Source organism: Adiantum capillus-veneris, chromosome 19 (genome assembly GCF_014529385.1).
Source record: "Adiantum capillus-veneris isolate H3 chromosome 19, ASM1452938v2, whole genome shotgun sequence".
Taxonomy (NCBI): Eukaryota; Viridiplantae; Streptophyta; class Polypodiopsida; order Polypodiales; family Pteridaceae; genus Adiantum; species Adiantum capillus-veneris.
The window spans coordinates 71964575-72036663 of record NC_140949.1 but is presented as its reverse complement, the minus strand read 5'-3'; the positions used below and the strand labels follow the sequence as shown (position 1 = coordinate 72036663).

The 72089-nt window shown below is 44.3% G+C and overlaps 1 protein-coding gene across 5 annotated transcripts; it reads left to right on the top strand.

The window, feature by feature from the left end:
* The first annotated feature begins 13699 nt into the window (after positions 1-13699).
* Positions 13700-70178, top strand: EMB2247 (protein EMBRYO DEFECTIVE 2247). 5 transcript variants are annotated; one of them, XM_086490789.1, is made up of 29 exons: positions 13700-13936; positions 14035-14095; positions 14168-14294; positions 27275-27358; positions 27714-27808; positions 28715-28806; positions 30238-30291; positions 30892-30944; positions 40138-40205; positions 40647-40722; positions 40866-40949; positions 64756-64904; positions 65602-65719; positions 65790-65906; positions 66507-66724; positions 66827-66916; positions 66993-67104; positions 67204-67317; positions 67426-67563; positions 67806-67856; positions 67941-68053; positions 68226-68373; positions 68449-68553; positions 68630-68731; positions 68956-69028; positions 69159-69325; positions 69419-69546; positions 69761-69814; positions 69900-70178. In XM_086490789.1, the coding sequence occupies exons 1-29, from the start codon at positions 13774-13776 to the stop codon at positions 70000-70002; spliced, it is 3057 nt and encodes a 1018-aa protein (XP_086346915.1). In that variant the 5' UTR covers positions 13700-13773; the 3' UTR covers positions 70003-70178. The 5 variants fall into 5 exon arrangements, with proteins under 5 accessions (XP_086346915.1, XP_086346911.1, XP_086346912.1 ...); XM_086490785.1 differs by having other exon boundaries at positions 13703-13936; positions 14032-14095; positions 65790-65962; positions 66554-66724; positions 69419-69902; XM_086490786.1 differs by having other exon boundaries at positions 13704-13936; positions 65790-65962; positions 66554-66724; positions 69419-69902.
* The last annotated feature ends 1911 nt before the right edge of the window (positions 70179-72089 follow it).

Sequence of the window (72089 nt, the reverse complement as noted above, 5' to 3'; positions counted from 1 at the left end):
TGGCTGCCTCTCATAAGAGAGGGCAACCCTTTTGGCCTATAAAAGGAGGCCATTTCTACACACATTTCATAGTGTGAAGTTGATGCAACAAGGTGAGTGTGAGGTGGTGAGAGTGAAGCAAGGCAGGAGCTCTATCAAGGGTTTAATCCCTTTGTAAACTACTTCTTCTTTTGAAGTGCTAAAGCCATTGAGTGGCTGCTTTCCCGTGGACGTAGCCCACATTGGGTGAACCACGTATATCGTGTGTACTCTCTCTCTCTCTCTACTCTATAATCTCTTGTGTGTGAAATCTATCTCCCTCCATTAAGTAATCTACTCAAAAACCTATTTAGCTACGTCTTATTTCCTAACAGGTTTTTAACATGAATTTAAGATTATATGAAAACCTAAAACCATAAAGCCATATAACGGCTAAATGATCTAATACACATAATTTGGTTGATATTAACAATCTAACATATATAAGTTACGAGGACTACAAGGTATAATGTAGAGAAACTGTATTGGCTTTTCTAATTGATTAATACATTGATAAGCGGTTAGCATAGCACATTGTCTGGCCTCTTGAAAAATCTATGGTTGTAGGTAATTTTGAACATAAAGGTTAAAACTGTTGAGAGTAAGTGCCCCTAAAAGCTATAGGGTAAATGTATGACACCTGGGCCTTATTCTGTTTTCTTTTTTTGTTGCCTTCTGATCACATATTGTAGATCCACCTTGTGTCATATTAAAAGGCGGTCTATTGCTGATGTTCTCTCAAAAAATATTTGGTCTCGAGAAAGGTTTTTTGCAGAAAGTAGGTCAGGATTATACAACGAAATGTTGTACAAAATACGCTAACTCTAGAATTGGACCTTTTCTACCTAGGAAAACAAAAAATGTAATTATGCCAATTGTGAAGGAGTCTGTGAAAGGTCCTCTTATGAGTTAGGGACATTGATAACATGCGATTGAGGCATCCTTATACTTGTCTTCCCAATTGGGGCATAACAAGTTCTAACTTGATGCCGTTTTTGGATGGTGGCAGGTATAGGTCTCAGTCTTCTTCCTCTGGTGTACCAATATGCCTTCTTCGTCTTTTGCATCTGGTTATTGATTATAATCAAAACTTCATATGAAATCTAGGATTTGTTGTATCGGTTTTCAAAAATATGAGAGTTTTTGTGTCATGACTTTCATTACCTGTTATTTTAAGTTAACTATGCAATTGAAAATGATGAGGATGATCATTCGTAAACACACACATCTAGTTTCCCCGACTACCCGTGGAACGGTAGTTTGGTATAGTTAACTTAATTTGTATCTTCTTTTGTAATTCCTAAGATACTGATCTAATTTTGGAGTAATTGGTACAGGGGGAATGGATCACATCATTGGTGAAACTTGGGTAATCTCTTGATGAAGAGATCCCAATCCCACCCCTTGGCACTCAGTTTATTCTATCATGCTTCAAGGGATTGGACTTTCACAAATGGTTATTGGACTTTGAGAGAGAAGCCATCAACAACAAAACACTTTCAGCTATCGAACCAACATCGGTGAAAGACTGGATTAGCATCCTTGCTAATTCAAGGAAAGAATCTCTTAACTTAGTTCATGCATGTGAAAACTTTCTTTTGTCTCTTTACTTTATTGATGCCCAAGATAATACTGATTTAGACTTCTATTTTAGTTATCTTCTATCCACTGTCAACCATGTTTACCTTATAAACAATATCCCCTCTCTTCCTATTGAGATCAAGCAAACTCCGAATGTCATCAATCCCTTACTTGACTTAGAACTATTAGATCCCCAAGAAAAGGAAGCCTTTTCCTTTATGAGTGGTACTTCTAATGAGGTCAAGGTAAATATCTATATCCAGTGTTTAGTGGTGTCGTACCTTTACTCCCTCCTAGACAGGTTGAATTAGATGCCATTAGGCTAGCGAATAAACTATGGGACTTTGAAATCATCAATCATTGTGCTCCCTTCACTATTTCCTCCTTGGCCCTGCTTTGCGCTATCCCTAAGGAGCGATAGATCAATGCAAAACCAGTGCCCTCCAAGCTAAACACCTTCTTTTGTCTCATTTTTCCTTTTCTATTTCTCAAGTGTCCTTGGGAGAGGTAGATCCATCAAAGTGCAATAATCATTCTCTTATGCTTGAACCAAAGGATTGTCACTCGTTGATAGAACCAAAGATACCATGATATTTCTACGCAATTGTTGGAATACCTACAGATCCTTTGTTAAATGTGCATGCAAAAAATAAGATATCAATTCTGAATGTACAACATCTATCTTATGGGTTGATCATCTTTTGTGGTATGTTTTTCAAAATTTACCAAAATGGCACAGATTTACACATTTATTGGATGGGTGGCATCTATTCCCATTGAAATTTGCCATGCTCTTATCATATACTACTTCTCCCATGAGCACCTTCTTGAAGCGGCAAGGAGTTTAGTGGTGTACACACCTAGAATAGCACTTCTTCCAAGGATTGTAAACACTCCAATTGCTAATACAATTGACTCACTGCTTTGACCAACCAAGGGAAAAGAGCTGGTGAAGATTACCATGAATACCCCTAGTAGTTCTTCATCAGCGGCGGCCACTAAGAAATCTCATATTTTTTGGGTATTGAATGATATTGGAGATACCCCTACGGCTTTGGAGTTTGTCTTTAACAATGATTAGGTACGATCTAGCTCATATAAAAATAATGGTATGAAAAGATTCAATTGTGTTAAGAAAGCTCATGGTAGATTCATACATTTAACATTTTGGAATAAATTTATGGATTTTTATACACCCTTATGGGTTCTTTCAAGATATGCTTATGAACTTCTCTATCCCACATTCACTGGATCTCTTTAGAATACAATTTGGATGGAAATACAATCTTAATCTCCACACTATTCTTTATAAACCTTGGCACACATTTGTTGCTCCCTTTGACTTTGTTGAAAGCTATTGTTGTGGAACTAACAACATTTTTGCACCATTCCTTGTTGAGTATGACTCTTTTGGGAAACATGTCATCACTACTAACACTTGCATTGCACATCACTGAAAACTCATGGAATTTCTAACACAAGGCCTTAGTCATATACCTTCGGTGCAAATAGATTGGGTTAAAGTGGCTAAATAATTTCAACACGCATGGGAGAAAATATGCAGCATTATTGGAATTCCAATATGCCTTGAACATGTGAAATTCTTCAGCAATACTATTAAGGAGAAGTTTTCTCTTCTCTTCCCTAATCATGTAGTCAATCAAAAATCTTGGTTTTTGAATAATCTTATTATGGATGAGAGATTTGTTTTGTCTAAATGGTTGTTTATTTGTGGTATTGACAAATCCTCTGATACACCAATGTTTATATGCAAAAAACTTGCATGATTAGCGGCTCATAAATGAATTAAATCGTTGAAATTCACACCTTCAATTGATACTAAAGAGTTCATTGTGTCTACTATACTAGCCTTTTCTTCTAACGTGGGGTTTTCGGTTCCTCAAAAAACAACACTACCATATCTTATGGGCAACTTTAAACTGCATAAGAATGAATTTAGATGTATCACTAATGCCCATAATTGTGTGCTCTCTCCTGCTACTTTGCTATCAGCCTCATTTTTGAAAGGATCAGACCTTGGACTTGTTGAACATACTGAAATCTACCACAAAAAAATGAGCACAATGTCGAAGATTAAAACTAATTGTTATTGGATCCTCAATAAATGGTATGATTTTTTTATCAATCTTCCTGAATCCATTTTTTGTGCATGCACGTTTGACATTAAGGCGGGTTATGAAGCCATTCCACATTATGGATAGAATGGACTTATGGATACTTTAAACAATCTAATCAAACTGGTTACACACCTTGGGTATAATGGCTTCAAGAAAGCCAGGAAGAAAACACTTCTTATTATGAAGAAACAAAAAGAAGTGAGCTTTTCATTTGAGACTTTTTGCAGTTTAAACCAGTTTTTACTGGATTATTGTGTTTCTAGACTTGGATCTGGCATCTTTAATCAAATTAAAGGTATTCCCAAGGGATATTCTTGCTCACCATTACGGTGTAAATTATATTTGGCATGGTTTGAACTACAGTATATCAGAAAACTTTTGCGTGTAGGAAAGACTCAAATGTTGATGGCATTCCTCTATTCATGGAGGTTTATGGATGATTTATTGTTTGTTAATAATCGGTTTGCTTTAGACTATCCCAATCATAATAAACCTCTTTCAAAACATCACCCTTTTACAATCTATCCACTTGATATTCTCGATATCAAGCCCAGTTATAACACATATTCCACGACATATTTGTCGACATTTTTTCAAATTCTACGACCATTCATTGGACAGTATACGACTAGTACTACTGGAAGAAGGATAAGTTACCTTGTCAGAATATTTCTTTCATACAAGCGAAGAGCAATAGACCCATTAAAATGGCAACTAAAGTATGTGTATCATAGATTCAGCCCATTATTTACAATGCATCACATACGTCTCAGCATAAATTGATATCTTGAAACTTGTCCACTTATTTGAAGCAAATGGTTTCAAGAGACACACTTTGATCCGTGGAGTTTTTGTAGGGTAATCAATTTCCTTCAATACGCATTGACATGGTACTACTTGCCAATACATTGGTGGAGGATAGGTCCACTTGGCGGCCTATCTTCCACCAGGTTGACTTCTCCTTAAGGATGGGGGAGGGCCACAGACACACACACACACACATCATTGGAATAGCATGTCTTATTATGGATTATCTTTAGACATGAACGGCATCATCTTTTGATCCTACTGGCTCTTAAAGCATGGGCTGGATATTGGATACATGCTACGTATTGCATGATAGTATTACTATTGGCAAACCAAAGATCTCTATCACGGCTTTCTCTGGAAATTCCTCACCATAGTCAAGGAAATTTATGTAAGTGTAGGTCAATTCTGAATAGTTTTTGTAACCTTTTCCTCCGACAATGATATTGGGTTGGTTCCCTGCAATTATACTCTCTATTTTTTAATGTAATTGATATATTTCCTTAGCTAAAAATGACTCCTTAGTCATGATTTCCACATACCCCCTTCTGGCTTTTTTGTGAACGGTTTGGTAGTTGATAAGGTACGTATATATTTTGAGCAAAGTATGGATTCATCAAATATGGTACTACTGGTGAAAATCCTAGTTTAAAAAAATATAAGGACTTCAGTATTTTGTAAACCTTACATAGTGGGAAAAGCCTTTATTCTGGTATGTAATCCCAGTTGGGCGAGAGTGAATGTACATTCAAAAATCTGCTCATGGCCAGCATGTGGTAAGGAGCCTAAATAGGGGATGTTGATTATGATCCAACACATGATGAACATTTAAAGGCCACTACTATAAATTCAAAAGTTCCTAGAGAGGTTCATTATTTATAAGCAAGACAGGCTCGTTGAATATTGGCATTTGTACGTGGCTAGCGTTTGAGGTTATGGATAAAAGCTAAAGGGGTTACTCAATTTTTTTATTTATTGTGCTCAATGGACTTTCATGAATGCATCAATTTTCCTAACCCAATGTCTTTACTCTTGATTAATGTAGTCATTGTAATATTCTTTGCTTACACACACACATGTATGTGTGTGTGTGTGTGTGTATATATATATATATATATATATATATATAGAGAGAGAGAGAGAGAGAGAGAGAGAGAGAGAGAGAGAGAGAGAGGTTTCTTTATCCCCCATCTCCCCACTAATGATATTGCTAATGGGGAAATTCAGTGAAGAGAGAGCAGGGGAAGCGGAGGATATGGAGTGGGAGGGGGCCAAAAAGAGAGAGAGAGAGAGAGAGAGAGAGAGAGAGAGAGAGAGAGAGAGAGAGAGAGAGAGAGAGAGAGAGAGAGAGAGAGATGCTCCTACCTAGATAGGTACACACACACACACACACACACACACACACACACACACACACACATATATATATATATATATATATATATATAGAGAGAGAGAGAGAGAGAGAGGTTGAATTATCGTTCCACGGAGGTCAGATATGACCCATGGGACCATACAAAACATAAAAGTGTTTCCTTCTAAGTGAAGTAACTCCATAGGAAGAATAATAGAAGATGACTAGAGAGTGGAATAGGGATATACTAATATAGTGAGCCAACTCAGGATTGGGAAAAACCTCTAAAAATACCCAATATAGAAAATCCACATAAAAATTAAATACCATTATTTAATTCACATAGCAACACATGCATATGATACCATCTTTTTTCTTCACCAACAAATTGTGAGAAGCCCATGGTGAAGGATTAGGTTGAATGAAAACCTTTCTAATGCAACTTGCAAGTGGTTGTTCTATCTTAACTTCTTTTTTATGACTAAGCTAATAAGGTGACTTGCTTATAGGTTTACTACCTACAAGTAAACCTATAAGGCAACTTGCTTATAGGTTTACTACCTAGCACGACATCTATGTTGTGTTACATATCTTCAACATATTGTAAACTAGTGAGCAAATCATTAGGGAAGTCATCATCGTAGTTTTGAAGCAACTCCTCGAGTCATTGACCTTGTCCCCAAGCTGATCTCTTCTTTTCATGACAATGATATGTTCTTCCAAGGTGTCCAAAAGTAAAAAGAGAAAGAAACCATATGTATGCCCAATATTTACATGGACGCATTTGCAAAATTGGACTTCACTTGTAACAACTTTGGACACACCTTGTTTCTATGCTTGCAAAAGCTAAATGTATTTGTGATGGTAATGATATGTTATGTAATAAAAACAAGGATGTTTTAAAATTCTCATTGATGGTGATATTATACATAATCGGTTAGAGCATACTCTTTCCTGCATAACAAGTCATTCCATTCTAAGAGTCAACTTTTGTTTATACACTCTATGCATGTGTAGGACTAAGGTTACATGTGTAGGAGACAAGACATTTCTTGATATCTCCCTTATCGATACATATATGATAACCAAATTTGTCATACAAATTGTTTGATTCTAGAATACCCTTATACTAGGGTATGCTATGAATGTTCTTAGTTTGGTGGCTCTCAAATTAGTCTATATTTGCAACTTAAAAGCTTTTGTGGGAGCATGGGAGTGATCAATAAAGGCCGATCCAGTTAAGAAGTGACAAGTTAACAAGTTTAAGATGGTGCCAATGCTTAGGATTAATACCATGCAAGTAGGGGTTGAATTGGGGTAACCTCCATGAACTAGACAAAGTGGGTGAGTAAGGGTAATTGACCCTTTAAAGTGTCAAAGGGTTGAACATTTCATGGGATTCACACATGGACACATAACGATAGCTAAAGAGTGTTGGAATTAGGGTTGCAGGGAAACGCACACAGCTTGGAGAAGATGAAGGAAGCTTGAGGCACACAACAGAGAGTGTACTACTTAGTGAGCGATGGAAAGATAGATAGCCCTAGAGTGATGGGCGTATATACAATGCACATGGGAAAAAACCTCCTAAAGAGGGAAAAAATGCCTCGGCGGTCCTAGTGTGTTCACACACATCACTACCACATGTATATGGTAACAAATTTCCCTAGGAGTGATGCGGTGAATGAGGGCTGGCACGAAGAGGGAAGTGCCATGCCCTGAAGACAAGATCAATTTACAAAGGGAAGCAAGCCCAAAGCTTTGTGGAAAGCTTGGAACTTCTCACAAGACAATGCCTTTGTGAAAAGATCTGCAAGGTTGTCCTGTGTTGGCACATAAGCCAAGCTGATCTCTCCTGCTGAGAGCCTCTCCTTGACATAGTGGTAATGCACCTCAATGTGCTTTGTGGAAGCATGAAAAACTGGGCTCCTCACAACTGCCAATGCGCTTTGACTGTCAGTGTAGATGATGTCGGCAATCTCTTGTCCAACACCCAAATCAACCATAAGGCATCTAGAGTCATACACACTCAACCGTAGCTGTGAAGACTGCCATGTACTCAGCCTCACAACTGGAAGTGGCCACAGTTGGTTGCTTCTTGCTCAACCATGAAATACATGAACTGCCAAGCATGAAACAAAAACCACTTGTGGACACTCGCGTGTCATAACAACCTGCCTAATCCGAGTCCAAAAAAGCATGTAAATCTGGCGGCAATGATCCTCCCTTGGGATAAAACAAGCCAAGATGCAAAGTGCCACTCAAGTAGCGAAAAATACTCTTGACTGCCTGCCAATGCTTAGACCTTGGGCTATGCATAAATTTGATGACCTGTGAGACTACAAACTGAATATCCGACCTCGTGTTGCATACATAAATGAGGCAGTCAACAACAGTTTGGTAAAGAGTGACATCAGCACGATCACTAACATCATGTAGACTCAACTTCAAACTTGTTTCCATGGGAGTGGCAATTGGTTTGCAATCCTCAAGTCCAAACTTACATAGCAATGTCTCTATGTAACTTTTTTGACACAAGGAAATACCACCATCACACTACTTAAACTGTATGCCCAAGTAATGATGCAACAACCCCAAATCTTTCATCTTGAAAATAGCATTCAAATCAACCTTAAATTTAGCAATATGTGTCTCATTGGGACCAGTGATCAGCAAATCATCCACATAAAGAACAACAATGAGAAGTACATTGCCCTCACGCTTGACATACAATGTGCTTTCTGTTGGACTGTTATGAAAGCCTCGTTTGACCACATGAGTGCCAACTTCCTCATACCAAGCATGAGGAGATTGATTCAACCCATACAAAGCCTTCTTACACTTTGTCTTCTTGTCCTTTCCTGACAAAACTGCGAGGCTGTGTTACATAGACTTCCTAAAAAATGTCACCATTTAAGAAAGTAGTAACAATATCAAATTGATGTAGATCCCAACCAAAATGAGATGCCAATGCACATAGAAAACAAACAGTAGTCATACGACAAGTGGGAGCAAAAGTTTCTTCATAGTCTATGCCTTTTTGCTGCGCATAGCCTTTTGCAATACGTCGAGCCTTATGGCGATCGACTTCACCATTCGGCTTGCGTTTCAACTTGTAAACCCACTTTGTACCAATGGCCTTTTTCCCATAAGGATAAAGTCCATGTGCCTTTTTTTATAAGTGCATCATAATCTGATTGCATGGCAGCCATCCAATTTTTTGAATTCTGTGCTTCATCAAAAGATAGAGGTTCCTCTATATCACATAAGCTAGACACAACCAAAGCATAGCAATCTGATGCATAAGAGGCATGGCGAGAACCTGAACAAGTATGACTAGACAAAGGTGCATCCAATTTACTGTCACGCAAAGTGTGCACCAACCATTTTGGTATACCTCTAGCCTACTCATTTTCAACACTTTCCTCATCAAGTACATCATGTACATGTGCATCAGTAATAGGCTGACTTGTAACATTTTCAGAAACCCCCATAGGTTACATTTGCCTCATTTGAATTTTACATTCAAACTTCCACCACTGAAAAGAGACAATAAATTGTCATAAATGTCCTGTGAGCTTACATTACTATCTCTAGTACATGACAACCAAGATTGAACAGAATCTTCCACAAACATAACATCACATGAGACCAAAATATGCTTTGTTTACGGATGGTACAACCTGTAACCTTTGCTTTCAACACTATAACCAACAAAAATACTTTTGACAACCTTATCATCCAATATTTTGCGCTACACTTATGGCACTAAACCATAAGTCAAATAGCCAAAAACACGCATGTGCTCAAAAGATGGCTTTTTATCATGCCATGCTTCATATGGAGTCATAGACTGCAATGCTTTTGTAGGACACATGTTGAGTACATAAGTGGCACACACGACAGCCTCGAGCCAAAAAAAATGTGGTAAAGCTTGACTCTTGACCATACATCATGCCAATTCTGAAAGAGACCTGTTTTTCCTCTCAGCAACACCATTTTGTTGAGCCGTATACGACATTGTAGATTGGTGTTTTATCCCACGTCTAGCCAGAAATGCATTAAATTCGTGAGACATATACTTCCCCCCTCGATCGGAATAGAGGGTGCCCATAGTACATTTCGAGACATTAACTTAGCACGTTGCATTTTACCCAAAATATAGCCTTGACAAACATGTTCAACAGGTGTTTCAATAGGCGGCAAAGAAGCAACCATATCAGATTTCTGCAAACACAACAAACTGGAAAATATTCAGATGCCCCAAACATGCATGCCATAGTTTTGCATCTGAAACAGCCCTTAAATCTGCAACTGCATTAGCAAAATTTTGTCCACACTTCTCATACAAAGTGATCTTATAGAGCCGACGACACAAAAGGCCAGATGCAACAATGTCATCACCATAACTGAGATAATGAATAGTACATCTGTCATCCACAAATTTAACTAAAGACCAAGTCTAGCAAGTGCAAATACAGACAAAAGGTTCTTTTTTGATCCCAGGTACATACAATGCATCAATAAGTGTGAAAGAACTACCATTTGCAACCGTAGGCACAATCTTTTCAACTCCTTAAACATGATAAGAGGCATTGTTGGCACAAGCTACCGTATTCCCATGAGGGGCAAACTTAATAGAGGTAAACAAATCACAATGTGAGGTAATGTGCTTTGTAGCACCACTGTCAAAATACCACACATGTGAATCTGCAGCAATTGACATACATGCATCATGGACAATAGCATCATAAGTGCACTCTACACTAAATGCCCATTCTGCATCAACATCAACATCACAATCTCCTTTGATAAAAGACTCTACAATCACTACACTTGTATTGGACCCTGTAGTGGATCCAACCTCTTTCTTCTTAGCCTCTTTTGCCTTCAATTTTGGACACTGCTTGATCAAGTGATCATTAGCTTTACAATAATGGCAACGCGTCTTCTTTTTTCCCTTATCACCAAAATTGCCAGACAAAGTGCTGTCAGCAAAAGCATTAAGAACAAAAGTTTTGCCACTCGCAGCAGAACCATAAGAAGTGGTTACGTTGTTGTTCCCACCTTTTCTTTGAGCTACAATAAAAGTCTTTTCAATTGCACGCTGCCTAGTCCTGTTTTTTTTGGGAAAGTGACTCTTGCAACAGCAATGTGCATAATGCATCAAACTTGACAACTTCATGATTTCCTTGGGTCATAATTGTCCAAGTACTAGCAAAAGTCTGGTAAGAATTTGGCAAAGCATCAAGAAAAATCTACACAAGTGAACTGTCAGAAACGACTTCTTTTGCAGAAATTAGTTGCTCATTAACATCCTTGACACCAGCAAGGAAAGTGTCCATTTCATCTTCCTCATGCATAATCTTCGATTCCAGCTCTTTACGCATCAAAGTAATTTTAGCCTCATTGCGGCTTGCATAAAGACCTGCTAGAATATCCCAAGCCTGTTTTGCAGATTTTGTTGAACGGATGTGAGGAGTGATAGTGTGCTTCATAGACAATGCAATCAATGCATGAGCTTGCGCATCTCTTACATCCCAACGAGCCTGCTCAGCTGTAGGCAAAACAGCTCTAACAGCAACAACCCTGGCAGCAAAACCTGGAGCATCCTCAACATAGCCTGCATCCACAGTACCAGGCGCAATGTTCCAAACTCCCTTTGATACAAGTACATGTTGCATCATGTAAGCCCACATAGGGTAATTGTCCCCATCCAATCTGTCCTCAACAACAAACATCTTGAACACATCTGTGTTGTTGTCAGCCATGGACAATGCCTGCACCTGATGTGAAAACTGTCCGAAATGAGGAGAAATTGAGTGAGACCAGCACATGCTATATAGCACAACCCGCAGTGGACTATATGGGAACTTTTATGCAGTACAAAATTGCCTGTACAGACGTGATTGTAGTGGAAACGGAGGTCGAAATGAGCCCGAAATGAAATTCTGAGCAGACCAAGCTCTATGAGCTAACCTAAATTTTTTGTCGACCTGCTACTAACGCTCGCCAAAGCTCGTTGAAATCTGAGAAAACGAGAGGGGTGTTCTAGCAACGCTGGCGACTAAGCCCGGGAGGACGTGACCTGCTCTGATACCAATTGTTGGAATTGGGGTTGCAGGGAAATGCACACATCTTGGAGAAGACGAAGGAAGCTCAAGGCACACAACAGAGAGTGTATTACTTAGTGTGCAATAGAAATATAGATAGCCCTAGAGTGATGGGCGTATATACAATGCACGGGGAAAAAACCTCCTAAAGAGGGAAAAATGCCCCGATGGTCCTAGTGTGTTCACACACATCAGTACCACATGTATATGGAAACAGAGTGTACACATGGAAGAAACAAAACCTTCTTTTCCCAAACAAGAAAGGCATTCATAAGAGAAAAGGAAACAAGCTTTGACTGGTGGGTTGTTTGTTGCTAGCATGAGGTGATATGTACATGAATTTTGGGTTTGTAGTCAAAGCTGGTTGATATTACACAAGCATTTTGGGATTAAAAAATAAACAAGTTTTGAAAAGTGCATTGTCTGTTGCTAGCATGAGGTGATACGTACGTGAGGTGATATGTACTTGAACTTTGGGTAAGTAGTCAAAGTTGGTTGATATTACACAAACATTTTGGGTCTTTAAAGAATGCTAGTTGATCTGTATACAAAACTTTAGGTTGGTAGCCAAAGCACATGTTGCATTTTATTTAGAATCACAATGTATTGTAGTTGACTTTGCTAATTTTTGGATTTGTGCAATGTGGTCATGGTAAAGACTTATAGAAAGGTTACCAATAGTTACCAACAAATGCAACTCTAAGGCAAGGTTTCTAACATGTTCTTTATGTGTGTAACCATGTAAACAAATTAGGTAAAATCAATCAACAATCATTACATATGTATGCTTGGAACAAAACATGACCTTACAATCATCTGTACATTGCTTCCCTTGTTTGATATTGAGTATGGAGCACACTATTATCTCTTTCTCTCTCTCTCTCTCTCTCTCTCTCTCTCTCTCTCTCTCTCTCTCTCTCTTCCTAGTATTTTAGCAGTCATGCCTCTACCCAATTGACTTGACATGTAGCTATTGCCACAATTAGCATCGTGGTTTTTTCATGCAATATGAAAAATCCAAAAGTGTCAATGTAACACTCATAGCACCATACTACCCACAAATATGGAAACACTTAAACATAGCACCATACTACCCACAAATATGGAAACACTTAAACATTGGTGCAACACAACACTACATGCCACTAGTTATTTGTATAGAATTACCGCTTTTGTAAATGATAATTTGTCACCAACAACGCTCTTTTCACACACACATATATAGACACAAATAAAAGGGAGGGAGGTAGGGGAGAATCCCAACACTACCCACTGCATGCCCACTCATAGTTCAAAGCCTATGTGACTCCACTTATGAGGACAAGGGTCCGAGCAAGGGCCTAGCAAGGGGTTACAAGCCCAGTGGCTTGGGAAAGGGTTCCTTATACAGTTGACTCATGCAACTAGAAGTCGACCTTGTTGTGTGTGCTATGGGCTGTGCCCATGTCCACGACTTGAAGCTCCTCAACCACCCATACCTTTGCATGCATGCAAAATCTTCTAATTTGAGAAAGCTCCACACCCTTTTGCTCGTAGCCCCTTTACCAGACCCATCTTGCCACATCATCACCCCAGACCCATCTTGTCACACCACCACCCCATAGCCCTTTCGTTGGAATGGGTGCACACCTAGTTCTTCTTCTCTCGTTAACCTTTCTCTTTGCCTTTTTTCTAACCGTACTAAATTGCAAAAATGAAATTTTGAGTGGGATTAATCTTTCACCACTGCTGGTGTCTGTGGGTGAGGGAGGGGACGAGAGTCATGGCCTCCCCTCCAGCTAATGTGTCCCTCAAACTCACAAGGCCCCTTGGTTTCACTTCTTCGTTTCCTTGGACCTTACGCTGTCGTCCAGGGCTTTTATTTTTGAGGTCGCCATCCAAGAGGAGTCTACATACGCGGAGTATGGCACCCGAACTCCACACAGGTAATTTCGTGACTTGCACGAGAGAGAGAGAGAGAGAGAGAGAGAGAGAGAGAGAGAGAGAGAGAGAGAGAATCAAACCTTAGCTCTTTGTTCAGCAGAGACTCGCAATGAACTGGCAAAGAGTTTTGATTTCTCATCAGAGGAGCGCATCTACAACTGGTTAGTCTCTAGTCTGCCTCTTTTTTGTGGCCCTTTTTAGCTTGCTACTCACTTTGAAGGACCTTGTTGCAGGTGGGAATCCCAGGGTTACTTTAAACCCTCATCAAAGAAAGACTGTGAGCCGTTTGTCATCGCAATGCCTCCAGCTAATGTTACTGGAGCTTTGCATATGGGCCATGCAATGTTTGTAACTCTTGAGGTAAGTTTATTTCCTCTATCTTCTTACAATTTCAGGTAACAATAGACCAAAGAGCAATCATGTGTTTTGTGCTTCATCTTGCACAGAGTGTATATAAGCAAGGGTCATTTATTGTGTTCGGCTCTTGGGGATCGACTTCATGCAGTTGGACAACCTGTTCACGAGAGACTAATGTTTCAACAACACTTTACGTAGATGCAAATCCATTAACTAACAAAGATCTTTTGTTCATGCAAGAACATCTCTAAAACATCTACAAGGGTGGACGGAGGGAAGAAACTTATCCCAATCACTTTCAAATTTGTGCCAGGCCTTTCCAAATTTTTTCCTTGGTTTATACTAGTGATTCGCCTTGATGCAGACTATTGATTTTGAGAGTTCTTTTGCTTTAGCTCCTCTTATTTGGGGCCGCTATCGTTTCCCAATGGTTAGAGCTGAGAATTGAGAGAATAATGAAAACTAGAGTGTCCTATACATTTGTTGCTCCAGGTTCCCCTTGCATGGCTAATTCCTCATGTGTGCTCACATGTGTTATGTTCCTTGGTTGTGAGTTGGCTAGTGTGCAAGGCCATAGTTTCCATTGTCCACATTTAAGGGGATGGGCCACCCCCTTAATAAAATAGGTGAGTTCAGGCTAAATTTAACCAAGATGATCAGTGACGCTCAAAGTGTAGTGAAATTTGGTGTCCCAACAAAAAGAACCCCCCCCCCAAAAAAAAAAAATAAAAAAAAAATGAACTCGTGGTAATGCCTCGCGCTTGCGTTGCGAGGGTTACATAGGGCATGAGGACTCCTATATTTTGCCACTCGAAGGGTGTGATGTGCTTTTGGGGATGCCTTGGCATGGTAAGAATGATGTAGTGGTCTAATTTAAAGACTAGTGAAGGGAAAGATGTGGTCATTGATGTTAAACCGAAGGGCAAGTTGTTATGTCTATTGTATCGGCTTGGCCATTTGCAAATTAATGTAATCAAGTCATTTTGCTTTCTTGATCTTTGCAAAATCTATGAGTGTATCTTAGGATTCAAGTTTGTTAGGGGTAAGTGTCAGAGCGTCGGAGTTTTCTTCCAACTCATGCCAATTATTTCTCAATGGGTTTACGTGGTGAGTTACCTCCAAGGCGGCCAGAGGATAACACCGTTGAATTGATTCCAAGGAGTATAGCTCCAAATTGACCACCTCATAGAGTGAGTAGAGCCTACTCTGTAAGGTAGACCACTTTACAGTGTGAGCAAAGCTCACTCATGATTTCTTCTTGTGAGTAGAGCTTAACAGGAAGAAATCATGAGCCAAGTCAACGATCTTCAAGAGAAGGGCTTGATGCAGGAGAGTCCTTTGCCTTTTTGTTCAGTAGTGCTACTTGTGCAAAAGAAAGATATGTATAGACTAAAGGGCTCTTAATAAGATTACATCAAGAACAGGTTTCCAATACCCAGGATTAGTGATATACTTGATAGATTACAAGGTTCTTGTTTTAGTCGATCTTAAAAGTCGTTGTCATGAGATTAGGATAGCTCTTGGAGATGTATACAAGATGATGTTTAGAAAATTCTTCGAATTATACGAGTTTTTGGTGATGCCTTTTGGCCTCACAAATGCTCTTGCAATGTTCAATAGGATGATGGACTTTCCCGAGCATAGACAACATGTGGTCACATTCTGTGATGCCATCATTGTTTTCTCCAAGACCAAAAAAGAGCATCAAGAAAATATGACATGAGTGTTCAAAGCGTTGTGGGTGTTACAGAGTCCAAACATCTCTCTCGATTCGTCTAGTCGGTCGGGGACAGGTGGTTGGGAGTGGGGGCTGTTTTGTGGCTGTGCCCTTCCAATGAGAGGTAGGTTTTTCATGTCGGGATATGTCTAGCTATGTTTAGCCTTGGGTTTTGGCTTGGTTCCATGGTCGTGAGGCTGCTACAGGCTGGGAGTAGTTTTCCTAGCCTTGCCAGTATTTTTCTTATTGCCCATAGGGCCTTTGGTGCTTTCTGTTCCTTATTTCCCTCCTCTCTGTCGTGGGGGCTGCCATGGATCTGGCCGACTTGCCTCTATGGTGGTATGTATGTAGGGGAGGGGGGTTCCCAGAGGCAGTGTGGTGCACAAGCCAGAGGTTGCAGGGCACCACTTGGGGGGCAGCCGCAAGGTGAGCATAGGGCAGTCAGTTGGCGTTTTTCAGCACCCTTCTTCTAGCATTTGGCAGCCCTTGGAGCAAGGCAACACCACCAACAGTTGACGGGCAACAGGGGATTAGCTTCACGCTTTTCCTTCTCAGGACAGATGCATGGAGGCGCTATGATCATGTAGATGCAGAGCACCTCCATCTTGGTGCAGGCATAGGGGAGGAGCAGATCCGTGTTCGTCAGCTGGAAGCCACACCATAGGGCAACCCTGATCCGGTTTCTTCTTCCTTCAGATCAGCCTCTTGCTAAGAGTGATCCCCGCGAGAGTCGCTCTTTCTCAAGAGGTTAGGGCAACCCATGCTGAGGCCATGTCAGTGGTCTCATGTTTAGGAGCAGTTGGCAGTGTCAGTATTAGTCGCAGTTGTGTGTACCTCGGGTCTTGTCCATAGGGCATGTCAGATCTATACGGGACCACCCTTGGTCACTTGTATGAGCAGCTTGTTATCAACATGGAGAACCTTTCCCAGAGAGATCTCTCTCTCTCTCTCTCATTCTTAGATGTCTTGTCTCTTTCTACCTCAATGATTTCTTTTCTCCACAGGTGTGCCTTGTTCATGTGTGTGGCATTGCAGTTGTTCTAGATTGGAGTCGAGGTGTCCACCGGATCATTAGCAAATTCTTGTCTTCATTGCATCTTCCGTTGCCACCTTTGACAGTGGGAATACATATTGGTGATCAATGGAAAGAAAGAGTAAGTTCTTTTTGCCAATAATACACTTCTTGGGACACATTGTTTGATCCTAGGGTGTTAGTATGGATCCAATGAAAGTTAGAGGCTATTTGCAGTTGGCTTACATTGCGGATTGTGCATGATTTGAGGAGCTTCTTGGGCTTGTGCTCCTACTATATGCGGTTAAGCAAGGAGCTTGCGGAGATTGCTTCGTCTTTTCATATACCTTGACTGAGAAAATGGTACTATTCACTTGGGAATCTCCACAGATTGTGGCATTTGAGCCGCTCAAGTAGAAGGTGACTATTGGGTCAGTATTGATTCTACCAGGCTTGCAGAAATCTTTTGAGGTTTACTGTGATGCTTGTGGAAGCGTTTGGGTGCGGTCTTAATGAGAGAGCCATGTAGTAGCTTATGAGTGTAATAGACTTGGACACTCCAAGCCAAAGATCTACAGCAACACACGGGAGAAAATTGCAAGTAAGTGAATAAACATGAATAGAGGGAGAGAGAGAGAGGAGGAGAGTGGATACAACACTGCGAAGTTTCAAGCCAAGATGCATTGGCCCCAAAGACAGGTGCCCCTTTTGGTATTTCTTTATTATTGTTTCACAAAAGTACGATGTCCGAGGGTCCTCTTTGGCAATGCTCCCAAGCTAATGTGCCAAGAGTGAGGACTTGGGACGCTTATGAACAATACAAGAGGCCCCCAAAAGCTGCGTCTCCCAAAAGCTACTACCAGAAAAGCTTTGCACCCAAAAGCCATTAGCCCTAATCTTTTCATGGATGTCTTGATCTACTAAATCTCGTCACTATCACATTCACATCACCCCTTAGGTGACTAGACAAAATGCTGCAGTCATTTTGTTGAAAACTTAAATTATACACATGAGAGAGCACAAGTAACATATTTATTATAGGAATTCCCATTTCAATGTACACCTGCAACAGACTTGGACACTCCAAGTCAAGATTCTACCACGACACAGCACAAATTCACTTCAAAACAGTTCACAATTGATTCGACACGACCCGACAGAGTTCCATGAGGTATTGGCCCCAAAGACTGGCGCCCCTTTTGGTATTTCTTTTTATATTAATCTTCGAGCAAAGTACAACTCCGGCGGGTGCTCGCTTTCAAACTCTACATCAAGATGCTCTGTAGAGGGAGCTCCCTTGGGTTCATTATAAAGGTTACAAGGGATGCTAAAAGCAAAGCCCCAAAAGCTTCAAAATCAAAAGCCTAAAATAAAGCAATTTTATCTCACAAGCTTTGCAAAATAAAGCAACTTGCGTAGAATTTTTCCCTTCAAGCTTTGCGTAAAAATTTCCCTGCTTTTTCTCATAGCAAAAAGCTGGAATTTCTGTACTGCCTGCCAACGCTTTTTGCGGCGTGATTTATGGGGGTCTGCACGGCAGTGCCACGTCAGCCTACAACGCGAAATCTGCCACGTCACCATTTCGGCCAGCTTTCCCGGGGCGGGTGTGTGTGTACAGGGCAGCCACGTCACCAACTGTATAGGGCAGCCATGTCACCAGTTTGTGACATACCTCCCTCTTGAAAGCATTGTAATCACCCTTGATTACACCTGCAAAACAGACAGAGGCCATAAACTGTCTTAGCAGACACTGACTGTTAGTGCCGACGCACTAGAAACACACATCTAGCACATGTACCAATCGACATTCACATCACACGACATCACAGGATATCACTTGACATCACAGGACATCACATGACAAATCACATTCAAAATTAATTCGGATCTCAGACCGTGATCAATCGACAACGTATTTAGCAATCGCATCTAGATCCACTCGGGACCTGATAGATGTCCGATTAACTAATCTCTATTGCAATCACGTCTATTGAGATCTTTCAGACCGAAATGCTGCAGTCATTTCGTCTATCAGTTCGTGCACTTAAACAAGTCGAGAACAAGTCAGTATCATATTATTGGGAATTCCAGTTCATATAGTCATTACAGGAGAATACTGTCATCTCACAGTATCCCTGAAACTCAAATAGACATCAGTGACTATAGTATCAAAAATCGAGGCAATTTGTTGACAAAGGAGCTGAGCGACTCCCCTCTTGTGCATACCCGCTGCACCAGATTCCGCCCAAGCTGAGTTCGGGGTTCCATTTAGAATAGACTATGCTAAACCAAATGCTTCAAAGTAAAGATTCACAACCTGAGGAGTATGTGCTAGGTCCTCCTCCTCCATTCACTTCGCATCCAATGCGGAGTAGGTCTTGAATTTAACCAAGAACCGTCTTATCGCTTTACCCTCTATCTTTCTATGTCAATATCTGTTCTGGAATGAGTATCTACTCGTTTTCCTCCACTTTGTGTTGCTCACCTGGCTCCCCATCATCGGGCACATCGCCTTCAAAAGGCTTCAAGAGACTCACATGAAAAACATTGTGAATTCTCCAAGTATCGGGCAGCTTCAGTCCAAAGGAGACATCATTTATCTTTTTGGAAAATCTGGAAAGGTCTATAGTATCTCATGCGAAGCTTGCCAAAAAGCCGCTCCTTTCCCTTTTTCTTTTTCAGGCGTGCCTTTTCAGAACGTAAGAGCACCCAATATCTCTCCTTCAATTTCAAATCGCGATGTTATCTTTCGTGCTAAGGAAGGGTGGAACCTTCGTAACAAATTCAATAATCTCAAATGGCACCTTCCCCATCAAAGAGTTAATCGTGTTTCTGTAGGTATATTCCACCAAAGGTAAAAACCTTTCCCATGTAGTCTTCGAATCCAACGAAGAAGACTTCAACAAATCCAGGACGACTGAATTTTTAATCTCAGATTGCTCATCTGTCTGCGGGTGGAAAGATGACGAGAACTACAAGCGCGTGCCAATGTTCTCCCAAATAGCCTTCCAAAACAAACTGGTGAATTTGGGGTCCTTGTCGGAGACAATTGTCTGAGGCATGCCATGTAATCTGAAGATCTGGGCCACAAACAGTCTCGCTAAGTTATCTGGCTTGACTGTTGTCACTGGAATGAAATGAGCTTGCTTGCTAAATCTGTCAATAATAGTCCAGATATCATCGTGACCACTCTGTGTTCTTGGGAGATCAAAAATGAAATCCATTGCAATACTTTCCTAGGAGCGGGTGGGTATGGGCAAAGGCTGTAACAATCCTTGTGCTTTATGCCTGTCAAACTTGACCTTCTGGCATACCAAGCAATTGCGTACAAAATCGTCCACGTCCTTCTTGAGTCTCGGCCAAAAGAAGTATCTCTCTACACCTTTTAAGGTGGTAGCAATGCCGCGGTGACCCGTAAAAGGTGGATAGTGGCATTGGTCATTGTCACCAACGGGAGCGCATAGCAATATAAAATATACTCGGATAAATAAAATTTATCACTTAATATTGAAGCCAAAGGATATAGAGAGAAATAGATAGAGAGAGAGATAAAGTGAGAAGATCGACACAGTACTGGGGACCGGAAGATGGACTCCCCCCCCCCCGTAATAGTATCTTTATTACTGTGTAGACGTCTATACAAGCACTTGAACCGAACGTATTACCACGTTCGTTCTAGAATAAGACTTGATGGTTCCCGGAAGCCTCAGCTTCCGATTCCTAGGGCAAAACCCTATTCCAAGGAACTTCCGTTCCTTATTCCAATTCCTCGAGAATCAAGGTTCTCGCCTCTGGATCTCACCTTTCAGACTCAGGGCATGGCATCCCTGCAACTCTTTTCCAACTCTCTTTCCAGAGTCCTCTTCCTGCAGAACAACTCTGCTTTCCCGGACACGAAGTCCTTACTTGGGAATCCCAACTTCCGGATCACAACTTGAGAGACTACCTCTCTCCAATCTGTGGATCTACTTCCCAAACTCGGGTACGAAACCCTTGGGCTGATCTGGCTCTAGTTCCTCAGAGCGCTTTTCTCCTGCAGAGGCTCATACCTTCCTCTGCTCCTACTCCCTCACTAAGAGGAAGTACACCTGCAAACAAATACTCAGAGATCATAACATGAAAACGTTACCTTCAAAGTCTCGATGCTCGAAACGCAACTCGTTTCTCGAAAAACAATTCCCCGGAAGAGATCTCTACATAGAAAATCCTCTCTTCCAATCTTACACACAGAAGAGGTGTGTTCTCGGGTTCCTTCTCGTAGATCAGCCCCGTCTACGACGTTTATGGGCTGAAAACAGAGAAAACCAGCAACTTCTCGCGATGGAAACACGCTCCGTAGGCACTTCTTCGCGAGGGAACTCGCGCACTGGGTCTTGGCGACATCTGGTACACTTGGGGCAGCCATGGGCATCACCGGCAACGTCTTCTTTACGGCTGAAATCTGCAGTAGCATCTCCTCCTTGCAAAGATTGGTCTTCCTCTGTGAGTAAGGGCATGTGATGCTTTTATAGCTCCTAGCCACGGGCACGAATAGCTGCTTGCGTAGAGATTGCGGCCTTTTAAATTTTTTTTTTTAATAAATAATTTTTTTTTTCGTTGCTCTGCCAGAAAAAGAGAGAGAGAAAACGTTGGCTGATCTGTTGCCTTATTTATCAGATGGCTGCCCACTTATTAAGTGGGCGGTCGGTCACCTTTAAAAATAGTCTGAATTTGTCCAAAAACTCAATAAAACCTTATAAGTTAAAAACAATGCTTTCACAGCACTTCCCAGGCGTCCCTGGATGCAATCACATGCACAGTTGCAATGCAGACATAGACTTCCTCGCGAGAAAGCATCCGCTTTCCCGAAAAGCAATCCCTCTTTCTCAGAAAGCATCTGTTTTTCCTCAAAGTTTCCTCTAAACCCATCTTCATTCAAGTGCTTGCTTTCCCTTGTGCACAATTCTAACACAGTTCGGAATTTCCTCCCGACTATGGATATTCCCTTTTCGATGCACCCGTCACCCACCTTGTGACGCATCAGGAATACCCATCACCTAGTCCTTTCCTACCGAACATATGGTACAATCTCCTTCACGATGCTCTATGTCACCCATCCTATGACGCATCAGAGATGTCCGTTCCCGGATGGTCGGATACCTCTTTCCGATGCTCCCTGTCACCCATCCGATGTGATGCATCAGAAGTACCCGTTCCTGCTGGCCTTACAGATATTCCCGTTCTCAGTGTTCTCGTCATTACTTTAAATGACGCACTAGGAATACTCTGTACTCGGATGTCTCCAGTGAGAAAAGCCCTCTCACTTAAAATTCCAATAATTCATTTAGAATTATTTTTCCTTGGTGTTCCAAGCGAGAAAACCCTCTCACTTATAAATCCAGTAATTCATTTAGAATTATTTTTCTGTAAGATAAAGCCAATTTAGCAACAGTCATAACCTTTTCCCTCAAAGGTTGTGTAACGCACAACATGGTTTTCTTCATCAAGTAGCCATCCCGAATGAAATATCCCGCTACTACCTCCCCATTCCGTATCTGAGTGAAAATATGTGCAAAATCTCGTGACAAACAGTAGTGTAAACTTCGATGGTCTGTGAAGACATCAAAATCCGCTCTGAGCAGGTAATGTCGCCACTGAGTAAGAGCATGGATAACCGCCAAAAGCTCTTTCTTATAAATCTGTGCTGTCAATTCCGGCCTTGAAAACAATTGGCTTTCGTAGGCAATGACATGGCCTTCTTGCATTAAGACCGCACCCAGACTACGACCACAAGCATCACAATATACTTCAAATGACTTTTGCAAGTCGGACAAAGTCAAAACTGGTCCTGTAGTCAATTTCTCTTTCAATGTCTAAAAGGCAGTCACCTCTGTGGATCCCCACGAGAGAAGGACTCCTTTGTGTGTCAACATATGCAAAGGGAAAGCACCTCTGCAAACTTTCTAATGAACCGCCTGTAGTACGAACACAAGCCCAAGAAGCTTCTAACTTCATGGACATTCTTTTAATCGGGCCAATTACTGATAGTCTCTATCTTGGCCGGGTCCATCTGCACTCCTGCTGCCGAGACAATGTGTCCCAAAAAGTGTATCTCAGATAGGAAAAATTCACTTTTCTTCGCATTATACTGTTGGATGAAAGTGAGGGCCTTATGAGTATCTCGGAAGCCCGAAAAAATGTCAAACTTTAGGGCTTGTCCACCCTCCTTGAAATCTTTGGTCTTCTTGCCCTTATCCTCGAGAAAGTCATAGTGGTTGGCTCTGTAAAAATGCTTCCTCTTAAAGTAAATTCTTTGACTTTCGTGCATTTGCAAAAGTAGACTTGTGACCCAAGTATCCAGGGTAGTCTACTGCTCGACTGTGTCTCCTCAGTTGCTTCTTGAATAGTCGGCTGACTCGTCTTTCTACTGCTTCATCAAATTCTTCCTCCGAATATACCCGCAAAATATGTGTGTTCTTCAAAGCTTGGTTCAAAGGTGAATTGATGGCCGTACGCCATCGAGAATGCATTTGGTGGATCTGGTGCTTGCTCAAAAATTTCACATACTGAGGATCGTTTGAGCACTGGAGCATTTGCCGAGCACATGCATCAACCTGTTGTTGACGTTGCATCTCCATTTGTTCATATTCCGTGGGCGGAGGGGGTCCGTACTCCTCTTTCGTGTCGACAGAAGGTGGTCATCGTCCATTCGAGTCTTTCGTATTTCCACCCGAACCTGAGTTGTCAGGTGTATTAGTTTGATCCTTGCGGGATCCGTCAATTGAATCCATGTGTGTTGCGGTAGAAGGGATCGGATTCTCTATAGAAGGAAAATCAACTGCGCTTTGATACCACTGTAAGAGACTTGGACACCGCAAGTCGGGAATTTGGCGCACGTGAGAGAAGCTGAAAACCACTTAATAAACTTAATCACAAGAGAGAGAGAGACGACACGGCCCGACGTAGTTCCGTGCCTAGAGGTATTGGCCCCAAAGTCTGACGCCCCTTTCGATATTTCATTTAATCTGTCAGTTTCCACTGGGGTTCGTTTGGGTGGACATGCCACGTCATCACTTTGTGACACCTATGCTAAACTAGGACTGACCGAGAACTCTAGCAAAAGCTTGTCCCCATGGCTTAACTGTTGTGCGCACGTGACATGGTCGGTGCTCCATAAGTTGGTAGGGCTAGGTTTAATAGAAACCCTAACTCTCTTTTGTTTTAGGCCCCTCAGCCACACTTTCTGGGTTCAATTCCCTTGTCCTCTCGACCGTTTCCTGCACGTTTGGTCATGCCACGTCATCACTTTGTGACAGCTTATAGGACATACATAGAAGGTGTCCCCCGTCTCGAAACATTCAAAGCATTTGCCTTCTTGTTGTAGAGTTTCTCGTTGGCGAAGTGTCAAACGAGGTCTTGTGGGTTGAATCGAATTGTCACGAGAATCTCTAGAATTTGTGCGTTGTTGTTGAGAATTTCGAGTGTTTGTCGGTTGATCTTTCGTAACAAAATCCAATCTTCCTTTCATAAGCTTGTAGCCGACCGTAGCATGGTCCATAAGCTCTGACATAGTAGAAACTTGTTTAAACAAACAATATTCTTGTAGAGGTGATGGCAGTCTAATGGTATAGCGTTTGCGCTGTCCTTCCAAGGTTATTAGCTTGAAGAAAGACATCAGAAGATAAACATCGAAGGTTTGGTTGTAGTCTTCCATGGTTTCCGTGGCAAGCATTTTCAGGTTACCCCATTATGCTAGATGCTGCGCTTCAAATGGCGATGTCATGTGGCTGCGGTCAAAAATATTCTTGAAAGTTTGTGAAGTCCTTGGAGCATGCGGCTTGGTAGCTATAGTACTCCACCATTGCATAGCATTATCTTTGAGAAAACCGGCGGCTCGAGAGATCTTTGATTCTTCAGTATAGTTTCCCTAGAGCATAGATGTTGTTAAACTGCTCTCATGCTTGGAAAGGCAAAAAATTTTACTATGTCCTTTGGCTGATGCGGTGCAAATCCAGTATAATAGGGGTAGGTATATAGGCTCCAACTGTTATACCCAGATGGTGGTGGCAACGACGGTGGTAGAGCGAGTTGGAGTGGGTAGAAATCAGGTGTTTGCACCATGTTTCTGAAAACTCCCTCGATCGGAACAAAAGACTGAGGGGTTGTTGAGAGGAAGCCCTGGTTGGAGGAGGAGGAACAATCTAAGGTGACAAAGGCGGCAACATGTAGTTCAGAAACAGCTAAAAGCTCTGCAAGTTCGGAAGGTTCCACTGGGAGGATGCCTCAAGAGTATGTTCGAGAGTTCATCAAAGAGGACGAGAGTTCATCGAAGAGGAACTGAGAGTTCCTCTTCGTGAGAGTTCCTCTTCGTGAGAGTTCATTGAAGAGGAACTGTAGGTACTTTGTAGAATCCAGAAGCGCCGTCTTGCTCTGTCTGTTCTTGGAGGGACCTGTTTGCTTTCAAAAAAACAGAAGCCTGAAGTCTCTGCGTCCGGACACTGGAGGCCCATCCCGACGGCGTCTGGCTAGATCCCCTCTCCTAAGAGTGGGACATAATATACTTCCCCCCTTAAGAACCATTGATGTCCTCATCAATGAAGTGGGGATACTCAGCTTTCAAAGCTCTAACTGGTTCCCAAGTAGCAAACCTTTCAGATTGGCCCTTCCATTTAATTAAGTACTTGTCATAAGCCTTTTGGCGCGAATGACGGGTATGATGATCTAAAATTGCCTGTGGTTCTCCAGGAATATACTCAGTTTGCATATCTTGCCATACATTTTCCTCGATGGGCACAACAACGTCGGCTTCGCCCAATTTTACTCTAAGGTGGTTGACATGAAACACTGGATGTACACTAACATCCGAAGGAAGAGCCAGTTTATAGGCAACTTGGCCAATCTTCTTTGTGATCAAGAATGGACCACAATATCTAGCTGAAAGCTTATAATGCTTTCCCGTTCGCAGTCTTGGAATCCTTGGGTATCTTTAGATAGACCCATTGTCCCACATCAAGAGTCCTTGGAGATCTCTTTTGATTAGCATAAGTAGTGACTCAATCACGAGCCGTTCTTATACTATCCTTAGCCAGTTCGAGCCAGGAAATCACGAGCTTGGCATTCCTTGACTTTTTCTAAGCCAATAGCAATTGGGGATTTAGGCTCAAATCCATACATCAACATGAATAGGCTAAATCCAGTAGCAGAATGCTTGCTACTATTATAGGCAAACTCTAACTGTGGAAGATACCTTTCCCAATCAGATTGCGTATGAGAGACATAGGCTCTCAACATGTCCTCTAACGTCTGATTCATTCTCTTAGTTTGTCCGTTGGACTCAGGATGGTCAGAAGACGACATACTCAGCTTCGTTTGAAGATGAGCAAACACATCTCGCCAAAATTGGCCAGTGAACTTAGTATCTCGATCATTGACGATATCCTCTGGCAGACCATACAGCTTATAAAGCTGATCAACAAATAAAACTGCCAACTCATGGCTGTCGACTTCGTTGGTATAAACTTCGCCTTTTTTGTGAGTCTATCGACCACAACCCAAATGGCGTCATTGCCCCGTCTAGTATTTGGCAAACCAACGATGAAGTCCATGGAAATACTCTGCCACTTTGCATCTGGAATTTCCAATGGATGTAGCAGGCCAGCTTTCCTAAGGCGCTCTGCCTTATTGACTGCACTCTTAGCCATGCGGGCTAACCACTGGCACTTTGCCAGTGGGGGTCGATAACTGCAAATGAGGCCTTGGCCTCCCTTTTAATGATAATGGCCGACCACACTGGCTGGGTTCACACTACGTCCGCCGGGACACTGGACACCCATCCCGACGGCGTCTGGGCTAGATCCTCTCTCCTAAGAGTGAGACATAACATTTGTGCAGTCAGCCACATCATCACTTTGCTGTGTGTGTGTCCGGGTTGCAATGCCACGTCATCAATTTGTGACAGTTAGTTAGTATATAGGTCTTGTGGAGGCTCAACCTAGTTTTATACCCTCTCAATTATTTCACACATAGGTCGTGGGCTTAAAAGTCATCACCATTATGTGACCTTTAATCCATGAAAGTCGTGGCCTCTTTGCAATAGGTTGATGCTTCTTTGTCTGAAATTATGGATTGGAACGTCACATCTCTTAACTTTTCCAGTTTGAATGTAATTTCTTATTTGGTTGGTAATTCCATCAGGCTCTTAGGTTTGGGCTGTCTGCTCTGTAATTAAGGTGGTTGTCATGATTTAAAAAAAAATCTGAATTTATCTTTTTGAAGGACGTAATGATTCGTCATTGGCGAATGAGAGGGAAGGCTGCCTTGTGGATTCCTGGCACAGACCATGCAGGCATTGCTACACAGGTACGATATCTTGTTGCAGTATCAAAGGTTAAGCCAAGGTATTATAACAAAAGTGCATTATCATATATATACCATGTTTGCGTGGATCAAGTTTTCTATCACTATCACTTCAACATTTCTTGGTTGTAATTTTCACTAGAAGTTCTTAATATCTAAAGGAGCAAACCTATCTCTTTTTACTTTTGAGCATTATTTGATGTTGTTACCATGTGCTTGTTTTAACCTATTTCCTCCATCCTTTGGGTCCATCAAGCATTATGGTAAGGAGCATTGCTCAAGTACAAGCACCCTTTTGAATGATCATGTTTTTAATGTGCTCAAGCTTTCTTTTAATTGGGTTTTATTCCTGTTGCAGCTTGTTGTGGAGAAAATGCTTTTATCTCAAGGCGTCAAAAGGTCAGAGTTGGGCCGGGAACAGTTTGTTGCAAGAGTCTGGGAGTGGAAGAAAAAGTAAGCTTATTGCTTTTTAAGCGAAGCATCCCTTTGTTTTTGATGCACTCGTCATTTGTCATGTTTTCCAAGTATTAATATTTCTGGAATAAAATGACACACAGATTACCAATTGGGTCATGCGGTATTTTTATTTCCTTGTAATAGCACCAAGGGAGTCAAGAATTTGTGATCAGTGAATATTGTATAATTTATGGCACATTCATTTTTCATAGAACTCTCTTTGTTGTCTCTCATCCTTTCAGAGAATACTTTCGCTTAACATGTCAAGGACTAGCATTTATCATGGCTGAGTCTGGCTTACCTTTGATGGTGATAGAGATTCAATTCGTTGGTTCTGTTTTGACTAGGAAGTAACTCTGTACAAACCTGCACCTACTCTTAGGCTCTGATACATGACTAGAGATGTCATTAACGCTGTCCAAGCTATGTGTGATGAAGATGATCTCTCACTTCTTGTTTGGACATGCAGTGAAGTTAAGGTTGTATGCTGTCAAATTTTCAAGATTTTGACTTTGGTTGTTTATTACTTCTATCATCTCAGTCTATAGCTTGTATTATTTGGTGTGGATGTCTTTAAAGTTGAGTTTTCTGACGAAGGCTCATTCAAGTAAGCTGCTCTTTTTTAATTTACTCATCTGTTTTGTTGAAGTTATTCTAAGTATCTGGTGTTTCGTTTCTGTTTTTGAGACGAATAAAATAGTAGTAAATTTGTCTTTCCCTGATCTTTTAATCGGTTTTCTGTGTCTTGAAAGTGTGTTTTATGCAAATGTTTCAACCCCTTGATTGTATGTTCAGATTTTTTGACCTTGTGAAGGTACAGTAGTGATATGGAAATATGGATTTGCTAGTGTGAGGTCTAATTTTGTTGATGGATATTGAGTGTAAGCTAGCTGTGTCTTGCAGGTTTGGGGGGACCATAACAAATCAACTACGAAGGCTTGGTGCCTCATGTGATTGGACTAGAGAGCGTTTCACACTAGATAGACAGCTAAGTGGTATTGTTGCTGACACTTCTGCCATCGTTTCAGATGTTTGTGACAACTATGTAATTATAGAGTTTATAGGTTCTTAAGTTTATGTCTGTTTGAAATGCACGATTTTGGATGAGTTTTGTGTGCTATTGATTTTTTTGTCTCAATGCCTTTCATCCTTACTCATCTTTACATAATTTTACACCATATGAAGAAGGACAAGGGTCACTAGCCATCATGAAAGGTTCTCTACTTGCTAATTTTAGCTGTAACTGTCTGATTTCCTTCCAAGGGCCGCAAACCCCCTTGTGTTGAGTTCAATCACTTTGGGCAACAACATACCCTTTTGAGACATCTTCTTGCTAGGAAACCTTAAGTTGCCACTGATTTTTTGCAGCAAATTAGATTTTCACCACAAACCTTTGCCTCAATGCGCACTCACTTTGCTAGCACTCCTTAGTGATAGGGCATGAATAATCCTTCCTGCCATGGCTGAAAATAGCTATGTTGCATAGAGTTTCCTTGCCACAACAAAAATTCCTACAGCCAGCCAGAAATAACTAGCGTGCTCTTCTTGGTGTATAGAGTCAAAAACACTCTTAGAATTCTCAACTGTAGACTGTCGATTTTACTTCTTGCCCATATGATGAATTATTGAACACCATTAACGTATGTAACTTGTGGAGTTCCAAAATCAAGCATCACCCCACATTCTTCTTGCCATCCACATGTACAGCGTGAAAATGGAACATAGAGAAAAAGATGGCCCATGGCTTGTGATATTCAAAGAACTTAAATTGAGTCAAGGTGTCTCTAATTGATTAGTGATTTGTTCAAACAATAAAATCAGAACATAGAAGACAATGCTTCCACAATTGCAAGCATGGATGACTTTTTTGGCTTGCTGCAAGGAGCCAACTGATCATGTGGAGGGTGGAGAAAAGTATGATCAGCCCAAGGTTGTACCGTCGTACCTACGGACGCCATCTGTATGGTAGCAATTGATTTGCTTTTTATAAGCAATCTCACTGTATACACTTTTTATGATAGCGAATCTCTATTTCTACTGCCGCATTAGGATTTGGACCAATCCTAAACAAGTAAAAAACATGCTACACGGATGTACAAGTGGGCATAAGAGGAGTACTTTTTCCATTGTGTAGTCATGGCAGTTCAAGAGGGGCTGTTCTCAGCACCCTGGATAGCAACAGCCAAGAGATTGGTTCTCTAAATGGCCAAGCACATGGACTGCATAACCCTTTGATATTTCCCGTTTGGTTTACATAGAATTTTGTTCTTTTTGTGCACTACAATTCTTAAGATTGTGAATAGCCTGAGATGTGATGGTAACATGCCAATGCATGGCCATTGAAGATCACATTTTTTCTTTGTACATCAAAGCCATGCCTATGTGATTTTTAACCATTCCTTTTGTTTTTTTACTTGGTTGTGCAGATGCAGTAGTGGAAGCTTTTTTGCATCTCCACAGAAAGGGGCTTATTTACAGAGGTCATTTGGTCTGCTCTAAGTTAGATTATTAGTGAAACATGATTTTCTTGGTCTTCTTTGTCTTGCTTCGAAAATTGATTTTCTTATCCTAAACTTTCCCCAGGTATAAATCAACCCTAAAATAAAACTTCCATTATATTTTGGCTGGCTTGTTGCTTCAAGGGAATTGGTTTTAAGCAAATTAGAGTTTACAGCCTGCGTTTATTATTCCAATAGAAACTCTTTACTTGATACTTGATATGTCTTGGATAAGGCCAGCAAATGACATCGGCATTCATTGTTTCTAATATACGGTCCAAAATTTTCCACTTTCCTAAGCTTATTTCTTTATCTTTATGTACCTCCGACAATGTTAAGAAATGAGGATGACGTTCTTTGCCTTATCACTATGCCGGCAAAATTTCTGTAAATAAGTGCAAATCGCAGAGCCTCAGCAGAAGTGCTAGGAGATAATTTAAATTTTCATCAAATTAATCGTAAGCCTTGTATGGTGAACTGATCCATTCACTTGGATTGGTTATGAATGGTGACCGTGTGTTATTCTCGTTTAAGAGCTGGTGGTATTCAGACTGTCTTGGCTTAACAGTACTGGTAATGCAGGAAGTTACATGGTTAACTGGTCACCAAGTTTACAGACAGCTGTCTCAGATCTGGTGAGCTCTGATTTTTTAATGTTCGCGAGCTAGCCTTTTATAATCCTCAAGCTTGTTACTGGTTGTACTGTTGAAAAGTATGTGAGGCAAATTAATTCTATGCGTTTTCTTAGAACACTTGTAAGTGTGCTCAGTATAAGCTGCAATTAGGTTTGTGTTCAAGAAACTTGTAAGTGTGATCTGTATGAGCTGCAGTTAGGTTTGAATGATGAATCTTTGTGTGCACAGTGGATAAATTTGAGTTTATGGCATCAAGCTTTAGTTGTTCTTATCATCTCATAAACTTTGAGCTAATTGAGTTGGATTCAGTTGCATGCTCAGTTTTTGTCACCTCCTTTTTATGTGTCCCGAAAGCATCTTTCACATTGTTTAAAGAAGTCAGTTCCTTTTTGAAGAAGGCTGATGGCTTTTTTCGTTTTGAGTGTAGGAGACATTTCATTTACTGAGCTGCGAGATTATCAATGCCATATTTTGTAGACATGTTGTGAGCGGGATGGAAACACACAAAACGCCTCTATAATGACCCGACACACACTCTTGGAAGGATACACACACACTATGGGGCACCACTCGGCTTACACAACCCACCTGGCCAAGTCAGGGAACACACCTATGGAGTGAGAGGAGAGAGACTATCCGTTTGCCCACTCCACAAACAGAGATACACACACACACACACACTCAAAAAACTCAGCTCAAAAGAGGAGAATTTTTGATGTTTAGATACAATTGAGCTTGGGCCAACACCAATGAGGCAAATAGCTCACACAGTATGGGTAAAATAAGCCAGATACAATCACAAACTAGAGCAGAAGCTTCGCTCATAGGAGAAACTTACACAGCCAAAACAACAAAAAAACAATGAGGAATTTGGCAAAATGGACAGCGCCATTGCGTCCGGAACGGCCCAAAACCCCGGTCTACAATGTCAAAGTGCTCATATCCGACCTCGGATGAGCAGTTTACGGCCAAAACAGGCTCCAAAATGAGCAAAAACACACCTACGGCTGTTCCTCCTCTTCTCTCCACTCTTTTTCTGGTCCTCTCTCAGTTTTTTCATTTCCCACACTTAACTTTATTACTTGGGCACTCTTGGCCTTTTAGATGACCTCAAACGGACCCCGAACAGGCCAAAAACTGGCCTCGCAGTGCATAGTTGTCACCTTTTTGCATCATCCGCACACCTAGCACTCAACTTTTTCCAATAATGCATCCCACCACCACGTGAAGTGGCCCCCAAAAGATGGTCCTCATGATGACCTTTCTGCATAATTATCACAAGGAAAAACCCACGTTGTGTCCGTACTCATCCACATGCAAATATTGACCCCATTCGACCTCCTGACGCCACTAGATGCCATTTGACGCACCTGCTTACCTCATGTCGTTGGCCCGCGGAAAGCTTCCTCGAGAAGTTTTACGCGCTACCAACTCCTCATTATTGTAGAAAAAAGACACTGGTACTGGTAATGGTGAAAATCGATGCACTATGTACATGCTGTCCTATCTGTACACATGTGGGCCCCACCTAACCACCTGGCTTGGGAAAATGGGCAATCTTTTATTCGATGCACCATGCATGGGCATGTACATATGCGCAATCCCTTGCTTCAAAAAATTCCTGACATAATTTGCCCATCCCCTAGCCTGCTAGATCATTCATGATCAGCAGCAACAAAAAGCGATATGAGACTTGCAGCGTCATAAGTCTCCTCATCCTTCACCAACACTGCTTGATCCACAAACAACTCATCTTGCTCCACCATTATTAACCTGGCATGATATAATTTAAGACGCAATCCATTGACCCTTGACTTATGCAGAATTCAATCCAGGTTAGCCAACTGATATGTACCATTCGGGAAACACTCCACTACCTTGAAAGGGCCTTCCCACTTAATTTGAAACTTCTTTTGGAAGGCGTTGTCCAGCGTACTGTTGTAGCGTAAAACCAAGTCATGATTCTTGATACCCTTACTTTTAACCTTTTCATTTATCTTTGCCAAAGCCCTATCTTGCATCTGCCCATAATGTTCCAATGCACTTATCCTATCCAGTTGAACCTCTTGTAACTGTAAGAGCCTCTCTTTGAATGCATCACTAGACGGCCCAAGTAGCTTCTCTAGCATCTTTACTGCAGGCAACTCTACTTTCACAGGCAATAGTGCTTCCTTTCCATATACCAAATGAAATGGAGTAAACCCTGTACTTGTTTTCACCGAAGTACGGTAAGCCTATAATGCACTAGGCAATTCCAAATCCCAATTCTTTCCTTGGTGCTCTGTCACTTTTGAAAGAATTTGTACCAACTCACCATTGAACCTTTCATTTAAGCCATTACACTGCGGATAATAAGGAGTGGTATGTTGGTGCCTAATCTTCATCTTTGCGCATAAAAAATCTAGCTAAAGCCAGGCCCCTTATCTGAAAGTAGCTCCTTATCTGAAAGTAGCTCTAGTGGCACCCCAAAACTTGCAACATATTTCAGCATACACAAATTTTGCCACATCCTTTGCAGTGATCTGTTTTACTGCTATAGCCTCTGCCCATCTAGAGAGATAGTCCATTGCAGTCAAAATATAGCTTTTGCCCCTGCTTGTGATAGGTAACGGGCCTATTGCATCAATCCCCCACTTTTCAAACACATCAAATGCCATAATGGTTTTTCGTAGCCCTGGCTTCAACACTCTCTTCCCAAATGCTTGACACCTATTGCAAGACCTACACCAATGGTGAACATCCTTGTGCAAACTAGGCCAGACATACCCCTCTTGCAAGATCTTATGCAAGGTGATCTGTAGAGCAAAATGTCCACCACATGCGCCTTCATGATTCTCTTCCAACACTCTATAAAGATCCTCCCGCCAAGGTACACGTCTCAACACGAGATCAGCCCCTTTCATGTATAAGACATCACCAATCAATTTGTACCTGTATGCTTTACGCACAAAACCATACTTCTTAGACTTCTGAATCTCCTTTGGAATGCTTCCTGTTAGCAAAAACTCCTCTTCTTGAGCCAAACTTTCCGGCCATGATAAAGAGGTCCCCGATCATGCTTTGAGCTGCTTCATGTGCCTCTCCATTTACAGCACGTTCTATGTGTCTGATGCTCCATGCTACAAACTTTTTTAACAGGCCTTCAATTCTGAAACACATTTCCTTCAATGAGGTGTTCTTGCTCTTCCACACACCCAACACTTGCTTCACAACTAAGAAGGCATCACCTTTTATGCTCAACCTTCTAACCCCATGCTTCAAACAAATGTGTAATCCGGCTTCCAAAGTAGCATATATAGCCTCATTGTTACTATGAGCATCCAATTTGAACCCTCTCTTGCATACTAGCTTCTCCTCTGGATCATGAAGTGCTATACCCCCTGAAGCCGCATCATGGCTCTTTCTGTATGAGCCATCAAAGAACAACACATGTGCATTGCTAATCTGTGGCACTTCTTCAACTACCTTTCTCACCACCTCTTCCTTAACAAGAAGGGGATTCTCCTTATAGGTCAACAAATCGGCTAGGGTAGCCCTTGTACTGTCTTCCACTAGAAAAGAGAACTCAAACTCTTGCAGCTCAATCACCCATTTCTTCACCACATTTGACATGTTAGTGCCATTAATTAACTGTGGCAAAAAGGCATAACTCGTAAAAAAAACAAAAGGTCGTGGTAGTAAGTAATGACGAAATCGTCAATAAGCAAATATTACACTGGCCATCACTAGCTCTACTTCTGAGAACTTTCTCTCCGCTACCAACTTCACTCGGCTTGCACAATACACTTGTCTCATATAATGGTTGGCCTTCCCCTTTTGCAATAGCATGGCTCCAATGGCATCATCCCCTACTGATGGATTTACATAAAACACTTTCTCCCAATCAGGAGCTTGCATGGCTGACAACCCCCCTAACACCTCTTTCACCTCTTGAAACACTTCTTCACACTTGTCGTCCCATTGTAATGGATCATGCTTTGCCACTTGTTGTAATGGATAAAGAAGCTGCGAAGACAATGGAATAAACCGTGCCATGTACTTCACTTTGTGTATAAAGGTTGCCAATTGCTTTGTACTTGTAGGTGATGGAAGAAGAATAATAGACTTAACCTTATCTGGATCAGCCTCAATGCCATTTTCTGACACCATATGGCCCAATAACTTCACCCTTGGCTGTGCTAGATGACATTTCTTGGGATTTAGTTGTCCTCCACATTCATCATATCGAGCCAATACCATCTGCAGCTTCTCATGGTGCTCAGCCCTACTTCTATAGACACAAAAGTCGTCCATAAAAGCTTTAACACAACTACCAATGAATGGTTTCAATACCCCATTTGCTCTCTCTTGATAGAAAGATGGTCCATTTGTCAACCCAAATGGCAATACTGTGTAGCAATAGCAGCCCCATGGCGTAATAAAAGTTGTCTTTGTGCGGTCTTTAAGAGCAATCTTCAATTGAAAATAGCCTGAAAAACCATCACACACACTGTACCTCTCATAACCTGCCACTGAATCCAAGATTTGATCAATGAATGGAAGAGGATATGGGTTCTCTTAGTGGCTTCATTTAAGGGTTTAAAATTTACACAAATCTTCCACTTCCCATCCTTCTTTGGACTGACTACTATTGGACTCACCCATTCTGTGGTCTCCACAGGGACTATGAACCCTGCCTTCAATAACTTGTCCACCTCTTCTCGCAAGGCTTCCATTTGCTCTTGACCCATCCTTCTTAGCCTTTGCCGCACTGGCTTAGCACCTTCTTTCAGCTCTATATTCATCTCTTCGCCCTTGAACCCTCTGATTTCTTCATATGAAGTAATGAATAAATCAAGAAAACTAGCTAGTATGTGCAAATATATCTCCTTCTCCATAGCTGAGAGGTCTCCACTGATCATTTGTGTCATCAATTTCTGCTTCTTTGACAACTCAACCTTGGTTTGCATCAACCCTTTAATCACTTCATAAGGCCCTTCACTTTCATCTTCAACCTCGTTTGCAAATGCGACTACACCAGACTCGTGGATTCCTTTGTCCATCAAAAGAAATGCAACATCAGCATCCTCATCACTGCTGGTAGTACTATCACTATCCTCGTCAGACACTGTGGAATAGTCTTCATCATTAGACTCATCTTCATCTTCATAAAGCTCCTCCAATCGTTTCTTTGTGTCCATATTATAAAGCTTCTTGGCACCTGTCTTTCCATAGAGGCTAATCGTACTACGTCGCCAATCTTGAACAGCTCCCACTGCACATAACCATGGTCTGCCCAATATAATCGGATATGCTCTCAATCTCGCTGGCATCACATGAAAATCAACCACTGCCTTTGCATCATATGCCTCCACTTCTAAGCTCTTTACAACACCCAAACATTTTACTTTTTGATGGTTGGTCAATTTGATCCGAAACCTTGACACCCCAGTCACTGTAAGACCCATCTTCTCAACGCATGAGTGTGTTATCACACATATTTGGGCCCCGCCATCAACATAGCCTTGTCCCAGATTTTTCCTTTTATGCCACACATCTACTATTGGACAAATGTTTGGTAGCTCATCCATCGCCAACACCTTCACTGAACCTCTCTCTGGCTCTTTCTCCATTGGGTTAACCATCCTCTTCCACTGTCGCTTTAGCTTAGGCACCATCTCTATAAGCTGTCCAAAAGTAACATCTGCCTTCCTGCTCGTCAGATCCTCCTTCAAGTCATAGCTTAATTGCCCATCCCCTAGTGGAAAATCTGACACATGAAACTTGCGACGAGCCCTCCTTTTCCTCTTGGCCTTGACATCCTCGCCTTCTTGACTCTTTCCCTTCTTCTTACTAGGACCTGGGGCACTTCTTCCTTCCTTGTCCTCTGTGTTCCTCTTCTCAATAGGCATCACTAATGTATCCTCTAGCTTTGATGCCTTCTCCAAGGTGACTACACTTAGCACTTTTGTCTTTCCCTTTTCCTCCTGGGTTAATTCACTAGTTCCTTCATCTCCCTTAATTTCGATGCCATAATCATTGGACCTAGTTAGCACCTGTTTTGGCAATGGATACATGTCTCTCCCCATCCTTGGTGGCTTATCACATTGCGGGCTGATGTGGCCCAACTCTCCACAATTATAACATGTGGGCGTCTGCCTCCAGAACTTACCATTGCTTTGTCCACCACCATTCCTGGGTCTTTCCTCACCTCCTGGCTGATTTGCAAACCTCCCTCGACCTCGATTATTTCCCACTTGACCTAGCATGTTTAGGCTCAGATTCTTCATTGAATCTACCACTTGCCTCATGTTTTGCCTTGGCCCATCATCTTGCACTGCTGTAGTGACCACTGGTGGCATAACCTGAGGAGTAACAAAAACCACTGGTTCATGATGAACCCTTGGCATGCGACGTGACAAAGAGTCCATAGGCTGAAATTCAGACCTCATGGGCAATGACTCTACTCCTAGCTGGCTCATTTTCCTCAACTTCCACTCTTTGTTCTTTGCTACCTCCAATGCATCTTCATATGTTCTAAGCTTCTTTAGTTCTACTCTCCAACGTATATTCTCTCAAAGACCAGCCAAGAACCTGTCCTTCTTCATCATGTCAGGTGGGGGTACCTGTGGTGCTAAGGCCTTGCACATCCTCTCCCATGCCAATGAAAACTTACGTATGTACGCATCTACTGACTCACCTTTCTTTTGCACCAAAGCCTGTACTTCTTGCCACACTTTGTCAGGATCTTCTATCTTCACAAACTCCACTTCCAATCCATGCCTTAGATTGTCCCAACTCAACCTTACGGGTGGATCAGCCACACGCAACTCCTCTTCAAATGCTTTGGACCAAACTCGTGCATCACTCTTCAAACAAATCTGGAGAAGACGTAACATTTGCGCTGGGTCATGAATTTGGTTGCTAATGCAGGCAACCTCCATCTTTTCCAAAAGGTTTTCTACATCTTCATCACTTCTTCCATGAAACTCCGGATAAGAGAAAGCCATGGCTACCTAAGTTTCAATGCTTTGAGAACCCCTTCGAACACACGTGCAAGAACCCAAAACTTTTCACTACCCAATCCCCAAAAACGTCAATGGAGCTTAACTTTAGATAAGAACAAACTCATCCACATGAAATGAGTTTCATAGTTAATCATCGGAATTACAACAGGCAAAGGACATTCCAGGATCTCTCGTAATCTTCTTGGCCCGAACATAAAGACTATGCGTTGCTAGAAAAAAATCTTCCTGGACACATGAACATTTGTCTGGATTCTTTGAGTTAAATGAAAAGGAGTGAATTGAGGGCCATTTTGATCATCCATTAAAGTCAACCATGCATCCTCTGATTCTGCCAAAATTTCAACAGCATAACAGCATAAATGGCTCAAAAGACCAAAAAACCAGCCATCGTAACTTGGAAAAATTTTGACAGAGTGTCCACAGAAGTAGAGCAGTAAGAACCCAAAATATAGACTGTATATGTATGCATAAATTACCAACAATAGAACCCGAGCATCAATTAGGAATCACTAGTACATAGCCTATGGCGAGGTCACGAAAAGGGTGGTCCAGCTACCTGTATCACCGAAAGGATCTCCACATTTGAGAATCCCCCAGCTCTCACGCTATCGACCCTCACACGAAGGCTTATGCAAATCTCGTATAGTCAAGTCTCAAAAATTACTATCTTCCATACTAAGTCTCAGAAATGGTTGGGACTGCCAAATAAAACCAAGTATGGCTCCACAAAGGCGTACAATGGCAGTTTCCACAAGTAACGTACAATCCAATAGACAATGCGCTCAAACAGGCGCCAAGTGATGCATACCCACAACAACTGTAAGTGACACCACTGCTAGTATATCACTGTACTCCAGCTACCTGTACCTGTGTGAATCACCTGTACTTGTACCTGTCCCTGTCCCTATCCCTGTCCCTGTAACCTGTAACCTGTAGTCTGCAATCTGAAACCTGTAATCTCGAAGCTGAAGGTACTCGAAGAAGATTCTCCGTAGGGGCGCCAAAAGAATGTGAGCGGGATGGAAACACACAAAACGTCTCTATAATGACCCGACACACACTCTTGGAAGGATACACACACACACACACTATGGGGCACCACTCGGCTTACACAACCCACCTGGCCGAGACAGGGAACACACCTATGGAGTGAGAGGAGAGAGACTATCCGTTTGCCCACTCCACAAACAGAGATACACACACACACACACTCAAAAAACTCAGCTCAAAAGAGGAGAATTTCTGATGTTTAGATACAATTGAGCTTGGGCCAACACCAATGAGGCAAATAGCTCACACAGTATGGGTAAAATAAGCCAGATACAATCACAAACTAGAGCAGAAGCTTCGCTCATAGGAGAAACTTACACAGCCAAAACAACAAAAAAACAATGAGGAATTTGGCAAAATGGACAGCGCCACTGCGTCCGGAACGGCCCAAAACCCCAGTCTACAATGTCAAAGTGCTCAAATCCGACCTCGGATGAGCAGTTTACGGCCAAAACAGGCTCCAAAATGAGCAAATACACACCTGCGGCTGTTCCTCCTCTTCTCTCCACTCTTTTTCTGGTCCTCTCTCAGTTTTTCAATTCCCACACTTAACTTTATTGCTTGGGCACTCTTGGCCTTTTAGATGACCTCAAACGGACCCCGAACAGGCCAAAAACTGGCCTCGCAGTGCATAGTTGTCACCTTTTTGCATCATCCGCATACCTAGCACTCAACTTTTTTCAATAATGCATCCCACCACCACGTGAAGTGGCCCTCAAAAGATGGTCCTCATGATGACCTTTCTGCATAATTATCACAAGGAAACACCCACGTTGTGTCCGTACTCATCCACGTGCAAATATTGACCCCGTTCGACCTCCTGACGCCACTAGATGCCATCTGACGCACCTGCTTACCTCATGTCGTTGGCCCGCGGATAGCTTCCTCGAGAAGTTTTACGCGCTACCAACTCCTCATTATTGTAGAAAAAACACACTGGTACTGGTAATGGTGAAAATCGATGCACTATGTACATGCTATCCTATCTGTACACATGTGGGCCCCACGTAACCACCTGGCTTGGGAAAATGGGCAATCTTTTATTCGATGCACCATGCATGGGTATGTACATATGCGCAATCCCTTACTCCATAAAACTCCTGACAACGTAACAAGTTTGGTTTTGTGCTTGTTAGGAAGTGGAGTACTCAGAAGAACCAGGGAGCCTTTATTTTTTCAAATATCCAATTGCTGATGGTGGCAGGTAATGCTTTATTTCAGGCTTAATGATGTCCTGCTATGCTATCTCAAGGGTCCTGTTTTGAGATTGCTTAAGAAGGTGTCCTGATGGTTAAACCAGGGGGTTTGTGGGCTGCTAATCAACTAGGACTGAGGCTGTAGATTAATGTGGTAACCTAGCAGATGAAAATGTATAAGGTTTCTGCTCGATCATTTACTGTATCTATTTGCTAGTGCTACAGTATAGCTGCATATCAAGTTTTTATGAAGTTGACTGCATTTATGATAAATTGGGATGGGAATAGCCTATTGAAAATACTGAAACATGAACACAGAGAGTAGTTAGATAAGAGGTTTTCTTTTTCCGTAGGGCTTTTGATAAAACCTATTTCAACTCTGTCAGCTTTTAATATTGTGCAAGCCTTGTTTCCAGACTAGTCATGATTACTTTCTGTTTGCTTTTAAGGGATGACTATTTGCCAATTGCAACGACAAGACCAGAAACATTGCTGGGTGACACAGCCGTCGCAGTGCATCCTGAGGTTTAGTGTTGTTTTCTATTATATGACAGTGTTATTGTATTTTGTGATAGTTGATATTGTTAGTTATTAGTTTCTTTTTCAATTTGTAGTAGGGCTGTGCATCGAAGGTCTTATATTGAATTCACTCAGGCTTTTATATGCAGGATGAACGCTATGCAAAGTACGTTGGAAGGATGGCAATTGTGCCAATGAGTAATGGTCGGAAGATTCCTGTTATTGCAGACAAAGTAATGTTTTATCAAATTCATACCAGATTTAGCTATTTAAATTTGTTATGTGAACTAATTGTTATTAAAGCAACTTTTACCTTTGTGCAACCGGGCCTTAAAGGCTTATCTTGTAAGAGAAGAAAGAAAGAAAGAAAGAAAGAAAGAAAGAAAAAGAAAGTATTATCAATGTTGTGCAGAGGCTGAAATTGACCTATTAGACAAAATAGATGTGTCCATTCTTTGAGTATCTGCCACAAAAGGGATATGAAAGAAAAAAATTTGCAATGAAATCTTTTAGGACTCATAAGAGATGTTAGCACGATGATAGTCACTATGTTGTGATATGATGGAGAAAATTGGGCTATGAGCCCTCGATTGGTATGGTGAGCGCATTACAAGGTTCTTGAAGTTGTGAATGACAGCTTTCCCTGCTTTGTGGATTTAATGTCACCTATAGCCCCCCCCCCCCCCCCCCCCCCCCCCCCCCCCCCCCCCCCCCCCCCCCCCGCTTCCCAGCCTGCCCCCTCTCGCCTCTCCTGCTCGCCCGCGTACTGCCCTGTTTCGCGCTGCCCCTGCCTGCGCGCTGCAGCCGGTGCTCCAGCCCCCCCCGCTCTCCTTCTTCCCGATGGCTTTCTGCAATTCGGCACCTGCAGCACAAAGATTTTTTGGGGCAGTGCTCGGCGCGTCCAGTTGCAGCATTTCCCCGCCGCCCTTTTCTTTCGCCACAGCTGTAGACACAGATGGAGGCTCCAGCTCCGCCACAGAGGGACTTGCCCGAAGCCCCCTCGCCCGACCCCGCTGAGCCCACCATTCGACTCGCTCTTCGCCGACAGAGCAAGCGAGCCTAGCCGCAAAGGTAGAGCGATTGCAGGCGACTTCTGTTATCTGCAAGATTCTCGGCACCCGACCTAGCAGAGGAGAGTTGCGTGACCTTCTTCAGGCCCGCCTTCTCGTAGAGGTGGGCAAGATCTTGGATGTACAGATTCTTGGACGAGGATACTATCAGATAGAGTTTGAGACCTCCGAGATGGCGTCCAAGGTCATCGCCATGAGTCCTTTGACCATCCGAGTAGCACGTGCCCACTTTCGACAGTGGAGACATGGTTTCGACCCTGCTTCGAATGTTCTACTAGAGGAGGCAGACATCCCCATCTCGGTCTGCTTTCCGGGTTTGCGGAGGGAGTACTTACCACTGCTATCCAAGGTCGGCTCAGCCATTGGGATTGTCCTGGAGACACCTCGTACGGCAGCCTCAGTAGCCGCCAAGGCGGCTGGCATTCCCTCAGTTCGAGTTTTGGTCAGAGACACCCACATGCTCCCGAAGGTTATTCTTTTGCCTCGGGTGAGTGGGAGTTGGTTTAGACAGAGTGTGGAGTATTCGGGCCTCCCGAACCAGTGCTTCATTTGTCGACAGATGGGCCATCTAGCGAAGGCCTGTCCGATGAGGAGGCCTCGACCTACACCACAGCCTCAGCCCCAGCCTGCAAGAGTTGGCCAGCAGCCACAGACAGAGACAACGCACACATGAAGAGCCACCCTCTGAGCTTGGGGCTCCAACGGAGGAGGGATGGCAGCAGGCCGGTGGTAGACGACGTTAGGGGCCACAGCGTCAGCCTGGCACTCGGAGTGGCCCTCAAGCGCCTACTCAGCAGCAATGGGTTCCCACGAGGAACCGCTTTGGTCCTCTTGAGCAGGAGGAGGTCCTTGCTCCAGCCCCCACCCCCCAACTTCACCCTCGACAGCCCCTCCCCCCCCCCAAAGAGTTTCCCCTCTCTTCCTCATCCTCCCTCCCGCCTCTTGCTCCTGCCGCCTCTTCACCCCGCCCCTCTGCCTCTGTCACCCTATGCCCCTCTTCTCCACCGCTTCCCCTAGCTCCCTCTCCCCCCCCTCCTACTCCAGTTCCACAGTCGACCCAGGGAGCAGGGCCTTCTCCGGCGGCTAGGAGATCTCTTGGCAGCGCCTTTGCCACGAGTCGCCTAGCGAGAGAGGGTCAGCCTTTCTTACGGCCCCTTCTGCAGGTACAGACATCTTCCCTTGCAGCTATCCCTCGTGGTCTGACGAGCATCGACATCCGGCGCCGGTGAGACTTCTTCGACTACAGCTTCACTCGCTTTCTCGGCGATCCTCAACAGACCATGAGGCTGCCCGCTTCAGGGTCCATGCTCTGTTCCTTGCCGTTAGGGGGATAGAGGCCTTGGACTCAGCAATTGGTTTCTCCTTCCCCCTATGCGGCAGGGCCCAGACAGAGTGGACTCTCGACTCAGTGTTGGGATGGTTGCACACACAGGTCCTAGAGTTCTCTCACCACATGGGAGAACTAGGAGTTACAAACATGTTACAGACTTTGTGGCCATTGGCCAAGTTTGCGGTGACACCTCCAGACTCAGCAGGATGTAGGCACATTGTGGTTTACTTCTTTGCTGATACACAGTGCTTGCCATGCTATGTATACATTCATGAGGACTCCTGGATAGAGGAGGTTGCTTTATGTACGGCTCACTCTGCTTGGGCTTGGGCTAGGCACTCGTTGCAGTCACGCCTGTCTAGAGGAATCTCGGATGCGGATTACTCCCCATCCAAGCCAGCCTCGAAGATAGCCCATCTAGCTGCTGTGGCAGCATCTGTTCTCTCTCGTTCCCCATGAGGATCGTCTCATAGAACGTGCAGGGACTAGGTGGGCCCCAGTTTCAACGTCAGCGGGGCCGACTGCGTCAGGAGCTTCAGCGTTGCCTTGTGGGAGGAGAGATTGATCTCCTTATGCTTCAGGAGCACCACTTGTGTGAGAGCCGCATTCGGTGATGTGGTCAGCTTTTGTGTGGACGATATGACACTTTTTGGTCAGCTGCTTTTGGACCTGGAGGCATCGAGGGTGGGGTATGTATGACTATTGTGGACTCATTGCAACAAGCCATTGTGGACAGAGGGATTATTGTGCCAAGCAGGGCTCAATGGATTACTATGCAGGTTCAGGGTGGCCTAGTGGGTTTCCTGAACATCTATGCGCCCAATGTGGCGAGTGCTCATGCAGAGTTTTGGTCACAGATTGTTGAGTCTCTGTCGCCGCAGACAGAACATTGGTGCATAGGAGGGGACTTCAACATGTTGGAGGACCCTTCTGACAGAACTGGTGGCAGCCATGTTACCGTGCATGGAGTTGAGTTGGTAGCTTGGGAGAGGTTTTGTATGACTCTTGAGGGTCTCGGATGCGTGGCAGCACTCTGGTTTTGTGAGGCCCCCAGACAGTCTTGCCTTCTCTCGATCGGACCGCAGAGTGGGAGGAGTGAATCTATCGCGGATAGATCGCTTCTACACTAGTGATCACTTCAGTGACTTGGGAGGGTCAATGGGCATCCTGGCTAGGACCTCCTTCTCGGACCATGCACCAATGATCCACACAGTGGCAGACAGGCAGAGGAGTGGGAGCACGATGCTTCGTATCCCAGAGAGGGTCTTGTTGGACTCAGTGCTCAGAGAGAGGATAGAGGCTCTCTGGACAGAGGGCATGGACAGGCAGGATTCTCTTGCTGACAGAGTGGCCTCAAGCCTAGCTCAGATTAGCCATTTTTTTCTTCAGGAGCCCCGCTCGCTGGGCTGCAGCGAGAGAGGCGGAGCAGCGTCTCAGACGGGGCATTGCTTCGTTATAGAGGATGCAGGAGCAGCATCCAGACAGTCCTTGGTTTGAGGAGCAGTTACAGCAGGCTCGACAGGAGCTTGCTAGCGCAGAGGAGAGGCGATATGAGTTTGCTTTCCACCGACAGGCATCTCAGTGGACTCAGGTGGGCGACACAGTGACTGGTGCTTTCTTTGAGGCAGTGGGACCTCGGCACTCACATGCCAAGGTCAGTCAGTTGAGGAGGCCCGACGGGTCAGTTGCTTTTCAGCCCGAGGATATGCATGCAGTTGCTACTGACTTCTACCGTGAGTTACTGTCTGTGCAGAGCCCCAATCAGAGCGTCAGGATGCATGCAGGGAGCAGGTTTGGGTACATATGCCTTGTCTTGTGACTAAGGAGATGCGTTAGAGGCTAGAGCTACCACTTCAGCTTGAGGAGCTGCACACGGCTCTTAAGGCCCTCCCTCGTGGTAGCTGTCCAAGTGAGGATGGGTTGACTCCCAGTTTTTTCTTGGAGTACTGGGACCTGCTTGGCCCAGATCTCTGTAGTGCTTTTCAGTACATTTTGCACACAGGAGTGATGCTTGATAGCATGAGCGAGGGCCTGATCTACCTCATTCCCAAGGAGGGTGGCTCCTTGGATGAGATTCGCAGTGGCGCCCCATCACCATCCTCAACTCAGCCTACAAAATTCTTGCCAAGGCTCTGAGTTTGAGGATTCAGCCACTTCTAGAGCGCCTTATACATGGGACCCAGACAGGTTTTGTCAAGGAACGCAGTATCCTTGACAACATCTTTACTTTTTGGGAGGCTTCTGTCCTTGCACGGCTCCGTGGTGAGGACCTCGTGATTCTTCTTCTCGATTTTGAGAAGGCATACGACAGAGTTGACTGGGACTTTCTAGAGGGCACTCTACGCAGGATTGGCTTCTCAGACGCTTGGATCAGAGGGGTGTCAGCCTTGTACAGACAGACTCATAGTCAGGTACTTTTGGCAGGAGGTAGAGGTGATCGCTTCATGCTTACACGTTTGGTCAGACAGGGCTGTCCTCTTGCCCCCTTCCTCTTTCTGTTCTATGCGGAGGCGATGAGCAGGTTTTTGGTGTCACAACAGGTTGGTCTATGGGGCTTAGCACTCCCTATTCGGGGAGATGAGCTACTGGACGCTGAGTTTGCCGACGACTCAGCTTTGTACTTAGATGCCCAGGAGGCCAACCTTCACAGATGTGAGCAGGCTTTGGAGACCTTCTGTTGGGCATCGGGCGCACTGATCAACTGGAGAAAGACAGTGGATTTCTCGGTTGGTAGTGCTCCTGTGCCAGATTGGATGCCAGGAGAGGGTTTCAAGTGGATTCCCCCAGGGACTGCAGTTCGGTACTTGGGGTGTTAGGTTGGGTTGAACTTGTCTCCCGAGCAGCAGATTGCTTCCCTTCTCTTGTCCATCAAGAGAAAGTTGTTACATTGGAGCTCATCACGACTTTCTTTGGTTGGCAGAGTAGTAGTTGCCAACCAGGTGTTGTTGGCGACTATGTGGTACATCACTTCCTGCTGGATCTTCACGAGTTCTTGTATCAGCCAGGTAGAGAGGCTGATCAAGAACTTCCTTTGGTCAGGACGTGACACTCAGATAGCCTGAGCCAAGGTAGCTTGGCAGGTCATCACTCTTCCTTGTTCACAGGGAGGGCTTGGGATCATTGATCCAGCACAGCAGAGCAGAGCCCTTCTTGGGAAGTTTATCGTCAGAGGACTTCTTCCAGGTGAGGAGCCCTGGAAGGAGTTCTTGCTACAGCGGCTTCGTGCTAGGGTGCCTCAGTCAGGAGGCCCTTGGCAACCTTCGACCAGATGGATCTTTACAGAGATACGCAGAGTTGGTTTGAGCAGGAGACTGGAGGACCGCTTCGCTGTGAGTTTTCTTCGATCTTGGGAGCTCTTACGGCGTGGCGTGGAGCAGAGACAGCCGACGTGCACGGAGGAGCACCTACGGCAACCTCTCGTTTGAAACCCCATGGTTAGCACTCAGAGAGGCCACTTGGCTGGTAGTCCGCCTCATGTTTCCTGGGGTCCCATAGCAGCAGGTGACTGGCTAGAGTTCACAGGTTTGTCAGAGGAGGTGCAGGGGCTCCATCTACAGGGCATGAGAGGGGTAGAGAGCATGTGTCAAGACATCTCAGAGTCGATTTCAGTTGAGTGGCTTACGCCTCTCGAGCCAGTAGCACCCTGGTGGATGGGAGCCTTCACACGACTGGAGGTTCTTATCTCAGTCAGGGCTTGCTCAGAGATTGTCCCAGCCCTGTTCTTCAAGCTTTAGGGTGGGGGACGTCTACAGCGAGTTGCAGTAGAGGCCCCGCAGGTAGCAGAGTGCTGTTTTCAGAGGATCCGAGTAGTGGGCATCTGTGGGAGGACTTGCGTCATAGACCCTGACCCAGCAGCTCTTGAGACTGGACACTGGAGGCTGTGGGCTTGGGAGTGTTGTCCACTGGCACGAGTACAGTGGGATCCTGGTGAGTGGCTATGGAGGGACCCCTTCTCCTCTGCAGACGACCCAGGAGTCCCGTTCTTTCACCACATTGTTCGACTGGGACGTCACATACTAGCAGCACAGAGAGAGGCCCGCCCAGCTGCAACACCTCATTGGCAGGAGCAGGGTCTCACAGTTGAGTTCTTGGCAGCCTTTTGGGAGAGGTTGTGGAACTCAAGATAGCCGAGGCGAGTCACCTTGTTTCAGTGGCTGGTCGCACACAGAGCTACAGCAGTAGGGAGTTGGCTAGTGCATAGTGGTCTCTCAGCCGCATGTGTAGCTTGTGACCATTTGGTGGAGAGTCAACGTCACTGTCTTTGGGACTGTCCCTCGGCCCAACAGGTGTGGCTACGAGTTCTTCGGCTGATGCTTGCTGTAACAGACAGAATCAACCGTGACAGCACCAAATAACCACTTCAAAACAATTCACAGATCACAATAGATTTGCACTGGCCCGGCGGAGTTCCGTGCCTAGAGATATTGGCCCCAAAGACTGGCGCCTCTTTCGGTATTTCTTTTTATATTAATCAGATCAAAGTACAAGAGAGTGGCTAGGGTTTCACTCTCAGACTCTGCGTCCAGATGCTGTGAGAAGTGAGGCCCTCACCACTAATTTAAAGATTACAAGGGATGCCCAAAAGCAGAGCCCCAAAAGCTTCAAATCAAAAGCAATTGCTCTCTCTCTCTCTCTCTCTCTCTCTCACAGAGAGTCAAAACTTGAAAGCAAAATCATTCTCTCTCTCTTTCCCATTAGGTAGAGAAAAAGCAAAATTTGCGTTGCTCATCTTTTAGATTTTTTTTTTCAACCTCAGCAATTTCCGGAAATTAGTGTTTTTGGCAGAAATTAGGGTTTTTGCTGTTCGTCACGTCATCACTTTGTGACATACCCCCCTCTTGAAAGCATTGTAATTGACCGTGATTACGCCTGCAAAACCAACAAAAGCCATAAACCGTCTTAGCAGACACCTACTGTTAGTACCTACGTACTAGGAACACACATCTAGCACATGTACAAAATCGACAGTCGCATCACACGACATCACAGGACATCACCGGATATCACAGGACATCACATGACATTCAACATTCATTCGGATCTTAGACCATGATTTATCGGCAATGTAGCTAGCAATCACATCTAGGTCCAATCGAGACCTCATCGATGTCCGATTGACTAACCCCTATTGCAACCATGTCTATTCGAGATCAATCAGACCAAAATGCTGCAGTCATTTCGTCTATCAGTTCCTGCACTCACAAGAAGTCAAGAACAAATCAGTATCATTATCAGGAATTCCATTTCATAAAGTTATACAACAGAATACTGTCAGCTCTTAGTATCCCTGAAGCTCAAAGAGACATCAATGACTCTAGTATCTAGATCAAGGCATCTGTTGACAAAGGAGTGGAGTGACTCCCCTCTTGTGCATCCCACTGCACTAGATCTCCGACCAAGCTGAATTCTGGGTTCCATTCCGAGAAGACTATGCTAAACCAAAAGCATCGAGGTAAAGTTTCACAATCTGAGGAGTATTTGCTAGGTCCTCCTCCTCCATCCACTTCGCATCAAGTGCAGGATAATTCTTGAACTTAACCAAGAACCGCCTTCAGACTTTACCCTTATTCTTTGTATCCTTATGTGGCAAAATCTGTTCAGGAACAAGGACCTCCTCGTTTTCTTCCACTTCGGGTTGCTCATCAGGCTCCCCATCATCAAGCACATCACCTTTAAAAGGTTTCAAGAGACTCACATGAAATGCGTTGTGAATCCTCCAAGTATCTCGCAGTTTCAATCGAAAGGAGACATCATTCATCTCTTCAGTAATTTGGAAAGGGCCGTAGTATCGCATACTAAGCTTTGGAAAAAGCCTCTCCTTTCCCTTTTTCTTTCGTAGGCGTGCCTTCTCAAAACGTAAGAGCACCCAATCATCCTCCTTCAATTTCATGTCGCGACGATGGCGATCCGCTGCCTTTTTCTGTCGTTCTTGAGACTTCTGCAAAGTCTCGCGAACCTTGGCAAAAGCCGTATCCAGATCTCGCGTATATTTATCCGCTTCAAAGATCTTATCTTTCGTGCTCAGGAAGGGTGGAACCTTCGCAGCACCTTCAACAATCTCAGATGGTGCCTTCCCCGTCGACGAGTGTATCGTGTTATTGTAGGCAAATTCCACCAAAGGTAAATATCTTTCCCATTGAGTCTTTTGATCTGAGATATAAGACTTCAATAAATCTAGAACCACTGAATTGGCAATCTCGGATTGCCCGTCAGTCTGCGGGTAAAACGATGATGAGAATTGCAACCGCGTGCCGGTGTTCTCCCAAATTGCCTTCCAAAACAAACTTGTAAATCTGGGGTCTCTGTCGGAGACAATGGTCTCAGGCATGCCATGTAATCTGAAAATCTGGGCCACAAACAGTCTCGCTAAGTGATCCGGCTTGATTGTTTTCTTCACTGGAATGAAATGAGCCTGTTTGCTAAATCTATCAATAACAATCCAGATACCATCGTGACCACTCTGTGTTCTCGGGAGATAAAAAATGAAATCCATCGTTATACTTTCCCAGGGGCGGGTGGGTATGGGTAAAGGCTGTAACAATCCCTGTGCCTTATGCCTGTCAAACTTGACCTTCTGGCATACCAAGCAACTGCGCACAAACTCTTCCGCATCCTTTTTGAGTTTCGGCCAAAAGAAGTATCTCTCGACCCCTTTCATGGTGGTAGCAATGCCGCGGTGACCCGTAAAAGGTGGACAGTGGCATTCAGTCATAACCTTTTCCCTCAACGGCTGTGTAACCCACAACATAGTCTTTTTCCTCAAGTAGCCTTCCCGAAGGGAGTATCCAGCTACCGTCTCCCCATCGCGTATCTGTGTGAAAATATTTGCAAAATCTGTGTCTGTGGCATATTGATCGACCATATCCTCGAAGCTCCTATGATGTATCGCGGAAATAGCCAGAACCAACGGTTTCCGAGACAAAGCATCTGCCACCACATTCTTCTGTCCCTGCACATGGACAATCTGGAAGTGGAACTGTGACAAGATGTTCGCCCACCGCATCTGCTTTTACGAAAGTTGCTTCTGTGACAAGAAGTAGCGCAAACTCTAATGGTGTGTAAAGACAGTGAAATCCGCTCCAAGTAGGTAATGCCGCCACTGAGTAAGAGCATGGATAACCGCCAAAAGCTCTTTCTCATAAATCTGTGCTGTCATCTCCAGCCTAGAGAACAAACGACTCTCGTAAGCTATGACATGGCCTTCTTGCATCAAGACCGCACCCAGACTACGACCACAAGCATCACAATATACTTCGAATGACTTCTGCAAGTCCGACAAAGTCAAAATAGGTCCCGTAGTCAATTTCTCTTTCAAAGTCTGAAAGGCAGTCACCTTTGTGGGTCCCCACGAAAAAGGTACTCCTTTCTGTGTCAAGATATGTAAAGGGGAAGCAACCTCTGCAAACTTTTGTATGAACCGCCTGTAGTAGGAACATAGTCCCAAGAAGCTTCTAACTTCATGGACATTCCTCAAGTCGGGCCAATCACGGATATTCTCTATCTTGGCCGGATCCATTTGCACTCCTGCTGCTGACACAATGTGTCCCAAAAAGTGCATCTCTGGTAGGAAAAATTCACTTTTCTTTGCATTAATCACTAACGTGTGATCTTGTAATGCTTGAAAGACCTGAAGCAGATGATCTCTGTGTTATGCCTCATTCTTGGAGAAAACAATGATGTCGTCAAAGAAAGTGCCAACAAATAGCCTGTACTCTCGGAAAATCCTATCCATCATCCGGTTAAATGTCGCAGGAGCATTGGTTAAGCCAAAAGACATCACCAAAAACTCAAATAACCCAAAAGTTGTAGACGTCTCCCGGCGCTTTCCTGATCTTATGATATCCACTCTTCAAGTCAATCCTGCTAAAGCACGAGGATCCCTGTAACCTGTCGAGTATATCATCGATCCTAGGAATCGGAAATCTGTTCTTGATGGTGATTTTGTTGAGAGAGCTATAATTGATGCACATTCTCCAAGATCGGTCTTTCTTCAAATCCAACAACAGTGGAGAGCAATACGGTGAAGTACTATGCTGGACAAGACCCTTTTCCAAGAGGTCTTTCACTGGGTTCATAATCTTTTCATTCTGTACTCGGCTCACACGATAAGGTGGCCGGTTCGGTGGTGTGCTTCCAGGCATCGGATCAATGGTATGATCTTCAGGCCCTCTAAACAGCAATCGGCATGAGTGTGGAGAAAAATCTTGGCGTTCTTTTGATCAAGTCAAAACAGATTCAACCTTTATCCATCGTTCAGTTCTCTCGCAAAAAAGTGAGTAAGAAACTGAAGTTCATTAAGTACAATCTCTAAGCCCTTCATTTATCAAAGTCGCTTTCTCGGCCTGGTAGTGAACCATGGCGTAGTTCTTGTGGTACCGAGGGATCCTGAGTAGAACGTCACTCGCGTGCCCTGAACACCCCTGTCATTGCAAACGAAGTTTGCCAATGCTCGGTGTAATGGCAACATCCCATCCGGCTGCGAGTCGAACTACCTCCGCCTGTGGCGTCAGTCAGTCTGGCGTAATTCCAAATCGAGCTGCCAATTCCAAGTGAAAAGAAGTTGGCCTTGGCTCCTTCAAAAGAGCTTCCTGGTCCTTCACTTTGCCCCAAAAGCGGCAAAGTTTGTACTTCCATTCATTAGATTCGGTGCAGGTCCAACGCCATGTGGTACTAGTTCTGGTTTTCTATCTGCCTTTTCTGCCACGTTCCTTAGCTGCTCTCGAACTCTTAGGCCCGTCGTCGTCTTTATCATTCTGTTCTTTCTGTGCCTTTTTAGGGCACTTCGCGGAGATATGTCCCTGTTTCCCGCATCCAAAGCACTTCCCCTCTCTGATGAAGTGAGCTCTCTCCTCAGGAGTAAGCTTGGGTCGTGCATCCTTTTTCTCTGGGTTGCTCTTTTTCTTTCTACTTTCATTTCGAGAAGTCTGTTCGGCTCGTTGTGTCATGGCCTCATCTGTGGGGTAGGTCAGATTGCCAGAGTGAATGGCAAAGCCCCGCTTCGCATGACTCATAAACTCCTGAATAGAAGCTGACTTCTGTTCCAAGCAGTGATCTGGGATCTCTGTAGGTAGACCCAAGGTAAACCGCTCAATCTGTTCTCTGAACGAGATCTTCTTGAATGAAGAGGCGGGTAGAAAAGAGCTCCAGAATCTTTCACAATAAGCATTGATTGTGTCTTTCTTGGTCATCCGAAGATGGTTCCAAGCAGCTCGTACATCTCGTTCATATTCTTGCGTCAACCAAGAAGAAATAAAAAGCTTCTTAAATTTCAGCCATTTAACTGGCGCAGTCTTGTTTAAGAGAAGAGTGGACCACCAAGTACGAGCATTCCCCTTAAAGTAAGAGGCCTCCCGCAAAAGCAATGTCAAACCGCTGTATAAAAGACAAAGCCTTCGAAGCATCTGAGTATCCTGAGAAAGTATCAAACTTGATCGAGTGGCCACCTTCCTTAAACTTTCGGACTTTCTTGCTTTTATCTTCGAGAAAGTCGTACTGGTTGGCTTTATAAAAATTCTTCTTGTTCGCATAAAAGTTTCCGTCATCAGAATCTGAGCTGTCTGTAGACGAGTCCTCAGTAGAACTGTCAGTCTCTGGGCGAGATTTAGCCTTCTTTGCCTTTCTCTTGCCCTTTCCGAAGCGTTGCTTCTTGCTTCGCTTTTTACCTTTTCTGTCTTCTTCGCTCGAATCCGAGGAGCTAGAAGAACTGTCAGAAGAAGAAGAAGAAGAAGAAGAAGAAGAAGAACTCGGTACTCCTTTAAATCGAACACGCTTCTTTTGTTTCTTTGCCTTGTCAAATGTCGACTGACGACCCAAATATCCCAAGAAGTCAATGGGTTTCTTCTGGTTTTTGTCGTGCTTTTTTGGCTTTCTTTTGCGCGTCAAAAAGCTGAGCAATCCATGCATCAACCACCTCTTGTAATTCCTTCTTTGAATACTGTTTGTGATCAGAAAGTTTCTTGAGAGCGGGTTTCAGTGGTGGTGTAGTGGTTTTCTACCACTGTTCATGCACTTCCTGAAAAGAAGTCTCGCTCATATATTTTGCCAATTTCGGATCCTTCGCAAAACTGAGCATCATCTTTGTTGCATCGCCGATTAATTGACGACGCTCCATCTCTTGTCTCTCCGCCTGAGTAGGCCGAGGCGGGCCATACTCTCTGGCTGAATCTTCGTTGTGATCCCAGCCCTCATCTCCAGATGCAGAGGGAGTCGACTGATCCTTGCGTGAAGCCATAGGTGCCGCGGAAAAAAAAATTGGGGATCGGATTTCCCGTAGAAGAGAAATCGGCCGTGCTCTGATACCACCGTAACAGACTCGGACATTCCAAGTCAAGAATCAACCGCGACAGCACCAAATAACCACTTCAAAACAATTCACAGATCACAATAGATCTGCAGTGGCTCGACGGAGTTCCGTGCCTAGAGCCCCAAAGACTGGCGCCCCTATCGGTATTTCTTTTTATATTAATCAGATCAAAGTACAAGAGAGTGGCTAGGGTTTCACTCTCAGACTCTGCGTCCAGATGCTGTGAGAAGTGAGGCCCTCACCACTAATTTAAAGGTTACAAGGGATGCCTAAAAGCAGAGCCCCAAAAGCTTCAAATCAAAAGCAATTGCTCTCTCTCACTCACAGAGAGTCAAAACTTGAAAGCAAAAGCATTCTCTCTCTCTCTTTCCCATTAGGTAGAGAAAAAGCAAAATTTGCGTCGCTAATCTTTTAGATTTTTTTTTTCAGCCTCCGCGATTTCTGGGAATTAGGGTTTTTGGCAGAAATTAGGGTTTGCAGGAATTTTAGGGTTTCTGGCAGAAATTAGGTTTTCTGCTGTCCGCCACGTCATCACTTTGTGACACCTGCTCTCTCCACGGCTCGACAGTACACTTGGGGGGCAGCGGCTTGGTCCACCCTCACGGGCCCGGCACTTCAGTTTGAGCTATCTTCCACCAGCAGGATGATTGTGATGCAAGAGGGGCGACCTACACTCCAGCCTGCCACAAAGCTTACTCCACAGGAGTGGTGTAGTGAGAGCGAGGAGTGTTGGGAGCTCATTAGTGGCCTGACACTCTGGTTCATCTGGCGGGCCGGCTGTTTCCGCATCTTTGAGGCTTGCCCTGTGCCACCAGCAGCAGGGACTGTTCGTGACTTTTGGCTAGAGCTGATCCATACTATCAGAGGACAGCTTGAGGGACTACAGGGCAGCTCCGACCGCATGCGGGAGCGCCGCGAGGCTTTCCTTCGACTTTGGCGTCCTGGGCCTTTCTATACCATAGTCCAGGGTGTACTCCGATGGCATTACCGACCACCTGTGTGGCTCTTCCCTCCCCCTATCTCTTGATTTAGCCCCATTGTACATATACTGGTTTTTTCATTGGGAGAGTCTCCCACCATGGTTGTAGCCCTCTCTTGAAGAGGTGGTTGTAGCCCTATGGGCAAATTTATTAACTAATAGAAGGATCTTTTTCTCGAAAAAAAAAATGTCACCTATAGCGGTGGGACCACGAAGCACACATAGCAGCCTGGATAGAGTGTTTAGATCACACTTCGAATGCATAGTGCCTGAGGGTGGAGCTCATAGCTAAGCCCAAGAGGCCACACATAATGTAAGGAGGTTGTGGGCATCAACAAAGGCGTATACCTTGACACACCACGTCTTGTCATTCTTGGAGAGTGTAATGCCAAGGGTGAACTGGTTGAGTAGCGAGTCTTAGTTGTGCTCCTATGCGAGAGAGCTCTTGCTTCGGCATTCCTCATCATACTAGCTGTTCTGAGGCATGCTCCCAGAACGGCGTCTCTGCTGAGGCTGGGTGTGTGGGTATGCCTCTGTTGCTGCATCATGTAATGTCTGTGTCAGTATAGTAGTAAGCTACTCCAGAGGTCTAGGAGTCTGTAGATCCCACCTATGTATATAGAATCCGTCTCCCGTGTGAAGGTGTAGTGAGTAAGGGTTGCTACGCGTGGCCTGTGTGCTACACTGAACTGGAAAGAGATGGTGAATGACACAAGAGCATGATCCATTGCCACCCCAACAGGTCTCGGCCCAACTATGAGATCCTGGATACTAGAGACGAGGCTTGTCTGTGCCATGACATAATCCACTGCGTTAGCTCCATGTCTGAGTGGAAAGCACGTGAAACCTCCCGCAGCGGGAAATCTCTGTAGGCCATTCAAGATGACCAATCCATGTGCAATCCCCATGTCTTTCAAGTGGTGTCCATACTCAGTATGTTCCCCATCCTTCGATAGTCTGGATAGGCTGGTCTCTGCAACATCCAACTCTCTCAGCATCTCCTCTGAAGTATCATGAAATGTTGTCTGATGATTGGCAGTCCTAGCATTGAAGTCCTCTAGAATGATAATGTCATTATCTCTAGAGAACTCCCATATGTCATCATACAAAATAGAGAAGGGGGACTGTCCTCTGGGTGGTGCTCGGGGGAAAGTAGCAAATAGCAATGTAAAGATATCTGCTTGTCTCTGCTCTCAATCTCACCCACATGTACCTAGCTTGCTCATCCCTGTGGGCTATATGTATCAATGGCTGCAACTCCTCCCTGAATAACACTGCCACTCCTCTTGAGCCCAGCCCTCTGTGCTCTGAGCGTGTCTCCTGTCTACAGGCTGTCTCCCATCTGTATCCACTAATGTGAGGCATAGACTGCCTAGGGGCCCGATGTGTCTCATAGTAGAAGATGATGTCTCTCCCGGTAAAGCTCTCCTCAAAAGCACCCACATCAAGGCGCATAGATCCATTACAATTCTAGGTAGCAACTTTGAATGTGGTCCCATAGGCCTCACACCGTCATGTGGAGCGTCGCTTCAATATCACCAATCTTCCATCTCGGTAAAAAGCAATCTTACCTTTATTCCTTGCCGCTCTAATCTTTGGCATTACCTCCTGTATATGGGCGATCTGTGAGAGGGTAAGGTCATCCCTGAGAAAGATGCCCGTCTTCTTAAGAGTTGGTCTCTTCTTCAAAAAGTCCTTCGCTTCCATGGAGGGAAAACGAAGGATGAGTGCCCTTTCTTTCGAGGTTTCTCCCTTGCTTCCATTTTTCTTGTTGTCCACTCTCCAAGCTCTTCAGTGCATTGGCTCATGAACCCCCAAGCCATGAGTTCTTTTACCTCTTCGTCTACAATATCTTTGTCTTTAAGGCCACAAATTCTCACATGTAGAGAGCGTACGTCTTCTTTGCTCCTCTTCTAGTGTCAGGTTGATAATGGTGGGAAGGGGGGGGACCTTGTTTGGTTTGTATATCAGCATTTCTCAGCCTCATGTGCTTTCTGTTGAGTCTTTGTAATAACGTCCACCCACGAAGTCGTCATTTCTTTATGTTGCTCTTCCCCCTCTTTGATGGCCTGCACTTGCTCTTTGATTGTGTTGAGTTATTTTATTACAGAGGGTTGCAATTCTCCCTCTTCAAGCGTGTTTCATGATCGTGCCTCAGTGAGCTTCTTCTTGAGTGATGCAATCTCTTCGTCTTGGGCCGTCACACGATCTCCCATTGCAGTAATCTTGCTTTCTTGGGCCAAAACGCGATCTTCGAGCATTTTTATTGTCCCTAATAGGTTGCGGCTGATCTTGTTAATGGTTTTGGTCATTTCTTCTTTGCACTTTTGAACTACATCTTCTAAGGGGTCGGGCTTATCATTTTGCTTCCTCATGTTTGGTTGCTGTAAAAAATGAGAGGAATTTTGCAGCGGAAGGAGACCACATTACACGCACAAGTGCTTCCACATTATGCATACATTTTCTCCCACATTAAGCATACATGGCGTACATTTCTTGCAATTTCTGTAAATTACAAGAAATGTCCGCTTTCTGCAAATTCTGCAATTCCGGCTTTGTGCAAATTCTGCAATTCTTGCGAACTCTATCTCTGCAATTTTTGAGAAAAAAATGAAATTCGAATTTTACTGTCTGTCCCACCTGTGTGTGGGGGTTTTCGAGGGAAGGGGGGGGGGGGGGGGGGGGGGGGGGGGGGGGGGGGGGGGGGGGGGGGGGGGGACTGCAGGGGAGAACGCGAGGGGGACAAGGCTGGGGGGGGGAGGCAGCAGAGAGAGAGAGAGTGCAAGGGGGGGCTGCAAGGGAAGCGCGAGGGGGTGGGGCTGCAAACATAGAGCGAGGGGGCGGGACTGCAAAGGCAGCGCAAAGGGGTGGGACTAGAGAGAGAGAGAGAGAGAGAGAGAGAGAGAGAGAGAGAGAGAGAGAGAGAGAGAGAGAGAGAGAGAGAGATGAAATGAAATGTTATATTAACGTCTTCAAAAGGCCATAGTGACCTATGAGACCTGAAAGTTACAAAGTGGTGAATCTGATACAAAGTCAAAGTAACAAAATAACCTAACAACAGTACAAAACAAAGATATATACTATGGGGTCCTAAGTTGGTCGATGTGAGCCAAGAAAAAAACTAAGCCAAAAATGGGCGGCTTGTTGGGATAGCTGAATCACAAGAGATCTAGCATCGATCGTTGGCGAATCTCATCAATTTCCTCCATAGTTAGTAGTCTGACTGGCCGTCGTGCATGCCTGGCCAGTGTGCTCCGAATTTTCTGTCGTAGCCTCCGTCGATGCGGTGTAGTTCTTCGCAGTCGCGGGCGCCTGGATTTCCCTAGTTCAATCGCTCGGTCAATCAGTGTGCCTCTGGTGTGAGACGAGGGGGAGCTCTGCTGTGGGAGTAGCTTTTGCGGTTGTCCCATGTCTGCTCTGAAGAAGTCTGTGATCTGTCTTTGAGATTGGCTAGCCTCGCCATTCATCAGGCTATCTCTGTGTCTGCGCAGCTCGAGCAAGAACAAACCCAGACATCTCTGATCTTCGTATCCCATGACTCTTGAGAGTGGTCCAAAACCCTCTCTGAACAAGCAATGGAAGCGGCCTCGTATCTCGTAGTAGACGGGGCAGCGACATGTATAGTGTAGCTCTGTCTCAGGTTCCATGTTACACAAGGGGCATGTCCTGTCCTCTGCTGGTACTCCGCTGTATCTCCCAGTCTCAATCTGCAACTGGTGGGAAGATGTGCGTAAGTGGCCAATAGCACATCGTATCCCATGAGACAAGTGGGTATCCATGTATCTGCGTCTCGTCACAAAACCATCTTCCGTAAGCTGGAGAAGGTGGTCTCTGTAGAAAGCCATCTTCGTGCCCAATTCGTGTGTTGGTTGTATCCATGTCCTCTTGGTGTCTAGCTGGGTCAGGTCTTGGCGGATGAGCTTGGTGATCTCTGACTGTATAAGAGTGAGAGATGGTGCATCCAATGAGTAATGGAATGGTGGCAGCCTGTCTATGCTGAACCCATGTGCCTGAAACCATGATGTCATCTCCCCATACCAACATGTTGTATCTCCTTGTATGGCTAACTGTCGAGAGGATTCAAGTGCTATGCGAGCATATCTGTTTCTAGGAAGTTCCCATGTCTCAGCTGCTCTTCTGAGTGAGAATGCAGGTCCGCTAAAAACCACTCCAAGGTAAGTGTAAGCGTTTGTGTACTCCACAGTCTCCTGGCCGTATGTGAATGTAGGTGCTGACCTCCTGATCCACTGTGGGGTGGTATTAAACACCATAACCTTGGTTTTACCCAGGTTGACAGATAAACCACTTTCGTGGGCAAACGTATGCAAAGCATCCAATTGACGTTGCATTCCCTTTGGGGATTCGGAGATCAACACTATGTCATCAACATATAACAAAAGTGGAATCCATGTCCCTGCCAACTGAGCACCTTTATCCCCATCGTTGTCAATGTAGTCAGAAACCTCATCCACATACATGCCGAAAAGAGTAGGAGAGAGTGGGCAGCCCTGCTTCACCCCAATAGTGGAGTGAACCGGTGTAGAAAGTCCCTCCGGGGTGCGTACATGCCCTACTACTGATCTGTACAATGCCATGGTGCCCCAAATGAGTTCTGTGGGTACTCCCATTTCCTGTAATCTGCGCATAAGTCTAGCTCTGGGTACTGTGTCGAAAGCTTTGCGGAAGTCCACAAAGCTACAATAGATCCATCTCCCATGAGATCTGCCTTCCTCGATGATGGCCCTGAGTGTCAGGATATGGTCAAGAGTAGAGAAGCCTCTCCTGAATCCTGCCTACCCAGTTGCACGTGTTCCCTCCCTCTCTGCCCATCTACTCAGCTCTTGCTCAAGAATGGATGCATACAACCGTGCCAGTGTGTACCCAATCATAATAGTGCGATAATTCCTAGGCTCCATGGGGTCTCCTGATTTGAAGATAGGTACGATCGTAGATAGGCTCCAAGTGTCCTGTAGGCCCTCACACATGGCACGGTTAAACATAACTGCTAGAAGCTCTGCTAGTAGGTCTTTGGCATGCATGAAATGATCAGCGACTAGGCCATCATGATCATATGCTCTCCCAGTCTTCATCGTGTTAATTGCTTTCTTCACCATCTCAGCGGTGAAAAAGACACATGCGTGTGGGCATGGATCGAGGGGGTTGGGGAGGGGCGGCTATCCAGGTACTGTGTACAAAGATGATGCGTACTGACCCCAGGTCTCTAAGGAGGAAATAGCGGGGGGGGGGGGGACTGCTCATGAAAGAGCCGCCACGCCTCACGTGAGTCCTGACTCAAGAATAGCTGATATAGATCCTGCTCGAGTTGAGCCAAAAAAGCCCTCTTCTTCCGCCGCACCAGGCGTCGGAAGTCAATCTGTGAGTGACGTCCCCCAACAACACCTCCCTCTGAAGTCTGGCTCTAGTCTGGCGGCACTCCTCATCGTACCAGCTGTTCTGAGGCATGCTCCTTGATCTGCGGCTCTGCTCAGGCTTGGTGTGTGGGTATGCTTCTGCTGCTGCCTCATGTAATGTCTGTGTCAGTATAGTAGTTAGCTCCTCCAGAGGTCGCCCCAGGTCCTCAGTGCATAGGCGTCTGTAGATTCCGTCCATGTATACAGAATCCGTCTCCCGTGTGAATGTGTAGCGAGTGGGGGCTGCTACTCGTGGCCTGTGTGCTACACTGAACTGGAAGGATATGGTCATCGACACCAGAGCATGATCTCATCAATCTCTTTCATGGTCAGCAGTCTGATTGGGGTCGTGCATGTCGGGCCAAAGTGATCCGGATCCTCTAATGTAGCCTTGGTCGTTGCTGTGTAGTCTTCCGCATTCGTAGGCGTCTGGATCTCTCCAATTCAGTTGCTCGGTCGATCAGTGTGCCTTTGGTGTGAGGCAACAAGATCTGTTGTGGTAGTAGCTCCTCCAGGTGTCCAGTGTTTGCTCTAAAGAAGTCTGTGATGTGTCTCTTGGACTGGCTGACCTCTCCTCTCAGCAGGCTCTCTTTGTGTCTACGCAGCTCGAGCAGAAACAAACCCAGGCATCTCTGATCCTCGTATCTCATGACTTTGGAGAGTGGTCCAAAGCTGTCTCTGAACAAGCAGTGGAAGCGGCCTCGTATCTCGTAGTAGACGGGACAGTGGCATGTGTAGTGTAACTCTGTCTCAGGCTCCATGTCACACAGGGGGCATGTCTTGGCCTCTGTTGGTACTCTGTTGTTTCCAAGTCTCGATTCGTAGCTGGTGTGAAGATGTGCGTATCTGGCCAATAGCGCACCGTATCCCATGAGAAAAGTGGATGTCCATGTATCTGGGCCTCATCACAAAACCGTCCGCCGTAAGCTGGAGAAGATGTTCTCTGTAGAAAGCCATCTTCGTGCTCAACTCCTGTGTTGGCTGTATCCATGTCCTCTTGGGGTCTAGCTGAATCAGGTCGTGCAATCTGTCTATACGGAACCCATGCACCTGGAACCATGATGTCATCTCCCCATACCAACATGCACCTGGAACCATGATGTCATCTCCCCATGAGAGAGAGAGAGAGAATGAAATGAAGTGAAATGTTATATTAATGTCTTCAAAAGGCCAAAATGACCTATGAGACCAGAGCGTTACAATGTGGTGGATCTGATACAAAGTCAGAATAACAAAATGATGAAATATAAATACTATAAAATCCGAAGCTGGTAGGTGTGAACTAAGCAGCTAGTCGGGATAGCTAAACCACAAGTCACAAGAGATCCAACATTGGTCGTTGACGGATCTTATCAATCTCCTCCATGGTCAGCAGTCTGACTGGGCGTCATGCATGTTGGGCCAAAGTGATCCGGATCCTCTGATGTAGCCTCCGTCGATGTTGTGTAGTCTTCCGTAGTCGTGGGCGTCCGGATCTCCTCAATTTAGTCGCTCGGTCGATCAGTGTGCCTCTGGTGTGAGGCGACAAGGTCTGCTGTGGTAGTAGCTCCTCCGGGTGTCCAGTGTTCGCTCTAAAGAAGTCTGTGATGTGTCTCTGAGATTGGCTGGCCTCTCCTCTCAACAGGCTCTCTCTGTGTCTGCCCAGCTCCAGCAGAAACAAACCTAGGCATCTCTAATCCTCGTACCTCATGACTTTGGAGAGTGGTCCAAAGCCCTCTTTGAACAAGTAGTAGAAGTGGCCTCGTATCTCGTAGTAGACGAGGCAGTGGCATGTGTAGTGTAACTCTGTCTCGGGCTCCATGTCACAAGGGGGCATGTCCTGGCCTCTGCTGGTATTGTGCTGTATCTCCGAGTCTCGATCCGCAGTTGGTGTGAGGATGTGCGTATCTAGCCTATAGCACACCGTATCCCATGAGACAAGTGGGTGTCCATGTATCTGGGCCTCGTCACAAAACCGTCCGGCGTAAGCTGGAGAAGATGTTCTCTGTAGAAAGCCATCTTCGTGCCCAGCTCCTGTGTTGGCTATATCCATGTCCTCCTGGTGTCTAGCTGAGTCGGGTCCTGGTGGATGAGCCTGGTGATCTCGGACTGTGTAAGAGTCATGGAGGGTGCGTCCAGTGAGTACTGGAAGGGGGGCAATCTGTCTATATTGAACCCATCCGCTTGGAACCATGATGTCATCTCTCCATACCAACATGTTGTATCTCCCTGCATGGCTAACTGTCGAGAGGACTCAAGTGCAAGGCGAGCGTTGTAACGGACTTGGACACTCCAAGTCAAGAATCTACCGCGACACTACAAGAAATCACTTCAAACAGTTCACATTTCACAACTGATTCGACACTGGCCTAGTGGAGTTCCGTGCCTAGAGATATTGGCCCCAAAGACTGGCGCCCCTTTCGGTAACTCTTTTTGTATTAATCTGTTGCAAAGTACAAGTGAGTGGGAGGCTCTCACTCTCAGACTCTGCGTCCAGATGCTCTGCAGAGTGGGAGGCCTGCCCACTTATTTAAAGAGTTTACAAGGGATGCCAAAAGCAGAGCCCCAAAAGCTGAAAATCAAAAGCTCTTTTAAAAATTAAGGCACCTCCAATATTCCTCTCACAAGGCTTAGTGGTAAAATAAAGCAAAAGCTTTCTCTCTCTTGCAACTTGCGTGGCCAAAAGCAAGTTCAAAATTTTGCCCTGCTGCCGTAATTAGCGCCGCAAAAAGCAGGCGACCGTACAGCTTGCCACGTGGCTGCTTTTCCGAAAAATACGCCGTGTTTTCCTGGGCTGCCGTACAGCCATGCTTTTCAGCATTTTTCAGCCGAGCTCTCCGCGGGTATGCCAGCTGGGGGTCGGTCTGTATGTGCACTGGGCAGCCACGTCACCAGTTTGTGACAGGTGTATCTGTCTCTGGGGAGTTTCCACATGCGGTGTATGAAGGAGACAGATCTGGTTAGCGTCTCAACCACTAGTGGGGGGGCAGCTAGCTCTGCTCGGATAATGGCACGTGGTACTGAAGCTTTGGCTCTAATGAGACGCGAGATCATAGAGACCAGGGGCTTCTCCATGTCCCCCCATCCGTTAGTGCGACCTGTCCTCCTGTGATGATCCAATGAAGGCCCCCAGATCTCAGCTCCATAGAGCAATGCAGAAGCCACCAGTGTGTCAAAAGAGCCAGAGCTTCATCCTAGGCTCCTGAAACTGAACCTGTGAACACATCCTCTCCAATCTACCCAATGCCGAATGGGCTCCGGTCAATCTAGTCTCTGCTGCTTTCCTTAATGAGAATGCTGGTCCCACTAAAAACCACTCCAAGGTAAGTGTAAGCATCTGTATACTCCACTGTCTCCTGGCCGTATGTGAATGCGGGTGCTGACCTCCTCATCCAGTGTGGGGTGGTATTAAATACCATGATCTTGGTTTTACCAAGGGTGACAGACAGACCACTTTCATGGGCAAACCTATGCAAAGCATCCAAGTGACATTGCATCCCCTCCGGAGAGTCAGAGATCAACACAATATCATCAGCGTATAACAATAGCGGGATCCATGTCTCCGCCAGCGGTGCACCTCTATCCCCATCTCTCTCAATGTAGTCAGAAACCTCATCCACATACATACCAAATAGAGTAGGAGAGAGCGGGCAGCCCTGCTTCACCCCAATAGTGGAGTGAACCGGTGTAGATAGACCCTCTGAGGTGCGTACATGCCCTATTACTGATCTATACAATGCCATGATCCCCCAAATGAGCTTTGTGGGTTACGATCTCCTGTAATCTGCGCATCAGTCTAGCTCTGGGTACTGTGTCAAATGCTTTGCAGAAGTCCCACAAAGCTACAATAGATCCGTCTCTCATGGAATCTGCCCGCCTCGGTGATGGCCCTGAGTGTCAAGATATGGTCAAGAGTAGTCCTGAACCCTGCCTGCCCAGCTGCACGCATTCCCTCTCTCTCTGGAGTCTGCCCATCTACTCAACTGCTGCTCAAGAATGGATGCGTACAACCGTGCCAATGTGTGTCCAATCATGATAGTGCGATAATTCCCAGGCTCCATAGGGTCTCCTGATTTGAAAATAGGTACAATCGTAGATAGGCTCTAGGTGTCAGGCAAGCCCTCGCACATGGCACGGTTAAACATGAGTGCTAGAAGCTCTGCTAGTAGATCTCTAGCATGCATGAAATGCTCAGCCACCAAGCCATCATGATCATATGCTCTCCCAGTCCTCATCCTAGTCAATAGCCTTCTTCACCATCTCAGCGATGAAAAAAGCACGTGTGGGCATGGGTCGGGAAGAGGCGGCTGTCCAAAAACTGTGTACAAAGATGATGCGTACTGACCCCAAGTCTCTGTAGAGGTAATGGCGGGGGGGGGGGGGGGACACAGCTCATGAAAGAGCCGCCATGCCTCACGCGAGTCCTGACTCAAGAATAGCTGGTAGAGATCCTGCTCTAGTTGAGCCAAAAATGCCCTCTTTTTCCGCCGCACTAGTCGTCGGAAGTCAATCTGTGACTGTCTGTGAGTGGTCCCCCCCAAAAGCACTTCCCTCTGAAGTCTAGCTCTAGTTTGGCGGCACTCCTCATCATACCAGCTGTTTTGAGGCATGCTCCCAGAACGGCGTCTATGCTCTGGCTGGGTGTGTGGGTATGTCTCTGCTACTGCATCATGTGATGTTGCTTCATGGATCTTACACCCACTTCTCGTTTATCTCTTCCAGTTTTTTGAGAGTTGGTTCTCTTCTTTCTTACTACCTGATCGAATCAATGTGCTAGTTGTTCTAACTGCGTTTATGGCTGGGTGTGTGGGTATGCCTCTGCTGCTGCATCATGTAATGTTGCCTAATGGATCTTACACCCACTTCTCGTTTATCTCTTCCAGTTTTTTGAGAGTTGGTTCTCTTCTTTCTTACTATCTGATCGAGTCAATGTGCTAGTTGTTCTAACTGTGTTATTGGCGTTTCAGTATGTCAAGCGAGAGTTCGGGACGGGGGCTTTGAAGATAACACCTGGCCATGATCCAAATGACTACGAAATTGGGAAAAAATTTGGGCTGCCTATAATAAACATCATGAACAACGATGGAAGCATGAATGAAAATGCTGGGAATTACAGGTATCTTGCTCTATTGGTTAGTCTAGAATATATGTTTTTCTTGAAATGAATGCTTCAGTAACACAGATTGTACAGGTGGTGCTGAAGTGGTGTTTTGTTGTTTAGAGCCTTCTTGAACAAAAATTGAAATGATGGGAGATTGAGGCCAGTATGATTCCCTTTAAGTATGTGGTGAACCTGATCAAGCTATGAGTCGAGATTGGTTCTGTAAATGTTGAAGCAGCTAGATACCTGGATAGGCGTGCTTGTAGTCAATCAGTGCATGATTTCTTGGTGGCTACTTGCCATGGAGAAAGTAATTCTTGCCTCTTGGCATAGATGTTGTTTTGCAAAACAATTTAAATTGTGTGTGTTTTTTGGGCTATTTTTTAACGAAGGATGTTTTGGCCAAGAATTTACCAATGCTCGGCGCCTATTTCTTGTGTGAATCATGCGAGATTTTTGGAGACTATTCAGTTATTACACTTGTATCAAACTTGTGAAGCCTTTGTAATATGAAGCTCATCTATATTGACCATGATGGGGACATTATTTTTTTGAGAAGGCCATGGGCTTTAGGATAACATTTATCATGTTGGGAAATGAACCTTAGCTGTGTGTATCTTGAGATGACTAAATATTACCTCTCAAGGGGTCTTACGTTTCTGTGCTGTTTTGGTTGCTTACTTTGGACCTTGTATTTTTTTGCTATGATCAGTGGTCTTGATCGATTTGAGGCACGCAAGAAGCTTTGGGAAGACCTAGAAGCAGCAGGCCTTGCAATAAAAATAGAACCCTACACATTAAATGTGCCAAGGTCTCAGAGAGGTGGTGAGGTAATTAATACTTGGGCATGATGACTCCAGCCTCTGTTACCGATTAAACAGCTATGTTCGATCTTTTCAGATAGTGGAACCACTTGTCAGCATGCAGTGGTTTGTGAAAATTCAACCGTTGGCTAAAAAGGCATTGGAGGCAGTTGAAGAGGGACATTTAAAAATTATTCCTGAAAGATTTGAGAAGGTGCTTCTATCAAATACTCTACTTTGCTCATGTCATGGCACACTATACAGCTCTTGGTTGGTCATTGTCTCTTTATTACATGAAAAAAGTTAAAGTGGTGTGATTCTTGTGTGTGCCTTGTAAGCGTGTCATTAGCTGCTGCTCTCCTCTTACAGTAATAATTTGGATATTACTAGGCCCTATTGATGACATTTCATTGTTGCATGTAGCAGTCATTATAGTGCTTCAATTTTCATGTATAGGTAGGAATATATGTGATAGGGAATTCGAGTCTTGGGCCTTGACACATATGGTAAGCCAGCTATTTTGAGCTAAAATTACATGAAGTCAAGTTTAAGCTACCTGGGAGATACCAGCAGCTGTCCCGAGGCAGTTTTTGGTGAACGCAACTGCGCTTTATGAACTTGAAACCAGTCACATAGAGATTTATGTTTTTGGGAGTCATCTATTACCATCGTGATGTCAGGCTAAAATCACAAATTTTTCCAATCGGAAACATAGCAAATATCCCTGAATGATATGGGCTATCGATGATTTTCTCTAGGACTGAATACCTCAATAATCATAGCTCATTTTGGTTTTTGATGTCACTGGCAGTAGACTTACAATCACTGGCTTTCCAACATCAAAGATTGGTGCATTAGCAGGCAATTGTGGTGGGGACATCGCATTCCAGTATGGTATGTGAAAGGAATCAGGAATGATGAATATATTGTTGCAAGGACAGAGGAAGACGCTTACGTGCTTGCTCGTAAAAAATTTGGGGATGATTGTATTCTAGAGCAGGATCCTGATGTACTGGATACATGGTTTTCTAGGTCTGTTACTCGTGTTCTGTACACGATTGTTTTCAACAATCCAACAGGATTGTGACAAAGGGTTCAGTGTGCTTTATTAACATTCTAACAATGTGAGTGCAGTGGCTTGTGGCCCTTCAGCACGTTAGGATGGCCTGACACCACTCAAGCAGACTATGCTCGTTTTTATCCAACAGCAGTGATGGAGACAGGGTACACACTGTTCCTATTGGCATTGAGTGAACTAAATTCACAATTGTATCTCTGAACAACATTTGTAAATTTGCAGGCACGATATTCTGTTCTTTTGGGTTGCAAGAATGGTCATGATGGGTATCGAATTCACTGGAAAGCTGCCATTCTCAACAATATATCTTCACGGTCTTGTTCGTGATTCGCAGGTTTGGCATTTTCATAGCCCATTTTCCGAAGTGCCAGTTGCTGTATGCAAGTACATATAAATTATTTTCCCAAGTTGCTAAGAGTAGTATTGGATGCAGGGACGGAAAATGTCAAAGACACTTGGCAATGTCATTGACCCTCTGCAAAGCATAGCAGAGTATGGTACTGATGCACTCAGATTCACACTGGCAACAGGAACTACACCTGGCCAGGTGGGTCTTAAGCGCATTCCAAAGAGGGAAGCTTCTTCTTGCTTATGTAAGTAGTCAAAGGGATAGTTGTGTAAACAGCTTACTGGTATGAATGATGCTATTTTGCAGGATGTGAATTTGTCTCCAGAGAGATTAACTGCTAATAAGGGTTTTACGAACAAGCTTTGGAATGCTGGGAAATTTATTCATCAAAATTTGCCACCTCCTAGTGATGAATTAGCTTGCAGATCCTTATCGGAGTCAAGGGTGAGTGTGTTTGAGTTTACCACCATAGGCTTCTTTGGGGAGACAAAGAGAATGAGCAAACTGGGTGTGTGAATGCGTGCGTGCATGCATGCATTGCACATGTACCGGGTTTACACATTTGGTGATTCGTGTTGGTCTGGAGTTGGGCAGTCGTGGCATGTTGAGAATCATAAGGGGTGAAAGCTCCATATTTCTATTTTCAATCGCGCTTGTTATTGACTAAGAGATTATTTTGGGTGCAGTTTATTTCTCAAGATGATCTTCACAGACTTCCCCAAAGTGAGCAGTGGATTGTAAGAGCCTTTCCTTTTGGATAAGAAAAAAAAAAAGCCCTTGAAGGTGGAAATTTTCATACCTTACTATTTTATTTGATGCAGCTGTCAAAGCTTCATGCTTTGGTGGATGATGTGACTACAAACTACGAGAAGCTGTATTTGGGTGAGGCTGGTAGAGCCATTTATGATTTCTTCTGGAGTGATTTTGCAGACTGGTACTTAATGGCGTATATCCGATGTCTGTTTGTGTTCATGCTTAATTTTTTATTTAATGAGCCTGTTGTTACTGTCCATGTAGAATTTGTAAGTGTTGAACTGTTGGAAATTTTTGAGGAGGTACACAGCTTCAATGTGAATCAGAATGTAATCATGGGTCTATTGTTTTAGGTACATTGAAGCTAGTAAGACTCGTCTGTATCAACATGAATATGCCCCATCTGCGTCTATTGCTCAATCGGTGCTTTTGTACGTTTTTAATCATGTGCTAAGGTTACTGCATCCTTTTATGCCTTACGTGACGGAAGAACTGTGGCAGGTAAGCTCTTTCACTCTTTTTGTGTTTGATCTAATTTGTGTTTCTCTTCTACTCTCAACTGGAATTTCATCCCAGGGGCTTTTCAAAAATGAAGGAGCACTAATTGTGTCTCCATGGCCTACCTGCAATCTTCCCAAGAATCAAGAGGCTGTCCAAAATTTTGAAATCATGCAAATTTTGGTAGGACATGCGGCTTGATTGTACTATCCATTTTCAGGAAGTACAAGGTAATTGCTAAATCTTTATTGCCTATCAGATTCGAAGCATAAGGAATGCAAGGGCAGAATATTCCGTTGAACCAGGGAAAAGGATTACAGCTATCTTGGTCACAACAGGCGCTCTTCAATTATTTATAGAGGTTGATTCCGATATCTGATTCAGTGCAGCTGTTTCCACTTCTCCGTTTTATCACTATGTTAAGATTTTGTTTTAGATCTGTTTCAATGTATCATTCAATTTCTGGTGCTAAGCGCCTTAATTGCTTCTGTCACTGAATTGTATCATGGTTTTGGGCTTGATCGATGGAATGCAGTTCCTGTGTCATCCTGAACGTTTTTTATGTTGGCATCGCTGGTTTGGCAGGCAGAAAAGGCAATATTGTTCTCATTGGCAAAGCTCGATCCAAAAAGCTTTCAACTTTCAAGTGAAATTCCAGGTAGTGGTTTAGATGTTCTATGCTTCAGTCTTTGTACTTTTATGTGTTTGTGTGTGTACTGATCTTCTGACAAATGTATCGGATCAAATGAAGGGTTTAAAGCAATTAAATCTTGCTTGTGTTTTTATAGATGATGCAAACAAGGCAATACAGTTAGTGATATGTGAGGGCCTGGAAGTTTATCTACCCCTTTCTGAGATGGTGGATATTGAGAATGAGCTGCTGAGGTTGGGCAAGCAGGTCTCAAAAATGCAGTTGGAGTTTGATGGACTATCGAAGCGACTGTCTTCTAGCAACGTCAGTCTCCTTCTGCTTTTACTCTTTTTGACTTTTATAAGTTTTGTTTAAGGCCGGAGTTTGTGCATTGGTTGGCTTTCTTGATTGTTGCAGTTTGTAGAAAAGGCACCAGCTGCAGTAGTGCAAGAGACTCGGCAAAAGGCCGAGGAGTTGCAGGAGAAGCTCCTAATAATCAAGCAGAGAGTCACTCTTTTGGAGTCCATGGCAGTCGCCCCTGCCAGGTAAAAGGCTTGCAAATGTGGCGTTGCAACCAGGGCATTTCTATGTCAAGCCTCTTGTAAAAAGTGACGCAGAAATTTGGAGTTCACTACCAGTCTATCTATAGTGATGTATAGCAGTTCATACCAGCAAATATTGCTTAGATCTTCTCCCAACACAAGTGTACAGCATTCATTCTCACCAACAGTTTTGAGCACCCAACCTGTAGTATTGCAGAGATGCATTGATTTATACAAATCGATTGACAGACATTTACCTCAGAGGAAGAAGGTATCATGCTTTCATTATCATCTGTGGAAGCTGATTTTTGTAAGAGACCTTCATATAATCATAATGTGAGCTGTTTTAATTCCAGAAATGACAGTTCAGGTTCAAGTGGAGAAAAGTCTGCCCTTGTTAAACCTCATTATTATAATCACATTGTGGCAAGAGGGTCTGATGCTATATATAAAAGCTAATAGGCAATTCTGTTTGCATCTTTGAGCTGGATTCAAAGCTCGTTCCAAATACTTCCTTAGCTAAGAATATGAGTGCTGGACTGAATCGTCAGATATGACAGTTGTGCTCTTTGGTTGTTTTGTTAATCAGCCTTCTGAGCAAGATCCGGACAAAGTGAGGGTTTTTAGAGAGATGTTCCTTACATCCTTGCAGTCTTCTACCTTTGATGAAAGCCATCTAAAATTTCCTGTATTGATGTGTTCTGGCTTTGATCCTTCCCCATTGTACAACCACAAGTTGCTGTTCCCATTGAACTTCACCACCACATGTTGATTCACTGTCTGATCTCTGTCGGTTGAGCCCACTTGTTAGACTTATTTCATCTAGTCTCTGTCATGGGGGGTTTTGTTTTTTGTTTTTTGCAAGAAAAGGACCCTTTTGTATTACGTAAGAAAATTACAAAATATGTATGCACTACAGAAGCCCATATGCTTGACAGGATAAACCGGAACCGGTAAGAGTCACAAAAGATCGGCAACACATCAAAGACTCGGGACAAGGGAGTGAAGGCCATTGTAGAAAAGCTCTGAAGCAGAAACAAGCCACCCGAACTTGTGACGAGGAGTTGAAAACTCTACAAAAGAGTCCACAATACCAGACTTCGAATCTCCAAGGTTAAAACGTGCACACCAACAGAAGAATCTTGACAACTCATGTTGGCCTTCTGCCTTGGTGTCAAGAGTCATCATTTTATTAAATACAAAGCCAAAGTGTGCAGGAGGTTTTACTAAGAAAAGGCTTTTCCCAGGCCAATCTGGGCCAGTTTCATCCCAAGAGTGCCATGAAGCATTGTCTTCGTCTCTTGGTAACCATAATTCAAATGGGTCCTTATAGTCAGGCTGTAAGAAACCTAGCTGAGCACGGACATAATTGAAGGTATGTTATCTTTACCGAATTGGGTTGCAGTCTGGCTGTCCACCGTCTGTGCCCGGGTCCGTTGAAGGCAAGCTCTGATACCAACTGTTACTCCCTGGGTTGGGATGCAAATGCAAATCTAGCTCCCTTAAAGAGAGAAATATTGTTTCAAAGAGTAGTATTCGAAGATACCTCCAAATCTTGCTTCCCTCTGTCTACATTGTTAAATCATAACCGCCCAATTTCCAAGCCAATCTATAAATGTTCAAATTAAGACCTTAACCTTGAGCTCTTCGTGTTAGAGCTCCAAAAACAGCCAACTATAAATAGAGGGGGATTGATCATAAAGGCCGTCCACTTCTAACATTAGCAACAGGATCACATGGCACCATTGTTGATTTTCAAAATTTGTGTAATGAGTGGAGTTTCAAGTGTGTTGATTTAGCGAATGATGCATCATTGTAATTTACTGCTCAAAAAGAGAGATTTCACTTTTTAAAATTTCTCTCTCTAAGACTTGGAGTATGTCCACGATTGTGCCTATTTTAAAGTCGGGAGATCCCATGTTTCCCGGGAATTATCGCACCATCATGGTTGGGCACACATTAGCTAGGTTGTATGCATCCATTCTTGAACAAGAGTTGAGTAGATGGGCAGAGTGGAGAGCATAATAGCACCAGGGCAAGCAAGATTCAGGAGAGGTTTCTCCACTCTTGACCAGATTCTGACACTCAGAGCTATTATTGAGGAGGGTAGACACCATGGCAAGAGGACCTATTGTTGCTTTGTGGATTTCCGCAAAGCTTTCGACACAATGCCGAGAGCCAGACTCATACGCAGATTACAGGACATGGGTGTGCCTACAGAGCTGATTTGGGGGATTCTGGCTCTGTACAGGACAGTGATGGGGCGGGTACGCACCACTGAGGGAATGTCGGACATGGTCCTCTCCAATATTGGAGTAAAGCAGGGGTGCCCCCTATCCCCGACTCTTTTTGGGATGTATGTAGATGAGTTTTCGGACTATGTAGAGCGTCAGGGGGACAGGGGGGCTCAACTAGCAGGGACATGGATTCCGATGTTACTATATGTTGATGATATTGTGCTGATCTTTGACTCACCAAAGGGGATGCAACGTCACTTGGATGCTCTGCATACATTTGCTCGTGATAGTGGATTGTTTGTCAATCTG

Coding starts and splice junctions, on each gene's coding strand:
- EMB2247 (XM_086490789.1), top strand. CDS start 13,774: ATGGCCTCCCCTCCAGCTAATGTGTCCCTCAAACTCACAAGGCCCCTT. Junction 28,807..30,237: donor ACTAGATAGACAGCTAAGTG/GTATTGTTGCTG, acceptor TTGGTTGTGCAG/ATGCAGTAGTGGAAGCTTTT. Junction 40,950..64,755: donor TTCCTGTTATTGCAGACAAA/GTAATGTTTTAT, acceptor TTGGCGTTTCAG/TATGTCAAGCGAGAGTTCGG.